Genomic DNA, 72,089 nt, shown 5'->3' on the forward strand with positions numbered 1-72,089 from the left:
TGGTAAGATTCAAAGGCCAAAAATGAAGGTTAATGTTGGAAGGGTTGGAGGCATTGAATCTGTTGTGAAAAACAAAATAGTTTATATTCCAAGAGAAGTTACCTTTCAAATGTTCTGATGTATTGGCAAATGTTGACCAATACCACCAGGAGATATATGTATCTTTATGGAAAGTTCTGTTTGCGTCTATCATACCTCGTTCCATAAGAGTGAGGTCTTCAAAGTCGGTGTCTGTGCCATTAATCATGGTCCAGTTGACAGCTCCAATGAAGACTTTTTGCCTGTTATCATTATCTGAAAAGTTGGAGAAGGCTGCGTTGAAGGTAACATTGAAATATTTAGGAAATGCGTTAGTTGTGATGTTCCAGCAATAGTCTTCATTTGTTAATCTATGTCTTGTAAACCTTGCTGTGTCAGAACACTGGAAGGGATGGATTTGTGGTATGCATATTAATCCTTGGGTTGCAAAGGTTGCCGTTGCATTTTCTGAACGATGATCGGTGATATCTGCAAAAACGGATCTTAAGCAGACCTATGGCTGAAGGTCAATGGGTGTATATTGAAAGTGACTATCTCTCAAGAGTGTTGGATATGGTTGTGGAATAGGATCTGTGAGTACGATGGGATATCTCCATGTTTGTGTGCACAAAGTCATTATGTTCCACCAGTCTGAAATTGGTAAGAAGGATTCATTTTTGATTGTTAGATCTGATCGATAGGCATTTAACAATTCAAATCTTCCAAATATTGGTAAATTAGGAAAATCTGCAATACAAGTTACTTTGGCCAAATTGCCCAATTTTCCCTTTAAATCATTCACAATGTTTGATGCATTGAAGTTTAGATTTAGCTTTTCAAATAACACAGTTATATTTTCTGGACACACATGTGAGCCAAATGGTTCACTTATTGATGGCAGCCATCTGAAGGTTGGTTCTAAGAAATTAATACTTGTTCCTGTATGAGTCCAATTATACGGTTTGATGGTTGGTGAGTTGGGGCTGGTAGTTGTTGAGTTGGTAGAGCTAAGTGATGTGGAACTAAGTGTATTGTCCTCCTCCTCATCGTTAGCTTCAAAATTATAATCATTGTAATCATCATAATAATAGTTGAAACCTTGTGGGCCTTCCTTTTCCCATAGCTGGAACATCTGATTTGGAAGAGAAAATTTCATAGGCTTTTGGCATGTGAAGTCTGTATCATCGTCTTCCCGTACCAGCACCATTATCATATTTCTATAATTTTGGGGGTATGATAATGACTGGACCCAATACTGAGGCATAAACTGTCTGTAGTGGAAGACATATATCGGATGAGACCCCCAGTTTTCTTGTACTATTTCCATATTATGACATCGTAGTGGGTTACTTTCCAGAAGATTGGTGTTAATAGGGTCATCATCTATGGAATGGAATACTGATGAGTATTGTCCAGTGATGTTTATATACTCCATGAAATCATGGAGTATATAAAGCCATGTTTCTGAGCACAAAATTGGTACTCATTCCAAAATGCTTGGGTGTATGCGGTATGGTTATAAAGCCATGGATTACTTCTTCAGAAGTGTGGTATGTGTCCTCTGGGAACAATGTATTGTTTAACTAATGTATGGAGGTATGATGTATGATTAAATGAGGGATTTTTAGGTTTTTGTTGTAGTATATTAGATGTTGTAGAAGGTGTTGTAGTAGGTATAGAAGTAGAACCAGCATTAACACGGCTGAGAAAAGACAGAAGTAAGTATACTAATAAAAGATGCTTTCTAGGGGGCACATGGTATAGTTTGTAAATTGGCCACACACGTGTTTTGTGTTATTGTGGCAATTTCTGACTGTGTGACACCATGTGTAATGCATTGTGAGTAAAAATGCTGCATACATCAGAACTATGAGTACGATGGTGTATATAAGTTCTCATATGCATTTCTGAAGTTGAAAAAGGCTTGGCATTATTGAGGGGTGCAATCTTTAAGTTTAGTGAGTTGTAGTTCTTCCTTTGCATTGGTAGTTCATATAGTATTACCTCGACTGTTGGCGAGGATATCAGCCAGTGAGATTGTTTTATCGTCTCTTGATCGTTGGATGCACTTGTCTGGTAGGATTTTTGGAGACTCTTCGACTTCAGGTATTTCTGGGCACCTAGGAGAGAATGTTTTGTCAAATGGTGAGTGTCTATGCAGGTGTTGTCTGTTACTCAACTCATATACTGATATAAGGATTGCTTTGTCTAATGGTGTGTCTTTAAAATTAGTAAGTTTGTTTTTTAATAATCCATTGAAACGTTCCACGTAACCTGCTGCAGTAGGGGTTGTAGGATAGATGAAAATTCCACTGTATATCCATGTCTCTAGCAAGCTTTTGTACAGAGCTTCCAGTAAAGTGTGATCCTTGATCTGAAATTATTATTCTTGGTGTACCATATGCTGGCATCCATGACCATAGTGTGAATATAGTGGCTATCTGGTTTGGTTTAGTTGAAGATCTAGCCAGGCCTAAGCCTATATTGGTATCTACCATGGTACAGACATATTTCTTGTTGGGTAGAGGTCCAATGAAGTCTATTTGGACATGAAAGTTGAACGTTCTTGGGGAGGCCATAACTGGTGGTGGTTTAGTCCGGAATCTTAATTTTAAGCCAGGGCAATCTGGGCAAGTTCTGATTGCCTCTTTAATGGAGTGCCAGGTGGCACCTAACTTTCTTTCCGTACACCACTGAAATAGGCCATGGGTGCCTAAATGTCCTAATGCTTTGTGTATACCCTGGAGTTTGTTAACAGATATTTTAGCATAGGGTTGATTATTAATTTTAATAATCTTAAAATTGGAAAGCTTAATTTTAGTAGGCCCCAACACAGTAGCCTTCCATGGGGCTTTATTAGTAAGCCTAATAGTATATGTTCTGGCCAACTGATCAACTATATCATTCTGTTTAGATTTGTAGTCTGTCTTGCCCGTATGAGCATCAACATGTTCAACATATATTTTTAGATTGCTATTAGCTATCGTTTTCCAAATTTCTTGTCCCCATACTGGTTTACCATTAATACAGAAATCAGTTTTACACCATTTGGCTGACCACATGGCTATACCATTGCAAACACACTATGAGTCTGAGAATATGTGAATAGTCGTTAATTTGTTAGAAATAGAGTGTTGAATTGCTAACTTTGCGGCTATCAGTTCTGCTATTTGTGCTGACTTGTCCATTCCCTGGTCCTAAAGGATAGTTTTAGTATGGGGGTTGTAAACTACGGCTTTCCAGTGTATTTGGTTACTGTGTACTGTAGATGAGCCATCTGTAAACCGTGCATTATGATGCTTGGTATTTGCTCCCCATTGTCCTATAGGTGATATGATTTCTTCTTTAATGGGTACCAGGGATGGTACCATAGGTAATGCACATATTTCTTCTGTCAGGTGTCCTACAGTTTTGGAGGAACTAAGGATGGTGTCCTGCAATGTTTGTTGTAGGAACCATTTCCACTGTAGTACTTTGGGTCCATGGGTACTGATGCTAGGTCTTTCTCATTCATCTTTATCCATTCCAGTAGTGGTATTGGTGTACGTATTGTTATTTTGTAATTTCTTAGTGAAAGTCCTAACGTTTGTATTGCAGTACATAAGGTCCATGATAATTTTTCAAATAGAGAGTATCTGTTGGGTGCATAAGGAAAGTGTTTGCAATAGAAGCCAAAGGGTCTCACATTGCCAGGGTTTTTTATATATATTCCCCATGTACCATGTCCATCTACAAATAATACATCTGTGATAATATCATCACCAGGTTGTGGGATATACAGTTGGGAGTATAATTGTAAATATTCTTTAGCTTGAGCAAATGCAATCTGTTGGGGTTCTGATCATTCAAAATCTTCTGCTTTCCTTGTGATTTGTATATAGGTTTCAATATAATTTGTAAAAAGGGTAAATGCAATCTCCAATATCCAAACAATCCTATTAAGTGTTGAGCTTCAGTTTTGTTGATAGGGTTTTTCAGGTTGCTAATCTTATTAATTACATTCTCTGGTACCTTGGGTCCTAAGGCAGTCCAATAGACGCCCAGGAATTTGACTGATTGGGATGGACCCTGTACTTTATCTGGATTAATTGTCCACCCTGCCTCTGTCTATGTCTTAATTACTATTTCTTTGACCCTATTCAGATCCCGCCCATTATGTCCTATAATTAATTTATCATCCACATATGAGAATAATTTAACTTCAGCTAGTATTTTGTCCCATGGTAAGGTTTGTTGTATGGTTGCATGGACAATAATGGGACTATTTTTATATCCTTGAAGCAATCTCTTCAATGTATATTGCTGGGTATTCCATGTAAATGTGGTTATTTCTCTGGATTCAGGTGCCAAAGGTATTTCAAAAAACATATCTGATAAATCTATGGCCACAAACCACTTTGGTGAAAAGTTTTTTTTATGTCTGCCTATATGCCTTCAATATCAGGTAATGAGCCAGGCATAGTGGGAGTTAATTGGTTGGTATTTCTGTAGTCAACAGTAAATCTCCAAGTTCCATTGGGTTTCTTTAGTGGCCAAATGGGGCTATTGTAATTGAACAATTGTGTTCGCTCGATTATATCTTTCTGTAAGAGTTCATGTAGGGTTTTTGTAATGTCCTCATGACCTCCTTTTAAGGGATACTGTTTAGTAAAACATGGTGGGATTGTAGGTAGCACTACTGGTTCAATATTTATGGCTGCCAAGGTTATGTTGGCGCAATGTTCTGTCTTAGGGAATTTCCCACAGGATCTTAAGGGCATCATTTCTCCAAAAATGTTTAACATATTGTCCATCCCTAGAACACACATTGGTGTTTCAGCAATCACTGTTTTACCCTCCACCTGGTCTCTGTTGTACATCAGAAATATTATATCTACCATTACAGTCCTTAGGGTATTGCCTGTTACCCCCATTATTGTGTAGGGGCTCCCTTTAGGTTTATGCCATAACGGGGAGGGTTGTACAATAGTTACTTCACTTCCAGTATCTATTAGGAAGCATAAGTGTAATTCTTGTTTTCCAATAATACAACAGAGATTTATAAAGGGTCTATTATCTATTTCCTGTGGAATGGTTGTACATGCCCGATAGATCTCTGTGGTCGGGTTGGAGATGGGTTTGTATTTATTGTTCTCTGGTAGTTTCTTCTGTCCCATCCTGAAGGATTCTGTCTGTTTCCTCTATCTGGTCTCATAAGGGGCCTTCTCTGGTATGGATTTCTGACATTCTGCCAATTTTTGCTGGGTGATCTGCTTATCACGGGCCTTACATTTGGTCCCCTCATCGCCTGTCCATAAGCGGCAGGGGAACGTGACCCGTTTTTTGGCAAGATATTGTTATACCGACCATACAGAATTGGTACAGGTTTGGATTCTCTCCTAATAGGGAATGAGAATCTGGGCCATGGGGTCGGGGTGGTGGGTTTAGTTGTAGAAAATGCCATCTGGGGTTTTTCTTTAATATCTCTAGTCTGTTTGAGGTGTTCTACTACTTCTATTAGGTGGTGCATGCCTGCTAAGGCTGCAGCCAGTTGATACTGCATACTGTTGGGTGCACCTCTTATCAGCACCCGCCGTATGGCAGGCATTAGCTGGATCCTTAAGGGTGTCATATTTGGGTCTGGATCATATATTTTGCATATTACTGCTAGTTTTCTAACAGCTTTAATGCCTTCTTCTGGTGTTCTCCATCTACATTTATCTTCAAAGTCCCCTAGATCTAAATTGGGGAAAGCTATTACCCACGCTTGGGCCACTACATTATAATGTAAATAATGTCTGGGCTAGCTTCTAAGAGTCCAATCAGGGCTTCCTGTACTCATGGGTGCTCTGCTATGGTTACTAAGTTGGTCATTTCCTTGGCACTTAGTCGGACTGTACTTCCTCCCTTGTGCCACAACTTCGCCAGGAACTCCCCATCTGTCATTTCTCTCTGTGCAAAGTCTATTCTAAACTGCTGCAACTCCGCACAGATGAGGTCACGAGTCTCAACCATGTGTTGCTCTCTTCCTGGTGTTCCCAATATGGGTCGGGGTGGGGGGGGGTTACGGTCATTTGTTTTTATAGTGGATACGGGGTTCGCATGATATATCCTTAAGGAAATGGTTATTTGATTTCTGTAAGGCCTCTCTGACTAGTCTTTTACCTCTAAGTCTGTCATTATCTACATCATCTATAATTTTGCATAATATTCCTGGAACTTCCCGTTTTTCAGCCCTAGCCAATATGGGAGTGACCACTTGGGTCACTTAGTGGAATTTCAATGGAGGTTCCTTTTTTATATTTAGGCATCTTCCCTTGTACCAGCTTTTCACATTGTCTCCATGGAGATTGTGGCTTTAATTCCCTAGCATCCTTGCCTGGTTTCATATTTTTAAACAATTTACAAAGTTTGTTCATTCCTGTCTTTCCTTCGCAAGCCATTTTGCTGCCCTATACTCTTAATTTTACGATTTGTGCGTTCCACCTTATATGGGAATAATTATCAATATTGTAAGCCAATTTGTTCAGTTCTCTATCATACCAATCAATTATATAATTTAGAGTCCAGGTTCGCACCGACATCCGTCCCTCGACTTAAGTCCTCATTCCACCTTACAGTCCATTCATCATCTGTGGATCCGCTACCACCGTAGCTAGCCTCGAGTGTCCACTACCGATGCAGTGCGCCGCCTCGGTTTCTGCTACCACTGCCTTGGCCAACCTAGTCGCACCTTGGCCTGACTGCTCTTAAACCAGGTTTCCCTGGTTGTGGCTTTCGGAGTTTCCACCATGGGTTTGCTACCTGACCACTCTTAAACCAGATTACTCCAGTCGTGGCTTTTGGAGTTTCACCCACAGATGGTGGACCAGAGTACTTCAGGCTTACTCTTAGTAGGTTATTGGTTGAGTTTGGACCTATTACCAATTTGGATCGAAGCTAAATTACAGCCGTATCCTGCCCACTCCGCCAACTGTTGCCAGCGAAAGAGAGGAGAGTGACTATAATTTGGTTCCAAACAAGTTGGCTTTATTGGTACACTTGGGATCACACAATCTATATCTTAACCTTAATATTTCCAATATCACATCCCAGTAAAATCATATGTCAAAATTACACACCTCAATCAAATAGTCCAAAGTCCTCCCTGTCTGGTCGGGTCGATGACCTCGAATGCGACGTGTCTTAGTCGGAGAGAAGACAACGGCTGGTCTCGGAACTCCCTCCGGCCAATGGTCCGGGAATCGAGGACAGGCAGGCTCTGCTGGTCGTGAAGTTGTCAGAGCAGTGGAGTCTTAACAGTCTTGGCGGATGGATGATGGGTGGGACTCACGAACCTGGTTGACGTGGATTTGTCAGGAGATCAGGACTGAGCTGAGAAGCTGTCTAAGAAGGGAGTTTATATACCCTTTTTCTTGGCTTGTTTCCAGTTCTGGTCCAGATGGTGTCTTATCTCTCTGGTGCAGTGCTCCTGTGACATTTTGGCTTGCTGTCCACTAAGGGCTTGCCATTTCTTTCTCAGACATCCAAGTCTGCTCCTTTCACTAAGCTAACCACTCTGGCATTGTACAGGATAAAATCAAAAACCTACAAGAAGATCTGGAACTTTGTAGGAGTGAGCTCCACTCTAATTTCCTCTGGACTGGGTTACACAGGTGGCTCCCCTATCTCCTCCGGCTTATGGGACCGCTGATCACCACTATCCTTGTGTTCACCTTTGAGTCTTGCATAATCAATAAGCTTATCCATTTTCTGAAAAGGCAGGCTAAGTCTGTGCAGCTCATGGTGGTCCAACAGCATCATACTGCCCTTCATAATGATGATTGGGAGCCCTACAGGATCATGGATCACTTGTATCAGGACACCGGGGTCTAAGTGTCTTAAGCCCTGCTCCTCCTGAGGGGCCGCCTGAAGTGCTAAGATGGTAGTCAATGATGGGTAAGATCCTCAGAAGAGGACAACCTAAGACAGGCACACCTTCAAGTAAGGCGGACCTCCAAACTGCTAGGGTGATGTTCCATGACGGGTGTGACCCTCCAAGGGGCAACCTAAGACAGACTCACCCTTAATATAAAACAAAAAAGGGGGAAATGTTGGGACTAATGACACGTTAACTAACTCAGGCTGACTCCTTACTCCCTGGTGAGTGAGCAAGATCAAGGTCTCAAAGGCGGTTTCAATAGTTAATGATGATAAATCGGACCACCGTAAGGGATTGGTTAACAACAGTTCCAGGAACGTGATCAGCTCTTGCTTGCCATATAGTCCTACTGGACTCTCACCTGTGCCTTGCTGACCTTTAAGCTGATTGGTTCCCGCCTAGCCTCCACCCTACATAAAAACTGTGTGACTTCCTCAATAAATAAGTTCCTGCTGTGGCTGGTCTCCCTGATGCATCTGATTGTCCTCCGCCCGGAGGGCTGGGTGCGGGCGATCAGTTGGCCCTACCTATCCTGGTCTGGCTTTGTTGGGGAGTGCCCCCTTCCCTTGCTGCTGGTCGAGAAGAGCAAGGGGGCTAAAGACCCGGACACATGGGTAGTTATCAGGCATTAATGAATCAACAGTAGGTTCATCTCTAGGACTCTACCCTACAACTCTCCCTAGGGCTATACTCTTGGGAAGAGGAAGTCAGTCTTTCTCCAGTGTTAAGTTTTGCAGATACTGCCTTTTCTGCTCTCCTGAGGACTGCCTCTGAGCTCCAAGCTCCATCATTTCGCCTCCTGGATTCTAGAGTTACTGTCCCTGGTACTGCCCATTGTTGAGTTCAAGGAAGGGGAGGCAAGTGGGCCCTCAGACCTGACACCCAGGCAAAATGGTCTCCATGCCAGAACTTCTCCATGCCAGAAATTGCAATTTGCTAAACTCAGTTTAGATCTTGCAATTGGTGTTTGCAAGATTTGTGTATTGGACTCAATCTGGAACCCAGGGATCTAAGTTGCCAGTCTGAGTTGGTGTGGTTAATGTATGGAGCTACCAAAAAGTTTCCAGCTTGGGCTCCTCATGCATAGCAGGAAGACTTGTGGTGACCTTCATGCACCAGTATAAAAAGCCAAATAGCCTCTGGGTCAGCCCAGAGAAAGTTGCCCCTCCGATCCTGGGATTCTCTGCCCCAAGACTTTCCTAGCACTTTTCAGTCTTTTTCAACCTTGTGACTAATTTTTACCCCTCTCCTGCCAGGAGCTCAGCTCCAATTTTGTTTCTTATTCTTGTCTGATGCACCCCAAATTTCCCAGTCTTCAAACTCTCTGTTCAACACTGAGTATCAGCAGAGTGCTTTACCTCACAGAGAAGTAGTTTTCTTGTTGTTTGAGTCCCTTGTCATGGAGCTGAGAAAAGACACTTCCTGCTAATCCACCATCTTATCTCTGGGGTTAAGGTTCTTAAGTATTTCATATATTCCGGATATATATTCTCCTGTCAAAGGAGTAACCAGCAAAGATTTTTCCCATTATCTAGGTTCTCTGTTTTTGTTTCCTTTGAAGTTCAGAAGCTTTGAAATTTGATGACATCTCACTTATAAATTCTTGGTTTTATTTCTTGAGATTTAGGGGTCTTCATATCTATGTTAATTCCAATACCATGCTGTTTTCGTTACTACAGCTCTGTAGTAAAATTTGAGATCATTTGTTATAATGCCTCTTGCATCACTTTTCTTGCTCAGGATTGCTTTGTAAATTCTGGGTCTCTTGTTCTTCCAAATGAATTTTGGAACTGTTTTTCTAGTTCTGTGAAAGATATTTTATTATTTTGATGGAGATAGCATTGAATCTGTATATTTCTATTGGTAATATGAACATTTTGACAATATTAATCTACCCTATCCAAGAGCATGGATGGTCTTTCCATCTTCTAAGGTGGTCTTCATTTTCTTTCTTTAGTATTCTGTAATTTACATTGTAGAGTTCTTTTACGTCCTCGGTTAAATAATTCCCAAGTATTTTTTGAGGTTATTATGAATGGAATGGTTTTCCCAATTTCTTTCTCAGAAAAAAATCACTGGTGGAGTATAAGAAAGTTATTGACTTATGAATGTTGATCTTGTATCCTACTACTTTGCTGAATTCAATTATTAGCTCTAGAAGTCTTCTGGTGGATTTTTCAGGGGAGGTCTTCTAGATATAAGAATGTCAGCAGGAAACAGATAGTTTGACTTCTTTACCCATGTGTATCCCTTTAATTTTCATCTCTTGCCTTATTACTGTGGCTAGGGTTTTGAAAAGTATATTGAATAGAAGTGGTGAGAGTAGACATCTTTGTCATGTTTCTTATTTTATAGAAAAATGCTCTTAGTTTTGCTTCTTTCAGTATGTTCTTGGGCTTTGGTTTGCAACATAGAGTCTTCACAATGTTGGGATAACTTTCTTCTGTTCCTAATTTCTCCAGTATTTTTAACATGAATGTGTGCTGAATTTTATTAAAAGCCTTTTCTTCATCTATTGAGATGATTATATAATTCTTTTCCTTAATTCTATTTTTGTGGCAAATTACATTTGCAAATTGATTTGCATATATTGAACCAACCTTGCATCCCTGAGATGAAACTCACTTTATCATGTTGTATTATATTCCTGATGAGTTTTTGAATGTAACTTGCTATATTTTATTAAGGATTTTTGAATTTATACTCTTTGAAAAATTGGTCAATAGATTTCTTAATGTGCCTTTGGTTTTTGATTCATAGAATGTATTTAGAAATGTTCCCTCCATTTCAACTTTATGGAATAATTTGAGAAGGATAGATATTAGTTCTTCATTAAAAGTATGGTAGCACTCACCTGAGAATCATTGATTCTGGGCTTTTCTTTGTTGGTAGGGTTTTAATTGCTGCTTCAAATTCATTACTTGATATTGACCACTTTAATTTTTCCACCTATATCAGGTTTGATTTGGGCATTTTAAATGTGTTTAGAAATTTATTATTGTCTTGTAGATTTTCAAGTCTATTGGAGTATAAATTTTCAAGATAGTTTCTAATCAACCTTTGGATTTCAGCAGTGTCTGCTGTGAATTCTCCTTTTTCACCTGTGATTTGATTGATTTGTGTTTTCTCTCTTTGTTTTGGTTAGTTTGGCCAAGGGTATATCAATCTTATTTATCTTTTTGATGAAACAATGCAATTCCTTGCTGCAGTGATCCTGTGTATATTTTATTCTTAATTTCATTAATTTTATCTCTGATCTTTATAATTTTCTGTCTTCTGATTTGGATAAATGTTTGTTCTTCCTTTTCTAAGGCCTTGAGGTATAGCATAAACTTATTTATTTTGGATTTCTCTACTTTTTTAATGTAGGCACTCAACGCTATAAATTTTCCTCTTAAACCTGCTTTTTTACTGTCCCAGAGGTTTTTATGTGTTGTATCTCTATTTTCATTTGTTTCTAAGAATATCTTGATTTCTTCTCTCATTTCTTTTATTATCCATTCTTTATTTAAAAGAAGTTATTGTTCAATATCTATGTGTTTTGTGATTTCTGTTTTGTTGTTGTTGTTTTTGTTGATTTCTAGTTTCATTCTTTTCTGATCTGATAAAAAAGCATAGTTTTAAAACATTTTTTTCATATTTTCTAAAACTTATATTGTGACTTAGAATATGGTCTATTTTGAAAAGGTTCCTAGAGCTGCTGAGTAGGTAAATTCAGTTATTTTGGTATGAAGTGTTTTGTAGATGTTTAGTAGATCTATCTGATTTATAGTATTATTTAGCTTAGAAATATTTTTGTTACTCATGTTTTGATGTTCTGTCTGATGGTGATAAGGGTCTGTTGAAATCACTCAGTATTATTGTATTAAGGTCTATCTGGGATTTAAAGTCAAGAATTTCTTTTAAATGTAATTAGGTGCCTGACATTTGGGGCATATAGATTTACTTCCATATATCTTCCTGTAGGATTGGTCCATTTACCACTATGTAGTGGTCTTATTTGTCTCTTCTGATTAATTTTTTGTTTGAAATATGCTTTGTCACCAATAAGAATAGTTACTACTGCTTGTTTAAAGACTCCATTTACAGGGATGGGATATTTTTTTCCATCCTTTTACCTTCAGCCTGTGGGTGTTCTTGCTTATGAGATGCATCTGTTGTAAATAGCATATAGTTGGATCCTGTATTTTTTATATATTCTTCTAATCCATATCTTTTAATTGGGGAGTTGAAAACATTTATATTCAGTGCTATTATGGATGTGTGTTTATAGTTTGCTGACATTTTGGTTTGTTTGCTATATTAAAAAATGTCCTGATTTTCATTTAGTTGATTGATCTACCAGTGATCTTTATTTATTTGGGAGTTTTGGGATTTGTTTTGAGTACCTTGTTTGCAGTTTACCTTTTCACATTCTTTGTAGTACTGGTTGGTGGTCATGAATTCTTTTAGTTTATCCTTGTCATAGAAAGTTTTTAATCTCCTCATCTATTTTGAAAGAGGTTTACTGCATATAGTCATCCTGGCTTGCAGTTTTTTGTTGTGATTGTTTTATTTCAAAACTTGGAATATTTCATTCCAGGACCTCAGAATTGAGCTTTATTGTCTTGTTTCTAAATGTTACCTGATATTTTTCTCTCTGTTGTTAGTATTCTGTCCTTATTTTCTATATTAAACATTTTAATTATAATGCATCTTACAGAAGTATTGTTCAGGTCTTGTCTATGTGGGGTCCGATATACTTCTTATATGTAGATATCTATCTCATTTCTGATATGGGGAAAGTTATTTTTTTTTTAAATTGATATCTCATTGAAAATGTTCTTGAAGCTTTTAACCTGTATTTTCACTTTCTCTTCAAACCAAGAGACTTTTAGCTTTGAGGTTTGTTCTCTTGATGCTGTTCCAAAGTTCTTGTATATTCTGATCACATTCTCTTATTCTTATTATGTTTCCTTTATTGCATACTGAGTATTCAAATTCATATACCTTGTCTTCAAGGTCTGAAATTATGCCTTCAGAGTCTGAAATTCTATTTTCTAGGCAATCTAATCTGTTGGTTATACTTTTAAGTGAATTTTTAATTTGATTAATTATGTCTTTCATTTCCAGAAGTTCTGATTAATTTATTTTCAATATCTCTCTTTATTATAATGGTATTTCATTTGTATTTGATTTTTTAATTCATCACAGACATTTTCTTTTAGTACATATAAAAATTTAATAATCATGTTTTATAATCATTCTCTGATATTTCATTCTCTTCCATATCTATGGGATTCCTTGTTGGGGTATCATGAATTTTGGGGGGAGATTTTATTTGCCTGCTTTATTATGTTTTCTGAGGTCTCAAACTTGTACATCAGTTGATTTGGATTCTCTAAATAAGTTTAGATACATGTCCTTCTGTGTGTAGTTATCTCTTTTCTTCTAGAACTTCTCTCTGTTTTTGATGTATGAGTACATGTCCAGGAATGGGGTGCGAGGTTTCCCTCTGGTTGTTTCTCCTTGGGTCCTAGTTTTTCATTTTGGGTTTTTTCTCCACAGTTCTATGTGTTAAAATAATTTTGAGGTTTAGGAAGGCTAGATCATGTGTAGGGTAAGATTCACTGTCACTTGACTGAGTTGTGCATATTGATCAGCAACAGGATCTGATCTGTACTCTCTGAACTTGAAGTGTCCCAATCACTTTCCATCACATTTTAGAGGATGGAGACTATATATTAGTATAGCACTAATATTAGCAGCAGATGTATAGCCTTAAGATACACATCTGGTGTCTTCTTTCACATCTATATAGGAATTGCCACCTACATAGGAAATGTGGAAAATATTTGACATCAGTTTTGACAATAGAAATCTGTGAACTACATCAGACATTCAACATCACTTGTCTACTACAGCATCCTCTTTATTAATAATCACAACATGGATGGTGTAGGAATTACATAAACTAAGTAATTATCTTAGATGGTGGGATTCCAATTTCTTAAGTGAAGAGCAGATAGGGAGAAAGGCAAGAAAAAGTTTGAAATATTTTAAAAAGTGAATAGAGAGACAGGTGTTGGGTAGCATATTTTGACTGTAGAAAACAAGGAATAAAAACAAGAAAATGTATTTTAAAAAAAGGCAATAAAAAAGAGAAAAAGAGGGAAGAGAGCACGCCTGTAATCCTAGCAGCTTGGGAGGCTCAGGTAAGAGGGTCTGAAGTTCAAAGCTATCCTCAGCAACAGCAAGGTGCTAAGCAACTCAGTGAGACCCTGTTTCTAAATAAAATACAAAATAGGGATGGGAATGTGGATCAGTTGAGTACACCTGAGTTCAACCCCTGGTACCCCACTCCAAAAAAAAATAAAGAAAATGAGGAATAAAAATATGACAATTTTAAAAAAGTGAGAAAGAGGGAAGAGAAAGAATTGGTTATTAATGGGAACAGAGAAGTCGTAAGAGGAACAAAAACCAAACTATGAACAAACAAGCTTGTTTTGTACGAGTTCAAAAAACTAAAACCTATGTATAAATTTACCTCACACAAGTCAAACCAAGGTTAAATGATAAACAAATGTAGAAGAAAGCATTTTAGATGAAAATAAAATTATATGGATATTTATATACTTTTTTTAAACTTATTAGTCAGGTGAGAACTCAACCTCCCTGCCCGCCCTGATACACACACAACCACAAACACACACACACACACACACACACACACACACAATTTAACAGAATGGAAAAATTGAAATAATAAAGAAATGATAATAAAATATAATGATATTGTCAAAGAATTAAAAAATAATTTTAAAAACGGGTAAAATATGGGTAAATAAGAAAAAAAGAAAGGAGACTAAAAAAATCTTAATTAGAACAAGTCTTGTTTCTGCAGAGGTTGTCAAGACTGTTGGTATAGATGGATTTTTCATTCTTTATGTTTATTTATTGATTCTGTAACCCTGGGCCAAGTGCTGGGGATTGCTTTAACTAATGTTTCTGCGTTCCTTTCCTAACTGCCAGGTATTATGGCTAGGGCCAACCCTGATTTTAGTAGCTTTAGGCTTCCCATTGTCCAGTATATTGGTGGTATACTGAGGAGTGCTGACAAATTATATATTCCTATAGTGAGGGATGATGCAGAGTCCTAAATTGGAAATTCTAGTAGTTGGGATTTAATCTTGACTGAACTTTGGAACTCTGTTAGTGGATACTTGAGATTTGTTGAACACTCCTTGTTGCTGGGAAGATACTGGTCTCTTTGGAATGTCTGTATCATAGGACTTCATGTAAAATCCACTTATAAGATATAGGGATTAAACTCCTTGGGTTTCATATTTCCTACTGGCTGAGGAGCAGTCTTCCAGCTTTTTAGGTTTGTTGCTGAGGAATGAGTGGGAAGTTTGTTCATCTTCCAATCTGCCATCTTCTCTCTTAGAAGATAAATTTTTGTTTATTCAAGTTTTTATAATTTCTACACAGTTGTATGTTGTTCAATATGTTATAATGCAAACTATATTTAGTATCTAATTTTTTATATATTTAATGTGAAGAAAAATATTGTCATGTATGTTTTTGGGAAGTGCAAAGGACTGGGATTTTTATTATCACTCTTTCCTTATATTCCAAGGTTAAAAAAAATGTACATCACTTATGAACCCACTGTTGGGTTTTTTGCCTATATTTCATTACAATTTGTGTTGTTTTCCATATCTTTTGAAATTTCTCTACGGATGCCAATAGACACTTTTAAGATGAAATAATACACATTTTCTTAATTTTCACAAAAACATGTGCACTGTTTATGTACTTTAAAGGGATATGTGGGATATTGTAGATACCTACTTGTTTGTGCTATTAAATAAACTTACTTTTTATATATATCTAATACTAGCTATGGTAATAAAATTGACTTCTAAAAACTTAGGCCATTTTGACATTATAAAACATTTAGTTTTTTTGAAACATAGTATCTATTAGGAAAATACACTTAATACCAAGTTGCAATTACCAACGCCAGGAAACAATTTCTAGACCACTTAATCAGTAAAAAATGTTAAAGTGATGTCATGAATTAAGAACAAAAATGTTGGCGATCTAAGATGGCGGCCTAGAGGGAGACTGCACCCCCAGTTGCTCCAGAACCCAAGAGTTAAGAAGGGGAGGCATTGAGAGACTCGGACTGAAATAGAGTCACAGGTGAGTCTGCCCACTGGGTAAAGCTCGGCCAGGTGGCAGGTCCAGATAGAGGTGGCTTATCGGAGCCGGGCAGGGCAGCTAGAGTCATCCACTGGCAGTCCTGCACACTCCGGCGGTGGGCCCCGCCCACACAGCCAGCTTCTCCAGGTTCTCGGAACGGAACTGGCCCGCTAGTGAGAGCCTTTCTGACCAGAACAAGCTCCGAGTCCCGGAGCCACTGCAGCGCAACGTACTCCGGCACACAAGCAGCTTCAGGGACCAGGATAGGGCAGCCAGAGACCTCCCCAAGTAGCCTGGACCCCTGCGGTGGGAGGTGCCTTTCAAGTCTAGCTTCTCAGACCAGACCGCCCAGTGAGAGGTTTTCTACATAGAACCAGCCACAAGTCCCCCAACCAACGGAGAGCTTCGATCTGTAAGCAGCCTCTGGGATCAGGGCAGGGCAGCCAGAGACCTCTTCAGGCGGCTCTGCCCACTCCGGCTGCAGGCTCACTTCACGGGGCGATCCAAGATGGCGGCCTAGAGGGAGACTGCACCCCCAGTTGCTCCAGAACCCAGGAGTTAAGAAGGGGAGGCATTGAGAGACTCGGACTGAAATAGAGCCACAGGTGAGTCTGCCCACTGGGTAAAGCTCGGCCCGGGTGGCAGGCCCAGATAGAGGTGGCTTATTGGAGCCAGGCAGGGCAGCGAGAGTCTTCCCAAGGTAGCCTTTCACACTCCGGCAGTGGGCTTCTCCCAAACGGCCAGCTGCATGGTGCAGGCCCACAGTGAGAGCATTTCCGCACAGAACCAGTTCCAAACCGTGGAACCAGTAGGGGGCTAGGGGCAGTTTTCTTCGGATGCGCTGCTTTATCAGATTCCTCCAAGACATAAGGCTACTGAAGGCTGGGAGGTGATACACTGGAAATCTACCGGGACACTATAAGCCAATAGCGGAAAACTGCAATATCTCAGGGTCCCACTGACAGCTGACCAATATGAGAAAACAAGGGAAGAAAATGTCCCAAACAAACCTAGATAGTACATCAATAAAACCCAATGACAGCACAGCAGAAGAAATGTCAGAAAGGGGGTTCAGAATGTACGTAATTAAAACGATCAGGGAAGCTAATGAGGAGATGAAAGAGCAAATGCAGGCATTGAAGGAGGAGATGAAAGAGCAAATGCAGGCATTAAATGATCGCATCAATCAACAGTTAAAAGACCAAATACGGGAAGCAAGAGATCATCTCAATAAAGAGTTAGAGATACTGAAAAGAAAACAAACTGAAATCCTTGAAATGAAGGAAACAATAAACCAAGTTAAAAACTCCATAGAAAGCATAACCAATAGGATAGAACACCTGGAAGACGGAACCTCAGACATTGAAGACAAATTATTTAATCTTGAAAGCAAAGTTGACCAAACAGAAAAGATGGTAAGAAATCATGAACAGAATCTACAAGAATTATGGGATATCATGAAAAGGCCAAATTTAAGAATTATTGGGATTGAGGAAGGCTTAGAGAAACAAACCGAAGGAATGAACAATCTATTCAATGAAATAATAACAGAAAATTTCCCAAATCTGAAGAATGAAATGGAAAACCAAGTACAAGAGGCTTATAGAACTCCAAACATACAAAATTACAACAGACCCACACCAAGGCACATTATTATGAAAATACCTAACATACAAAATAAAGACAGAATTTGAAAGGCCGCGAGAGAAAAGAATCAAATTACATTCAGAGGGAAACCAATAAGAATATCAGCAGATTTTTCAATCCAGACCCTAAAAGTTAGAAGGGCCTGGAACAACATATACCAAGCCCTGAAAGAAAACGGATGCCAACCAAGAATCTTATACCCAGCAAAACTTACCTTCGAATTTGACGATGAAATAAGATCCTTCCATGATAAACAAAAGCTAAAGGAATTTACAAAAAGAAAGCCAGCATTACAGAACATTCTCAGCAAAATATTCCATGAGGAAGAGATGAAAAACAACGATGCAAATCAGCAACAGGAGGAACTAGCCTAAAGGAATAGCCAAATAAAGGAGAAACCAAATCATGTCAAAAACAAATATGAGTCAATTGACTGGCAATACAAATCATATCACAATAATAACCCTGAATGTCAATGGCCTGAATTCATCAATCAAAAGACACAGAATGGCAGATTGGATTAAAAAGAAAAATCCAACAATATGCTGCCTGCAAGAGACTCATCTCATAGAAAGAGACACCCATAGACTAAAGGTGAAAGGATGGGGAAAAACATACCATGCACACGGACACAGCAAAAAAGCTGGAGTATCCATCCTCATCTCAGATAATGTGGACTTCAAACCAAAACTAGTCAGAAGGGATAAAGAAGGACATTACATGCTGCTTAAGGGAAGCATAAATCAGCAAGACATAACAATCATAAATATCTATGCCCTGAACATTGGCTCATCCACGTACGTCAAACAAATCCTTCTCAATTCCAGAAATCAAATAGACCACAACACAATAATACTAGGCGATTTTAACACACCTCTCTCAACACTGGATAGATCGTCCAAACAAAAATTGAATAAAGAAACTATAGATCTCAACAACACAATCAACAATTTAGACTTAACGGACATATATAGAATATACCATCCAACAAAGAACGAATACACTTTCTTCTCAGCAGCACATGGATCCTTCTCTAAAATAGACCATATTTTATGCCACAAAGCTACTGTTAGCAAATACAAGAAGATAGAGATACTACCTTGTACTCTATCAGATCATAATGGATTGAAATTAGAAATAAATGACAGAATAAAAAACAGAAACTTCTCCAATACCTGGAGATTAAATAATACACTATTATATGATGAATGGATAATTGAAGACATCAGGAGAGAAATAAAAAATTCTTAGAAGTAAACGAGAACAAAGACACATCATATCAAAATCTCTGGGACACTATGAAAGCAGTACTTAGAGGAAGATTTATTTCATGGGGTGCATTCAAAAAAAGAAGTAGAAATCAACAAATAAACGGCTTAACACTACAGCTCAAAGCGCTAGAAAAAGAAGAGCAGACCAATACCAAAAGTAGTAGAAGACAGGAAATAGTTAAAATCAGAGCCGAAATCAACTAAATTGAAACAAAAGAAACAATTGGAAAAATTAACAAAATAAATAGTTGGTTCTTTGAAAAAATAAATAAAATTGATAAACCCTTAGCCACACTAACAAAGAGAAAGAGGGAGAAAACTCAAATTACTAAAATTCGGAATGAACAAGGAAACATCACAACAGACACAAGTGAAATACAAAACATAATTAGAAGCTATTTCGAAAATCTGTACTCCAACAAAACAGAAAACCTCGAAGACATCAACAAATTTCTAGAGACATATGAATTACCTAAACTGAATGAGGAGGACATACACAACTTAAATAAACCAATTTCAAGCAATGAAATAGAAGAGGTCATCAAAAGCCTACTAACAAAGAAAAGTCCAGGACCAGATGGGTTCTCAGCCGAGTTCTACAAAACCTTTAAAGAAGAGCTCATTCCAATACTCCTCAAACTATTCCATGAAATAGAAGAGGAGGGAACCCTCCCAAACTCGTTCTATGAAGCCAATATCACCCTGATACCTAAACCAGACAGAGACACATCGAGAAAAGAAAATTTCAGACCAATATCCTTAATGAACATTGACGCAAAAATTCTCAACAAAATTTTAGCAAATCGCATACAAAAATATATTAAATAGATAGTGCACCACGATCAAGTGGGTTTTATCCCAGGGATGCAAGGTTGGTTCAACATTCGGAAATCAATAAATGTCATTCACCATATCAACAGACTTAAAGTTAAGAATCACATGATTATTTCAATAGATGCAGAAAAAGCATTTGATAAAATACAGCATTCCTTCATGCTCAAAACACTAGAAAAAATTGGGGAAGTGGGAACATTCCTTAACATTATAAAGGCAATCTATGCTAAGCACATGGCTAATATCATTCTAAATGGTGAAAAACTGAAAGCGTTCCCCCTAAAAACTGGAACAAGGCAGGGATGCCCTCTTTCACCGCTTCTATTCAACATCGTCCTTGAGACTCTAGCCAGAGCAATCAGACAAACCAAAGAAATTAAAGGGATACGAATAGGAAAAGAAGAACTCAAACTATCCCTGTTCGCTGATGACATGATTATATATTTAGAGGAACCCGGAAATTCCACCAGAAAACTTTTAGAACTCATAAGTGAATTCAGTAAAGTAGCAGGTTACAAGATCAATGCTCATAAATCCAATGCATTTTTATACATAAGTGATGAATCTTCAGAAAGAGAAATTAGGAAAACTACCCCATTCACAATAGCCTCAAAAAATAAAATACTTGGGAATCAATCTCACAAAAGAGGTGAAAGACCTCTACAATGAGAACTACAGAACACTAAAGAAAGAAATTAAAGAAAACCTTAGAAAATGGAAAGATCTCCCATGTTCCTGGATAGGCAGAATTAATATTGTCAAAATGGCTATACTTCCTAAAGTGCTATACAGATTCAATGCAATTCCAATTAAAATCCCAATGATGTACCTTGCAGAAATAGAGCAAGCAATTATGAAATTCATCTGGAAGAATAAAAAACCTAGAATAGCTAAAGCAATCCTCAGTAGCAAGAGCGAAGCAGGGGGTATTGCAATACCAGATCTTCAACTCTACTACAAAGCAATAGTAACAAAAACGGCATGGTATTGGTACCAAAATAGACAGGTAGATCAATGGTACAGAATAGAGGACATGGACACAAATCCAAATAAATACAATTTTCTCATACTAGACAAAGGTTCCAAAAATATGCAATGGAGGAAAGATAGCCTCTTCAACAAATGGTGCTGGGAAAACTGGAAAACCATATGCAATAGAATGAAATTAAACCCCTATCTCTCACTCTTCACAAAACTCAACTCAAAATGGATCAAGGACCTCGGAATCAGACCAGAGACCATGCATCTTATAGAAGAAAAAGTAGGTCCAAATCTTCAACTTGTTGGCTTAGGATCAGACTTCCTTAACAGGACTCCCATAGCACAAGAAATAAAAGCAAGAATCAACAACTGGGATAGATTCAAACTAAAAAGCTTTCTCTCAGCAAAGGAAACTATCAGAAATGTGAAGAGAGAGCCTACGGAGTGGGAGAATATCTTTGCCAACCATACCTCAGATAGAGCGCTAATTTCCAGAATCTATAAAGAACTCAAAAAACTCTACACGAAGAATACAAATAATCCAATCAACAAATGGGCTAAGGAAATGAACAGACACTTCACAGAAGAAGATGTACAAGTAATCAACAGATATATGAAGAAATGTTCAACATCCCTAGTAATAAGGGAAATGCAAATCAAAACTACCCTAAGATTTCATCTCACCCCAATTAGAATGGCGATTATCAAGAATACAAGCAACAATAGGTGTTGGCGAGGATGTGGTGAAAAAGGAACACTCATACATTGCTGGTGGGGTTGCAAATTAGTGCAGCCACTCTGGAAAGCAGTGTGGAGATTCCTCAGAAAGCTTGGAATGGAACCACCATTTGACCCAGCTATCCCACTCCTTGACCTATACCCAAAGGACTTAAAATCAGCATGCTACAGAGATACAGCCACATCAATGTTCATTGCTGCTCAATTCACCATAGCCAGATTGTGGAACCAACCTAGATGCCCTTCAGTTGATGAATGGATAAAGAAACTGTGGCATATTTATACAATGGAATATTACTCCACAATGAAGAATGATAAAATTATGGCATTTGTAGGCAAATGGACGAAATTGGAGAATATCATGCTAAGTGAGATAAGCCAATCTCAAAAAACTAAAAGACGAATGATCTCGCTGATAAGTGGAAGAGGACATATAATGGGGGGTGGGAGGGGTTAGCATTAGGTTTAGGGTTAGGTTTAGGGTTAGGGATAAGGAGAGCGATAAGAATGAAGGAAAGAAGGACTGTATAGAGGGAAAAGAGGGGTGGGAGGGGTGGGGGGGAAGGAAAAAAAAATAAACATCATTGCCCTATGTAAACGTAAAAAAAAAAAAAAGAACAAAAATGTTTACATGTGTTTTAGAAATTACCATATAATACAAGATATGAGAATTATATTATAAAATAAATAGAAAGCATTTTTGTTACTGTATTTTTCCTCAGTGATATTAAAACTGAAAATATCACACTATAAAGTCATTTAACTTGCCTTTAGATTATGTGAATCAAATGTTATACCACAACCTTCTCATAATATGCAAATACATTTAGCTTCATGAATAATCTAATGTTACTTATTAATCAACTACTGATGAACATATATTCACCAGCTTCAAATGATACACATATAATGTATGTATATATATATATATATATATATATATATATATGCTATGCACGCACATATATAAATATACACTCTCCGATATATATTTGCAATATATATACACATACATATATGGGCACTTATTTTCTATTATTAATTGTCTGGACCTGACAACAGAATGAGGAGTTATAGATCAGAAACTTATTTTATCATAGCTTACAACACAAGAATTACAAGATGAAAGTTTCAACAGGGTTGATTTCCCCTAATTCCTCTTCCTTGGTTTGTAGGTGACTATCTTCTCCCTGTTTTAACCTGGTCTTTTGACTATGTCTGCACATATGCAATTTTGTTCTTTGCATAAGCATATTGATTATGTTGGATTAGGACTCACATAACCTAATGACCTCATTTAAATGAATCAAATCTTTTAAGGCCCTATCTATGCATAAAGTAATAATTTAGCATAATGAGGTTTTAAGGAGATAAAATTTAACAAATAATGATCACTATAAGAATATAAACTCAATGGAAGTAAAGGTGTTGTATATGTGATTCATTACCATATTTCTGGAATTTAGAATAGTATCTATAACATAAAATAGTATCTATAACATAAATATTTGCTGAAATAGAGTTTTGCTAACCTATCTTTGACCTTGACAGCTGTGACAGCAAATACGCTATGGGAGCCATACTTATGGCTGCTGCAAGCAATCAGATTATTACAAATACCTTTATTTGTCATCATACTATTATGATAAAGAAAAGGAATGTAAACTTGAATTTGGACTTTGCAATCATATGATTGACACTTTTCCTATAAAATTGAGACTCCAAAACCTGGCATAACAATATTCCTTATTTTATGTAATTTGAATACATTGAAAATTAGAAGATTAAAGTTTTAGTGATGACATTTCATAATATTCTAATTTTATAATTAAATTTAAGAAGTGGGTTTTACTCAAGGTTAAACAGATAATTAGCAGTAGAGCTAACATGTGAATATCCATTACTGATTTCTACAAAATACCCGTGGAATAATGCTGCAAGATGTACAGACTTGGGATATTCAAAGTACAAGTCAGGATGTGGCGAGTTGTGGCCATGGAAACTCCAACTACATGCATCAACAACCAGGAAAGGCGTTGACAGCTCAGGCCAGCACCATAGCTGCAGCTTCTATTTGGCTTTCCTCTAATGTTAAAAATAAGTATACAAGTTGAATCACTCTAAATGACAGGTGGATAGGAGAAACAGGAGGGCAATGGAAATAGGTATTGCTAATGATATTCATTCAATAAAATTATTAGAAAATAACAAATTAACAGTATAAGTAGTTGAAAAGCGATTTTTCAAGAAACTTGTGATATTTGAATTGCAAAGATAATTTCAAAGCGGCAACTTGTTATAAAAAAGTAAAAAACAAAAAGAACAAGTCCCTGCAGTTTCTAAGTTTGGTAACATAAGGGAGACTCTAAACTAATAAAGTGCCACAATACCACAATAGAACTACCATTTTAAAAGATATACACACACTTACGTGACAAATATTTGGGAGGAAGAAAAAAAACCAAGGTAAGAATTTGAAATTATGTGGCATCAAGGGATCTTTCTGAAAGAATGATTAAGAAGGTTCCCCTTAGTAGAGAATAACTGAGCAGAAATGGAAAGAAACAAGATTTGGAGAAGAGCACTCCAGACTGTAGAAAGACATAGAGAAAAGGTTTCCAATTAACAGCACATGCATTTATGGATAAACTTGTAAAACTTGTAGGAAAAAAAAAAGAAATTTCTGAAAGGAATTAGAAAAGACTAGGATTATCTAGGACTTGGTGGACTGTAGCATTTAGATTTTATTCTACATGAGATGAGAAACAGATATTTGGGACCCTGAAAAATTTTAGTCTCAATGTCTATATCTATTCCCTGGTAGGTTAATAAGCTCAGCAACAGAGAACATTATATTGTCTCTAGGGAGTACTTTTTTAAATTATGGATATTTAGGGTAGTTTATATAGATATTAAAGTAAGTCAAATTTATATTTTAATATTTTGAGATGGAAAATAATTTATGCATTTTGGTTTATTCTAAAACAAAAAGATTGGTATAACAGAATAATTAATTATCCTATGACACAAATTTAAAATATATTATTGAGTAATTTATTTAAAATTTTAAATTGTGTCCTTACAAAGATCATACACACTATTGGTTTATGTAGGAGAAATGGCAACTCATTGTATTCATTAAATTTATGTTAAATTTATTAGATTTACAAAAATGTGATGCAGCCCCATCGATGTTCATAGCAGCTCAATTCACAATAGCTAGATTGTGGAACCAACCCGGATGCCCTTCAATTGATGAATGGATAAAGAAACTGTGGTGTATATACCCAACGGAATATTACTCAGCCATAAAGAAGAATAAAATTATGGCATTTGCTGGTAAATTTGCTGGTAAATGAATTTGGAAAATATCATGCTAAGTGAAATAGGCCAAACCCACAAAACAAAAGGCCGAATATTTTTCTGATAGGTGGATGATGATAGATGTATAACTAGGAGGGGTGGCAGAGGGGCAGAGAAGAATGAAGGAACTTTGGGTGACATAGAGGAAAATGGGGTGGAGGGGGTGGCATTATGAAAGATAGTAGAATGAAACAGACAGTATTACCTTTTGTATATGTATGATTACATGAATGGTGTGAATCTACATTGTGTACAACCATAGAAATGAAAAGTTGTACCCCATTTGTGTACAATGAATCAAAATGCAGTCTGTAAAAATAAAAATGATAATAATAAAAAACGTTTCAATAAGTGAAAAAATTTTGTTAAATACCTATTCTTAAAAAGGAAGTCAAGTATATGAAATTATAAGTGTATATCAGTGTTAAAGAAAATTAAAACTATAAAAAGCCCCCACTGAAATGTGATTTTTTTTCTTAATTTAATTAGACAAGATCAGATTTTTAAACAAAAAAAACAATCTTTAGGACTATAATTTGTAATTTAGCCATAATAAGCAAAAATAACCCAAATGGTTTCACAACCATAATGAAAGCACAAATAACCAGGATGGGAGCAGACTTTGTAGATCAGCTATGCCTTTTATTCAGTAGTGGAATCAATCAGTCCAGCAGTGGAGGGGTTCACTTTCTAAGTAGAAAATGGCCCCTGGTTACAGGAAGGATATGGGTTTATATAGGTTACATTGAGAGGTGATTTAGCCCTTGAAGACTTTAAAAGGGTGTGGGCAACAGGTTGCAAACATTTGGAACTTGCTTGTACCAGACACTATTTTTACTAGGCAGTGTTTTTACAGGGCAGGGATTAAGGGTTCAGAGCTCAGTGTTCAGTGCTTATCTTGTCCTCCAGGGGTCATTGTATTGTCATGGGGACAGAATTAATGTGTATTGTCGCTATCATAGGGAGAGAATTTGCTTGGGAAAGGATGGATGCTTGTCCTTTTCCCAGGGACTGTTATTTTCCGATTGATGGTTATCTCCTTTCCAGGATTTCTTTTGTCACTGGGAAAGGATTTATTGGGGATGGATCAATGTTTTGGCTTCTCCTCTCTTCCTCCTTCCACGTCACACACTGTATTGGGGGTTGTCATTTCAGGCTGTCATTTCCATATCCTTCAGTCATAATGCACAATTAGATTTTAAAATACTAATTGCTAAGACTGTCATTAAGTGAATGATTTTCTTCTGTGCACAAAAGGGAGGATACTAAAATGTCAGCAACTGACAATGAATATTGTTATTGCTGACATGAAACTCTAGAAACTATTAAAGGCTAACTTTTAATTTGATTATTGCCAACTTTAGAAAGAATTTGGGAATTTGTAATTTCATATAAATTTTTATTTTCATACCACTTTGACAAAGGATTGATTTAGTCCATATCAGTATATAGTGACTTTCCATTTATTATTTTCATATAAACTGAACTCCCCATGCTTTGTCTTCCTCCTTTCAAATTAAGTCCTAAATATTCTCAGATCACTCCTGTATAATTATGGAACTTTGTATTCATATTTCGGGATCAAAAATTTCCTACCAGATATGTATTTTTACTGGCTTCTGTGAAGTGAGCTCATATATATATTTATGTTATATATATATTTATTTATTGTTATGGTGCTGGGGATTGAACCCAGGACCTTGTGCATGTGAACAGTTTTTATATTTCTGAACATTCATGTAATAAATAATAATAATTCTGTTATACCTTTACATATACCCCAGTACATTATGGAGAAATATCTTAAAATAAGCTATTGCAGTAAGTGTTGACCAAAGTAATTTTCTCGCTTGGGTCACTTGAAACAAGCTTTACCTGTTGGCAAATTTTCAGTCACAACATTAAAAGAGAAAATTCTATGGCTATTGTTTGCTTGGACAAAATAGTTTTCAATATTCTTCATCATTTATCTGCAAAGTGGTTTACCTTAATTTAGCACAGTGATAAGCAATGATGCAGAAAAGATATACTGGTAGGTAGTTTTAACCAAGAATAAAAAACTAAATTAAATTTTTACTAATATTAAATATGGAGCAAGAGCAGTATATGTAAACACACACACAAATGGAAAGTGGACAGAAAAGGATTTAGAGAGACAGAATTATTAAGCAAAACAGTAGTATAAGTGGCTCAAACTACTCATCATTTCAGGGACACAGAAACAAACATAATTAGGACATAGTTATTTTTGACAATTTCTACAATGTGTCAAAGGTTTACAGAAACCAAAGAAAAGCTGAATCAAGAAAGATGAAACTTAATGGTAAGAAAGATTTTTTTTTTTTTTTAATTTTAACTTGGTCTTTCATCAGTGCAGTCATACAGGCAGAGTACAGGCTGCTGTCTTCAAGAATGCTGCCCAGGTCCAGCTGGTGGTAATGATTCCATCGGGAAAAGGGCATACCACGTTCACAAAGAATTATGTTTTTCTTTTCTGACTCAGGGGATACTAGAAGGAATGATGCAAGATGTTCATCTCCATTTCATTTACCTTTGAACTCTCTTGGGGTGGAAATGCAGCATGCGTTGTTCAAAAGTGTTTGAAGGTGAGGTAAAATCCACAAATGAAGGAATTCTCCCTCTCCCTGTTGTGCATGCAGGTAGGGCGAGTGATCAGAACAGAAAAAACTGTTGTAATTCACATGAAATATTGGCTCCATGTTCATGTATGTATTTCTCTTTGTATGCTTAAACATTTTAGTTAATGTTTTATATTTAAATACATATTGTTTATATGGAAGTTATCCTCAAGTGCCCTTTAGTGGTTTATTTATGTAACTGTTTTATTTCTACTGAAATCCCACTAAATCCTCTGTTTTCCATGATTATCCAAAATAACTCATAGATACCATCAGTAACTCTGTATTTTAGATTTCTTAAAATTTTCAGATATGAAGGATGATCCATTCATTAAAAATGTTCAGGAAACAAACCTGTAGTAAAACCAAATTAATTATTACTAATATAGACACAAAAATTGGCTTCTAATTATTATTATGAGTTAAAAGCAGTGTACAATCATGGAAACGAAATGATTTACCCCATTTGTGTACAGTGAATCAAAATGCAGTCTGCAAAAAATTTAAAAAAACAATAGCAGTGAATCAAAAGAAATAAGCTCCTGCTTGAAATGTAAAAAACTTGGTCAAAGAGGTGAACACTCAAGGAATCAAGCTCTATTTTCCATAAGAATATTGATTTTACATTATGTATTTAATAATTTATTATCTATCAGCATAAAGTTAACAAAGACATTGCTAATGATAGTTACCAAGTAAGTCTGAATGAGGTATTAGGAATTTTATATTCAACAAATAGAGCCTGTACTGCAGGAAAAAAACTAATAATCGACTTTATTCGAAATTGTCCTAATTTGCAATTTTGTCCTATATGAAACTAAATGGATCTTCCCTTTAAAACTGTCTCAAATATAATAAGATTCTATGTAATGACCTTAAGGCAAATTCCTCCTGTGAAAGTCTGTTGGATATGTTAAAAATGCTTCTTCTTTCTTGAAAGCCAAATTCAAAATTAAAGTTTCATATAAAAAAATAAGCCATAACATATATGAAAAAATATACAAATCTCAGAGGCAGTGAATTGATACAACATAATTAGTGGTGTGATACAGTAATTTTATGTTACTAGTTTTAAATCCACAAATAAAATCATCAGAAAAAACTCTTTGGTATTTAAATTCCTAGAAAATGATTTCTTTTCTTAATGCTTGATTCGAAGTGTAAAATAAATATGTCCGGAGTAAGGTGGTTCTCCTGAGGTTTGGCAGTCCTTTAACACACTTTTATGAGAGGCTATCCCGTTTCCTTCAATAGCTCACTAAATCTCCACATGCCACTTTGACTTTCACCTTGTAAACAAGGGATTTTATACAGCATCAAATCTCCTTCAAGTCATATTCAAGGAGTCCAAACACAATACCTTTCAGGACTGACACATGTTCTGAAGGAGACTGTCAGGACTGTGACCTTGCCTTGCCCTGGGTGAAATGATTGGAGATTAAAGAAGAGTCTAGTTGCTGTCTTATTCTCTCTTTTATCCAACACAACCAATGAGTGGTTCATACTTTTATATATGGGCCTTGAATTGATAGTTTAGTTTTATTATACTATGTGAGTGATTTAGAGAGGATTGGGTTAAAATAATTTTCCTCATTCTTCTTGCTTACTCCCATGCTGGTAGCAGAGGTAGGGGGGCTACTGGAACATGTATTCAAATAAGCTTTTGCAATCAAGCACAAGTCTTGCCGTGACAAGATACATTTTTATCTCATTTCAAAATGCCTAGGCTATCAACATGACAACTTTTTATCCTGCCACAAAGAATGTTTTTAAGCTACAATTAGGATGAGTAAGATTTATCTACCTAAAAATATGGAGCTGAGTAGTCTTTTGTTATACTTCCATCTCCTTCTTGTCCATTGTTTTTCATTTCCTCTTAAAGTTACTGAAATAAAATAAAACAAAGAATGGCATATATACATTTCATTTTAAATATTTTACTATGAGTATGTTCACTGGACTTTGGTATTAGGAATAGAGACTTAAGCATTATATTTATTATTCAGATGTCATTCAGAAGTACCTAAAGCCATGAAAAATTAAACAGGAAATTATCTAGAGAAGAGAGAGAGCTGAATAGAAAACACTTCCAGTCTGGGAGTTCTCCTGCTGGTGACTGAACTGACATTTACTCTTGCATAAAGGTATTTCCACATGTGGAAAATGAGTTGAAGAGTTGAATGGACTTTATTATTATCAATTGGGAATGCTATTCACAAATTTTTCCAGGCAACTCTTTATTGTGCAAAAAAAAAAAAAGAAAAAAAAAGAAAAAAATGTTATTTTCTTAAAGGAAGTCCAATGTTTTAGATAAATATGACATTTTTTTAAATAAAGTTAGATCAAAAGTATCTCAGAACAATGTTGTAGAAGATTTTATATTTTATTAATATGACAACATATATTTACTAGAAATGACTTCGTTATGGTTTGGATGTGAGGTGACCCCTAAATCTCTTGTGTGAGACAATGCAAGAAGGTTCAGAGGAGAAATTATTGGGTTGTGAGGTTCTTAACCCAATCAGTCAATTAATCTCCTGATAGGAATTAACTGAGTGGTAATTGGAGTGGTAGGTGTAGCTGGAAGAGGTGGGAATTGGGTGTAACTTTGGGGTGTTATATTTGTATCTGGCAAGTGGAGACCTCTCTCTCTCTCTCTCTCTCTCTCTCTTTCTGCTTCCTGATGACCATATGAGCTGTTTCCCTCTGCCACACTCTTCCACCATGATGCTCTACCTCACCTTGAGCCTGGAGAAATGGAGCTTGTTGTCTATAGATTGAGACCTTTGAAACTTTAAGCCTCCAAATAAACTTTACCTCCTCTATAATTGTTCTGGTCAGATCATTTCAGTTCACAAGTAAAAAAGTTGACTAAAACAAACATTAAATATATATGTACAACTATATATAAACATATATATGTTAAAATTATATTAACATGTGAACATTTTTAAGTATTTGTAACATATCTCAGCATTTGAAGAACAAATAAACACACTCTTTCTAGTATTATAATTCACAAGTTCAAAGAACTCACTTATCAATACAGATATAGCTATAACAAAGATCTTGATTGCTACAATTTTAGAAATTTATACTGCAAAAAATATGTACACTTATATACTTTCATTTCATATAAATAACTACACTATCTGTGGCAGCTTGTCAATCAGTATTTTCTGTTATATCCTCCTAGTAAAAAATGTTTTTGATCTTGCATGGTTCTGCTTATTGTTACATTTTTTAAGATTTAAATTTGTCTTTTCAAATAAATACTTCTTTGATGTACTTTTGCCTTTATAGACAAGTTTAAAAAGTGAAGAATTTCCTGATATTTGAAGAAAGCAGGCTCATAGCTTTCACCTACTTTCTGCTTTTGTTAAAAAAAAAAATCTAGCATCTTCAGAAATTCTAACACATTACCACAATCAGTATGGGAAGGCATTGGTTTTTGCAGGATTTTGACTCTTTCCCTGTTTTCACTGCTAAGCTTTTAGCTCATCTGTCTCTGTTGGTAATACACTTAGCTCTTAGTTTCCAGTAATTGCCAACTGACAACTCTATTACTTTTTCTACTTATGTTTTTGCAAAGTTTAATTTCTTCTAAACTACTTCATTGAATTTCATAATGTACATTGTTAGACACATATACACACATACAATAGTATTTTGTTACATGTCAATTTTCATCTCATACCTCTTTGTGATTTTAATATTCTCTAAAAGTCATTGCAACCAAATATATAATGGAACATATAGTTTCCTTTCTCATTAGTATTTTTCTCTAAATGTATATTTATTGGTCTTTAACTTGAAGTGTAGGGACAAAACTAAATGTTGTATTTCTAAGTCAGATATGTAGAGAAGTTTACACTGTAAAGAAAATTTGAAAAGAAATTACCTTTCTTTTTTCTTGGGGGGAGTACAAGAGAAATCCAAACAACCAAATGACTCTAGTCCTGGAATTTTCCTTCGACTGGTGACTGTCAGCTTACAACTGACTCTTATGTAAAGGAATTTTCTTATTCAAAAAAGGAGTTGATGTATATAAAGTATGGTATGATGCCGAACTGTAGTAGTCATTTCCGTTGGTATTTACTGCATTATTTTTGACAAAGTCATGAGACATGATGTGCTTTATTTTTTGATCTAACTGAATCTCATTCCCTTTTCCAAGGAGTGTCTCACCTTGAATGGTTATAAGAAATAACAAAGGAAAATGAAGGGAAGGAAAGGTATAGGAATAGGAAAGACAGTAGAATCAATCTGATAGAACTTTACTACGTATATTCATGAATACACCACAATGAATCTCATCATGTACAACCACAAGACTGGGATCCCAATTAGAATGAGATATACTCCATGTTTGTATAAATACATCAAAATATATTCTACTGTCATGTATACATAAAAAAGACCAAATTTTTTTAAAAAGAAAAATATTCAACCAAGATTATTGATAAAAACCCCAAATCCCAGTATTCTACTTTAAGCACAGAGAATTTTGTTAATTATTATATAATAATTATTAAATTTAATTATCAAATATAAATTCAGTAACATGCATGAAAAAGTGAAACAACCATTGAGTGAGTGGTTAAAATATATTTATATCTCTGAATTCTGGAGGCTACAAACTCCAAGATTAAGGCGTCCTCAGATTTAGTTCCTGCTGAGGGCCTGCTTTCTAATTGATATATGGCCATCTTCTAGATTTACACATAAACTGGAGAGTTTAACTCTCATGACCTAATTATCTTGCAAATATCAAGTTATGGAGTGCCATTACACTTAGGAGTTATGGTTTCAACATGTAAATTTTGGAGGGACATAATCAGTTGAATCATAGCAGACAATGTTGGGGACCCATCTGATCTTTGTTCTGACCTCGGTAGGACTCCTATTAAGTTTATTTCCTTGGATATCTGCTCACATTTCTATATCTGTACTTTATGCAATCATGGAATACCTTCCTCTTTTTAACTACTTACAATAAAAATCTCCAGACTTCCAACAGTGACCACAGACTTTAACTTTTCCATGCTCTGCTCTAATAAAATCAGTCTACACAGGGGAGCTTCAATTCTCACACTTTTAAGACCTACGTTATCTTCTAGGGAAAACATGACCACTGCTTTGGAGTTGAGGGTAGGGTAATGTCCTTCTTTTTTCAAGTGACATCATTCTTTATAAACAAGGTAATGGGTAGGGATTCCGTGGCCTCTGATTTTTTCAACTTGACTTTCCTGATATGGGATTTACAACCTAGAATCAAAATGGGGTGAGGAAAATTGGGATCCAGTATTTTCCCTGGGGCACCTGGGGCAGAGTTTGTACTCCATAAATGGAGGAACAGGAGCCATAGGGCTCTTGCTTGTAAGAGAGCTTCTGCAATACTGTGACAGTGTGATAAACGTTGATGTCTTGTTTCTTTTGCAGAAGTATCATAGCTCTAAACTGGTACCTAGGGAAGAAGAAACCTCATCTTCTTGCCTGCAACCATCATGATTAGAACTTCTGTCTTGCTGACTTAAGCAAGAGAGAGAAACATTCATGCTTCAAATATCATGGATCTCACTGTAATTATCAAGATTTAATAGATTTTATCGAAAAACAATCATTGCTCTTCTAGGAAAATTTTGAGAGTTTTCAAGAGTCTTCAAATATAGATTTTGAAAAATAATTTCCCCAAGTTATGAATTTTTCACTTGGGAAAGGGGCTCAGAGATCCTAATGCTACCATTCTAGATGTGTACAGTCTATTGTAAATATTCTAATGCATAAATATGACTGCTATTATCAGACAGACTGATTGATATATGAGTTTGGGCAGTTTTTCCTTTTACAGGTATATATCTTCTTGTGGATATTTGCAAAACAAACTCTAAGGAATAATCCTGTAAACAGATTTACTCTATTGTACTTCCCCTTTTCTTCTCATGAGAATTTTTTTCCCTTAAAATTTGCTAGCATTTTCTCTTTTTTAATCTTCCTCTCAAAAGAGTTATAATTTATATTTATACTAAAAGCAGATCTTAATACCTTTCTGAGGAGGAAAGAAGGCAGTGAATCTTGAATTTGCTTTTCTTTTCCCCATGAATTATGTGCTGACTGACTGCAGGGAAAAAGGGGTTGAAAGAAGCAACCTGATATTTATAGCAGCCCCACTGAAGTGAGGTGATAGAAGTTGGAATTCAGGGATTCCAGGAAAACTAGGAATTAAGAATTCAAAATACAGAGAAAGTATGCATCCTTCTAAAATGGCTATGCATTCTTTTCCTTGAGTTGCTTGCTGAATCCTAAGCTACACATACATGAGATGAATGTTTAAGAAACTAATGAATATTACCTACTGGGAGACTAAAACAATAATCACATATTTCATATTTTCAGACCGAGGGGAACAAATATTGAACTTCAGGACATGACAAGGTTAAGCAAAGCTGACAAATAGTCATGCTGTTAGTGAGGACTATGGAAGGAAAGACAAACTAGACATAGATGAGCTCCATGAAACCTGCAACCAGTCTGGACTTGGTCAAGGAGATCTAACTGTGCTTAAAGAGTCTAACCAAAGGAACGTAAATCATCACTGGAGGAAAAAAGTTACCAAGTATTTCTTAATTTGTAGTATTCGATGTTGATCACTCTCTCAACTAACACCAAGCATGCTGGTAAGCAGGAGACAAATCAGCACTAAGGTATTATGATTAGAAGGTTCAAGAGCATAAAGAAAGAAAAAAAGAATTTCACCAGATAATTTAGTTTATATTAAATATTACTTTACAAGCTGGGAATGGTGACACATACCCATAATCTCAGCTATTTGAGAAGTTGAAGCAGGAGGATCACAAATCCAAGGACAGCCTCAGCAATTTAGGAAGAGCCTCAACAACATAAATGAAAAATAAAAAGGACTGAGGATGTTGCTCATTGGCAAAGTTTCCCTGGGTTCAATCCCAGTTAAAAAAAAAAAATTAATGAACCAAATATTTGAAATAAAAATAAAACATGTATTTAATAGAAAACTGAAAAGACTAATGAACTATATAGTATAATTCAAGAGAAGGTATCTAGAGTGATACCCAAGAGCAGAGAAAGGGGATGAGAAATTCAGAAAAAATTATAAAAGAAATGTGAAGCATGTTGAAAAGTTTAATACACACAAATTTGATTGCCAAAAAGGGAAAAGAAGATAATAGATAAAATAAAATTTAAAGAGAAACAAGAATTTCCTGAAACTGATAAAATACATCAAGCCACAGTTTGCAAAATAGGCATGAAACTAAAACATGATAAATAAAAAATGAAGTTGAGATAAATCATAGTAAAAAATACTGAAAATGAAATATATTAAAAAGAGTTGACTTTGGTGAGTCTATAGCTTAACTTCAAAGAAGTAAGCATCAAACTGACAATGAATTTTTCAGAATAAAGGATGAAAGTAGAATATCATAAAATGATACTATAAAAGACTCTTTTAAAAGACCTGTTTATCTTCAATTCTATATTCAGTGAAAAGTTCTCAAAGTACATTCTGTATAAAAACATTTGCAGGCAAGAAAATATTAAAAAGATGTTTTTCCCCAGCAGAACCCTAACCTAAAAATGAAAAGAAAAAGCAAAGTGAAGCCGTTCAGGAACTAGGAAAATTATAACAGATGTAATCATAAAAATATAGAACAGGAAGAGAATACAACTATTGGAAATATGACAAATGGGACAGAATAGAAAGTTCTAACATATATCCACCTATTCATATAATTTATGAAAATATTATACCCAACTCTCAGAAATTAGTAATTACAAAATGTGCACTTGATTAGAATTCAGTAAGTCAAAAGGAAGCACAAAGAATAAGAAATCACACACACACACAAAAAAAAACCATAAATTCTTATTCCTGAATGTACATTTCTTTGCTATTTGACTTAGCAGTGCCTGCAGTCAAGGGTGAGGACTGTTACTCTCCCCTTTGGGTCTGCCATTAATCATATGAGCTGATTTGACCTATAGGTGTCAGCAAAGGTGAAGTGCGTAGAAGTTCAAAAACTATTTTTTCCATTGCTATTCTTTGGAACACTGATACTGGTGCCACATACAGAAAACTAGCTCAGACAATTGGAAACATTTGGCCATGTCATTTCACTATTACTGTCAACAACTGACATAAAACAGGTTAAGCATTCACTTCTAGACATAAGAATGAGATGATCTTCAGACAATCATCCCTAACCAAACTATTAGCTGACTATAATTTCATTCATGAGCTCAGGCAAGATGAACAGAACTCTTTGGCTAAGTCCAGTTCAAATTCATTTATTGGGGAAAAATGCTAAATGTGATTGTGCATCTCATTCATTTACAACAAAAATGAAGAGGTGAAGCTTCTATGAAAATCACATATTTATACGTATTTATATATATATATTTTTTCAGCACTGGAAATTGAACCTAGGGCCTTGTGCATGTCAGGTAAGCACTTCACTGGCAAACTGTATCACCACTCTTACACAATCTTAGAGTAACAATATTATATGTTAGATTTTTGCATGTATACAGGCCTATTTATTCCTATTTTAATACATTGATTAAAATGATTAAGATTTGAAATCATCTCATTTAATTAAAACAACAGAAAAAGATATTGTGCTTCAGCAAAAGATATTAGCAATACTAATTGAATAGTTTTACATTCTTAACAAATAAAAGCTGACTTTTGCTATTACCACAATCCCACAAAGCTGGTGACTCGAACCCGGGCCTCCTGCATGTGAGGCAGGCACTCTACGTTAGTGTTAGGGTTAGAGTTAGGGTTAGGGAGGGGGGCAAGAATGGAGGAAGGAAGGACTGTATAGAGGGAAAAGAGGGGTGGGAGGGGTGGAGGGGGAAGGGAAAAAATAACAGAATGAATCAAACAACATTACCCTATGTAAATTTATGATTACACAAATGGTATGCCTTTACGCCATGTACAAACAGAGAAACAACATGTATCCCATTTGTTTACAATTTAAAAAAAATAAATAAATAAAATAAAAAAATTAAAAAGCTGACTTTTAGTAGGGAGTTTATAGTATGGTCATTTCCATTCTTTGAAGACTCGGATGGAATATTTAAGATTATTTGGAATGAAACATATGTGTTTTAATAGGAAGTATATGAAATAAAATTGTTGTAAAGAGAATCCATTTTATGTAAATATTTATTCAGAAATGAATCAACTTCTTGCTTAGTATTTTACCTGATATTCTTTTTGAAAAGGGCATATTTGTATAGTAGCTTTCTCCTATTGCTTCCTACTGGACTAGTTTTCACTATGTTATAGTTTCATTAATTTCATTATGTAATATATTTATTTCTACCTATTTTTATCAGCCCACATATTAAAAGTACAATATTGGTATCTTTTATACTGACACATATTTGCCAAATATGATTAACATACCTGAATGTTGGTTATTTTGTGACATTTATGGTTCTTAGAAACTTCACTAATACTTTCAGTTTAAGTTTTTTTGAGGTCCGTGCTCTATTAAAAGTTTATTAAAATATTCATACAATAATTTGTGTATCACTTTGGTATATTTTTCAATACTTAATATTTAAAATGAGTTACAATAAAATACACACATATAGTTAAAAAGAATGAATAAATAGCAATGTATAAATAATATTAAATTTCCTGGGCTCACAAGAATTTAAATATTTGTTATCTTTGATCATTAAAATATTTTACATGAAATGTCACATTTAAAAGAATCTCCACTGTTTAAGTATAAATTTCCTATACCTCAAAACCTTCAATGTTACTTTATCTACATTGTCTTTATGTTATACTTTCTAGTTTTTAAAATATGGCCTAGCCAAATAGGTTAAGAGTGATAATTGTCCATATTAACCTACAAAACGCTTAAGATATTTATCAACATTTTTCTTTAATATATGACCCATTTAGTTCACAAAATTGGCAGTTACCACAGATAAAACAAAACAAAAAATTTTTTTGACATTTTCAAAAAAAAAAAAAAAAGGAAAACTATCCCTGAACTGACAAATTATGAACAGGATTGTTTTCCTCCAAAAATTCATATATCATTTCAGGGAAGAAAACTTCTATGAACAAAAGTACCCTTTCTACCAAGAGAACATTAGGATAAAAACAAACAACACAAATTAGGCAAAAATAGCAACAACAAAACAAGTTCAAATTTTACATTGATTTTACATTGATTAAATTTAGATTACATTTTGATTAAAAGTTTCATTACCACAGTTTCATTTGTAATTATGGGGTCTTGAATACATGCAAAGGAAGTGAACAGAGCACTCTGTAAGCTAAATCTGCTACAATAAGCAGATTTTACAACTAAATGCTCTTTTTATTACTGTATTTTTCAATAAAATAGAACATAAATACAGATGAATTTAGTCTCATAAAATACATAGCCATCAAGCTCAACAGAAGTTTTCTACTGAGGACAGAAAGTGTTACTCTGCATGTAAGATTCTGAATTATTATGTTTACATTATCATTGTTCCATCTATTCATTCATTATCTATAAAACTATACTTCCATTCTTAAATATATTTATTAATGCAACATTTATCTAATGTGTTAAACATTGTGTAATCATTGGACTTATGAGCATATAACCACTTCTTCAATTTATTTGTATTTGGAATATGCTGCCCTCAAATTTGTCCATTCTCATCTCTAATCATAACTTAAATTTAAATATTATTTTTTCCTATTCTGTTAGAATAAGCTAAGCCAATTATAACTATGTGCTTTTGTGAACATTTTTACTCTTTATAGAATAAAATTTATATCACATCTGGAAATTATATTTTTACAAATTACATGAAATGTTTCACACTAGATCTTTTTTTAACATTATTTCTTCTCTGAATCTTTACTCTGATTTTAAGAATAGATGTGAACACATTAAATCTCTAACTTTTAGGCCACAAGTCATTGATGTCAGTCTAACTTACAAATTAGAAAAAGTATTTATGTGGTAGATAATAACCATGGTTGAAAAGGACAGGAAATAAACTAAAACAGATCTAGAGCAATAGTACATCTGATTGTAAAACTGTAAAGCCTAAAGGAATTATTTAGTATCTGAAAAAAGAGGAGGTCAACTTAACTCTTCAGAAAGTGAGGAGTGCCAGGCAAGCTGTGGTGCCCACCTCTTATCCCAGTGGCTCTAGACCCTGAGGCAGGAGGATTGGGAGTGCAAAGCCAGCTTTAGCAACTTAGCAAGATCCTGCTTATCTCAAAATAAGAAAATATAATAATAATAAAACAGAAAGGACTGGGGATGTGGCTCAGTGGTTAAGTGTTCCTAGGTCCAAACCCAGGTACCACAAAAGAAAAAAAAAATGAGGAGCATCCCCATATTTTCCATAACCTAAACAATGACTCAATTCCTTTTGTCTTACCCAAGTGCAAATCTATTGTCATATGATCACAAAATAGGCAAAAGGACAACCTAAATCTGCAATGAATTGGTATCCTCCTATGTGAGTTGAGAAATTTTCAACATTATTGTATATACTGTATATTCTTATAATACAATATATGGTTTAGTACTTCCATCTCTCTTTCTAAATTAATGTCTTCTTCATTCAGCATTTGCAGAGTTGGGCACCAGATTCCTAGGCAAAGATGGTCAAACAGTGAATGATTTATCCCTCTGTCTGATTTTACCCTCAAAATTCCAGGTAGGGATATAATACCCTCCCAAAGCACTCATGATATAACTACCTGCACACAAGTCCTATAGAATATGTATAGGAGGAATCTCTGAGTTCTTTATAAACTTTTGAGTCATTTAGTCAACTTATTTGGCAATATTTTCCCTCCTATATTTTCAAATATTTATTTCTTTACTAATATTGGCTAGATTGTCAACAAGGAAGAACATATATATATATATATATATATATATATATATATAGGATATATATACACACATATATATATACACACATGCAAAAACACACCAGCATCCTCATAACTTGTGTAATTACTCAGAATACAGACTATATTTTAAATAGTTTAAGTTCAATTTGAGCTGTAATGGAAAGATGGAAGTGGGAAACTTCTGCTTTAAACCTCTGTGTTGAAGACTTAAGTCTAAACAGATATGAAATTGAGGATTGAAAGTACATGATAGCATGATGAGTTCTGCTGACCTGCCTACCAGTGACAATGAAAATTATTTTTAAAATAGAGCATTAAAGTCTGTGGAAATTGTCCTAAGAGCAAACCATAAATGGAGAAACAGCTATTCATGAAAGTCTATGAAAAATCGGAACAGACTCTATTTGCAACAGTGCATAAAGACATTCAAACCTAAAGGCATTCTCATGAAATGGGATAAAATGCATTCAAGAGGTTTGTGAATTTAACGAATATTTAGCATAAACTGAAGACCGACTAGCTCAGTAGAGGAGAAAATAAGACGGATAAGAGAGTTGGAAGGTCCCTTGAGTGTGAATATAATAAAATGGATGTTTTGGACTAAAAGTTAGCTATATTTACTCATTTAAGGAACTGTCAGATTGCTCCCAAGTGGTGGCAGCTTTTCACATTCCCACCAGTGATGCATGAGTGTCATGATTTGTTGATATCATTGTCAGTGCTTAAGATTATTAGTTTTTTGAATCTAGTATATATGAAGTGGTATCTCATTGTGATTTTCGTTTAAATCTGCTTGATGACTGAGGTTGTACAACTTTCCATTCATGTATGTACCTTCACCTTATTTGAGAAATGTGTATTTAGGTCCCTGGCCATATTTAAATTGAATTGTTTTTTAATATTGAGTTGTCAGCATTATTTGTATATCCTAGACACAGTACATTAACAGATACATAGTTTTGTCAATATGACACACAAATTAAACAGACACACACATACACAGAATACAGTGAACATACTCATATTACTTTTGCCATGGATGCTTTAAGGTCATGATTATTATAAAATTAAAATTATTGTGATTGCTCAAAATATTTAAAAATTGATATCATGCATTTTCTAGGAATGTTTACATAATAGATTTATGGGAGAATTCCTATTATTCATTTAGTATAGAAGTGGTTAACGGATTTATAACTTATTTACACTATTATAATAACTGCTATATTAACCAGTTTCTCTTTATTGTGACCAAATAACTGAGGTAAAGCAACTTAAAGGAGGACAGATTTATTTTCAGAGGTTTCAGTTCATTGTTGACTGGCTTCATTGCTATGGACCTGTGGTGAGACAGAGCATTATGACAGAGTGTGTGGCAGAGAAAATTAGTCACTTCATGGGAGCCATGAAACAGTGTGAGAGAGGAAGAAACCAGGCACAAGAAATAGCCTTCCAGGGTACACACACAGTGACCTACTTTCTCCAACTAGTCCTACATGCTATAGTTCCTAACACCTCCAAATAATGCCATCAGAGGGGAATCCCAAATTAATGGATTAAGCCTTCATGAGGTCAGAGCCTCATGATCCAATCACACACCCCAGTTCTGAACACTGCTGAATTGGGGCCCAAGCCTTCAACACATGAGGCTTTGTAGGATGTCCCAAATCAGAATCATAATATCTGCTATCTCTTGGGATCAGACTAAGTTTAGCATTCCTGTCTGGGGTGCCTTATTTATCCCAGACACATTATCCAATTAATTTAAATATGCATTAAGTAAAATTAGAAGTTATTACAAAAGTAGAGGGAATAGTAAAGTGACTTCTTAATATGCTCATCACACAACTTTAGCAGTTATTCGCTAGTGGACAACCTGGTACCATGTAAAACCCCACCTGCTAAAAATGTCAACCATTGTCTTTTAAAGCAAATTTTAAATATCATATAATTTTGCTTCTAAATATTTCAGTAATCACTTCAAAAAGTTAGAGATGAATTTTCAAAGTATCCATAATACTATCATTTTCCTAAACTAATGCTCATAGCCACAATACATTCATTAAGAAAAATCCTTGCTTAACAATAATTGCTTAATATCATGAAAGATCTAAACAATGTTCAAATTTCCCCAAGTTATAAAACTGATTTATTTTTTGTTTTCAATAGGATTAAAAAGATGGATTTATGAATTAAAATCCAATACATTTTAAATCTTTGCAACATTTTTTTCTCGCTCCTCTTGTCTGTCTTCCCCTCTCCCTCACTGCTCTCTCTCTCTAATTCCTTCTTTTCCAATCTACCTATTCAGAGTACAAATCTTGATATCTTCCTTTGTTCTTTATAGAAAGATAACAACCATGGTCTTTTCTGAACCATTCTATATATTTCCACTTATCAAACTTGTACAACACTAGTTGGCTAAGGCTGTTTTAAAAAAAACAAGGCAAACTTATGATCTTATAAATCTGGGTCACAGTGTCTAGAATAGTCTCAGTAAACCTGGCACAGTGGTGCATGTCTACAAGCCAAGCAGCTTCGGAGACTGAGGCAGGAGGATCATAGGTTCAAAGCCAGCCTCAGCGATTTAGGGTGATTGTAAGCAACCTAGTGAGACTCTGCATCCAAATAAAAAATAAAAAGGGCTAGGGAATTAGCTCAGTGGTTAAGCGCCCCTAGGTTTAATCCTTGGTTAAAAAAAAAAAAAAAAAAAAATTCTTAGTAACTAAAGGCAAGTTATTGTCCTGATAGCATTTCTACTGAAAGTTCCAGGGAAAAATTATTTCTCCTCCCATTTCTACTTCTAGAGACCACCATCACAGTGTGACCTATGGTCCCTTTTCATCTTCAAAGCCAGTAATGATGGTTTAGTCTTCCTTGTACTCATCATTCTGATCAGTACATCATTCTGATCACCTACCTAGGACTTTGATGTTTTATGGACTTTTGTGATTCCACAGAGCCTATTCTCATAATCCAGCATAATTCAGATTACACCAGATTTCTATCTGTCTGCAGTCTTAATATCCCCTTGCTGTACAACAGCATATTCATAGCCTCTGGGAATTAGGAGGTGGACATGTTGTGAAGGGATACCTTATGCTTTCTTCAGGAGCTCAGTCAATACGATTGTTATAACCAAAATCATGGAAGTATTCTTGAACTGTCCCTCTAGCCCTAGAAAATGCATCAGCAAATTCAGTTCACTCAAACATCAAATATGGATCCCACATCTACCCACCACCATCATATGCACTAAAGCTTTCATCTCCATAACAAAAAAGGCTCATTTCAGTATGTGCTGGATGGTATCAATTGTCTTTCAGCTTCACATTAGCACTTTCAGATCTCCTCTAACTCCCAGGAGAAAAATCTCACGAGCCATATTTGCTCTTTTTTTTTTTTTTTTTTTCTCTTTACAAACTGTAGGAATCACTGTTCACTGGCAAAAAAAAAAAAAAAAAAAAAAAAAATTGGAAGAATAGAGAAGGAAAAAAATACTGCTTCTGTTTTCTGGAAGTGACTCTCCCTTCATCCACAATAGCAGCAACAGCACAGGTGCCTGCAACAGTAATGTAGTACTAGTGGTGATAGCATTAATGGTGGCAGGAGTGACAAGGTGGGAGCAGCAGATTGGTGATAGCAACTGACATAGCAAAAACCCAACAAAAGCAAAAACGGGGGCTATACCAATGAAAATAGCAACACTTGGGGTACAACTGGAAGGAGCATTTATCAGTGGAGTTTGTGAATTTGGTTGCCTGGTTCCTTGTTACCTACTGGTTCTAGGAGCAGCAGCCTCAGTGACACAGTGTTCATGAGCTCTGGGTGACACTGTGTTCCTTTCCTTGTTTGAGCTTCTTTAGAAAAGGAGGCTGTGGCAGAACAAATGACTTTCAGAATCGGCAGGGAGTATTGTATCTCTGATTGGACTGAGAGTTTCTAATTGCAGTGGTTTGTTTTCAGAAGGAAAATCACCACCTAAGGGCTTTGAACTCAGCTAAGAGCAAGATCGGGAACCACAGATTTTCTATGGTATTTTCTTATCTCTTTTAGCCCAAAGGTAATGCACTTGAAAATAAGTCCAAAATTTGACAACATGGCTACAGAATGACAATGTAATTTGAATTCACCTCCTCACCACTTTCCCAAACTGAACATTATGACATAAATTGGAAAGGAATTATTCCCATAGTATTTGAATAGAGATATTATGTAAAAACAAATAAAATGAGAATTTCATTTTCTAGTCCTTCCTCTAAATGACAGTAATAAAGTTAATAGAGAACTACAGAAACTCAACAAAAGTTTTCATGAATAAGGAACTAAATTACTCCATTTGAATGAGAACATTGATTTGCTCAGTGCTGGACGAGCGGGAACAGCACGTAGAATAATATGGTTAGAAAAATGAAAATATAAATATTAAAAATGAACATATTAAAGAACTGTAAACTATCACCCATGGACATTTGATTACTTGGCAATATCATAACTATTTGTATATCTGTACTGAATAAAAATTTACCACCTTATCCCATAAGACTATGTCTTCACATATAAACTTATGTACCAGTGATGCTGAATTTATGACGCTTTAGGTAAACATGGGGTAATGGTTCAGACTGGTAGACGAGTTAACATTCCCAAGAGATTTAGAAAATGACTGATAGGACTCTGTATTTTCTTTTTGAGAAAACAACAGTGAGTTTCATTATTACATGAGAAAATGTATTATGTATAATAGATGCACAATGTGGTTACGTGAGTTTAAACTGTATGGATGTTTAGAGTTGAAATCACTCTATGGGTTTTGAGTTTCCAAAATGGGCTTATTAGTTTTGCCAGATATTTTTTATTTGTTCTAAGTATGTATTTTTATAGTATCACCTACAGCTCATTTGAAGTAATTCTTGATGTCTTTTGAGACTATTATTTCCTCTGCTGATGAGATGCACAAGAATCTCCAACTCTATATGTACAAAATTATTTTGTCTTACAGAACTTATTTAATACATATTTTTCTTTAGAAATGTAAGCATTTTTATCTTTAATACTTATCATGAGAAAACATATCTTTATTTCAGTTCAAGCAGCCTAAAAATATACATTGTAATGATTTTCTTTTCAGTAATATAATACTTGTTAGTTATCTTTCTCTTTGTCCATTAGTCACTTATCTCAAATACTTATTTCTTGGCCAAATGTTAAAAGTTATTTTCTGAAACCTCACTTTTCTCCCATCCTATTGTCCTCACATGTATTTATTTCAATTTACCAAAACAGACTCCCAAACTCCCTATATTAGTATTTTTGGTGTTATGATCCACTCTCTAGTTCCTTTTCCCTACCATGATCCAATAAATTCACTCTTTATTTCCTTTGTCCTTATATTGTATCAATCCAACAGTCTGCCTTCTGTACTTTCTACTCTATTGAAATGCTCCTGGAAAAAATTAGCTATCATTCATATTATTAAAACTTTAGTTATAGATTCCAAATACAGCTGATTTTGAACTAAAGTTCAAGCTATTTTTTATGCATCCTGCATCAGTTTTAGTTTTTCATCCTACATAGAAGGTATTTTAATCCTTAAATGATGGGTCACATGAATGTTTCTCAGAAATTTGGGGGTAAGAGAATAATTTTGATCCCTTTTACAATCCATACAAATAGATGAAATATCACTTTTCCCTAGCAATTGGTATCAATTTACAGAAGAAGATGTCTGAATCAGTGAGAGTGTGTGGAAGCAGAATGATTTTTTTATATGCCCATCAGTACTTTATTAGTATTTTGTTTGTTTATATATCATTTCTGAGCAGTTTGATTTGTATAATCAATAATAATATTCTTTTTGCGACTTTCATGACTCTGATGTTCTTGAGTGTTGTTTGCTCAAATAAAAAATATCACAGTACAACAGATAAAAATTCAAGAGAATGAGCAATTATCAGAATAATTAGATAACTTTTCTTTATTCTACTTCAAATAAAAAAATAGCCAAACATTTTAGAATAAATTAGGAAAGAAATTTTTCTTCAGGAAATATTTCTCATTTATATTTTTATACTCAAACACTCTGTTCTATCTTAAATTATTTCATGATTTACTTGTAGTTGTCTATCTTAATCTATGCATGAGAATATCTTTTAAAACTTCTGTTTAGTTGTTACTACGTAGTTTTGAATACCTACCACAATCCAATAGAGCAGAAGTTTGCGTCTTTCATTATCATGCCTTCTTGTGCCAAGTATTTCTCTGTGAAGATAATAAAACAACTGCTACTGATTGATAGTATATTACATAGCTACATAAATAAATGGATGGATTGATAGATGGATAGAGGAAAGATTGTTTAAGTCAGTTAGAAATTACACTCATAAGAAAATTGCTGAAACTGGATTTTTCTTCAAATAACTCACTGTAGTAATGTGATTGATTATTATTTTACAAGAAAAAACTCCTATTCTCTCACCCATTATTTTATTGCCCTGTACATTATATCAGGAACCAATGGCATGGGTGATACGTTATAATATACATGAATAACTTTTGATATGTCACTGTATTAATTTTCTACTGCTATATATCTAATTACCACAAACATAAAAATTTAAAACCATGCTATTTTATTATTTATAACAGCATTTACATGGTGTCAGAGCTTGAGCACAGTTTAGTGAATTCCCTGTTCACCGTCTCAGTAGGCTAAGATTCAGATGTTGGATGGGCTTGTGATTGAATTGAGACCAGAGTCCTCTTCTAAAATCAGTAGATACAGTCAGAATTTAGTCTCCAGCAACTGATGACTGGGAATCTAAGTTCCTAAAGGATGTCTGTCATGCTATGCCTTATGATTTCAAAATGAATTTGATTCTCCAAATCCCTGAGAAAAAAATTTCCTGCTTCATTAAATGTTTCTTACTTTGACTCTATTTTAAGGTGTTCAGATGACTGATTAAAGTGGTTACATATTTAGTTTTACAAGTGGCTGCCCTCAGCTACTTATCATCCCCCATAGCATCTTTTTTAAAAAAAATAATTTATTTGTTTATTTTAGACATAAATGACAGTGGAGTGTATGTTCTCTGTGATATGTGGATGCTGACACACAATAAGAGGGGCTAGGGAAGAATATAAATTCATTGGATTAGACAAAGGTGAATGAAAGGGAGGGGTAATGGGATTAGGAAAGAGTAAAATGAATCAGAAATAACTTTCCTATATACATACATGGATATACAACAAGTGAAACTACGTCATGTACAATCCCAAAAATGGGATACTAATTAGATTAAGTTATATTCTATGTATGCATAATATGTCAAAATAATTTCTCTTTTATTAACAATATCAACTGATTAGGAGACTTAATTACACTTCCAAAATCACTTAACTTTGCCATATATTATTACCTTATTTTAGAAGTGATTTCCATTATATTCACATACTCCACTAATACTTAAGGTGAGAAGATTATGGAGGTCTTATACACATGAAGTAGAAATTTCATGTGCTATCTTAGAATTCTGCATACCAAAGTTAGGTATTTTTTTCTCTTTCAGAAAACTTCTCTGAGCCAGGAACAGTGGCACATGACTGTAACTCCAGCAGCTCAGGAGGCTGAGACAGGTGGGTTGTGAGTTCAAAGCCAACCTAAGCAACTTAGTGAGGCTTAAAGCAACTCAGTGAGACCTTGTCTCTAAGTAAAATACAAAAGAGGGCTGGGAATTTTGCTCAGTAGTTAAGTGCTACTGAGTTAAATGCATGCCTAGTGCCAAAAAACCAAAACAGAACCAAGCAAAAAACCAAAACCCAAAAACTTTTCTGTTATTATTCCTATGTCCTCTGAACACTTTTCTTGCAATATGTCAGCCAAGTGGGATTGATGCTCCAGTTAAAAGAACTAATAAAGTAGAATTTTAGAAGAGTTTCTTTCTAAATAACCAAAAAATACCACCAAATCATTTCACGTGAAATTATGTATTCTTTGAATAGGTGCATTCTCTTTGTGATAGCAAAGGAAAGTTTTAGACATATGTGAAACTGACTGATATGAGGTCAGTACATGGACTTGTTGGTGAATATATTCACTCTACTATATATTTTCAACTTATATCTCATAGCAGTTATCCCACAGCACAAGAAGTGGAAGGTTGAATCAAACATTCATGACATTATATTTAAGATATGTCTTCATAAACATCATTAATAATATTATTTAATCTATTTATATTCACATTTTGTCTCTTAGAAGACTACTTGAAAATTTATGTTGTGATAACAAGGGTCCTAACATCAATGACCAGGGCTTTGGTGGACACAGTTAATGTGTACAACCTAAAATCCCAGGCCTTAAGAATAGAGGGAACATAGAAAGTACAAGGATACAAGAGCCTACATATTATGTAGGCCCCCCACCATATTTGTAGTCCCCACAGAATAGCAAGAGGATCATAGTCTATAGTGTGGATCAACTGCAGAACAGGTCATCCTAAAAGAGCACCAAGTGCAGGTATGGTTCAAAAGCAGTTGGGTCAAAAACTTGGGTCACAGTTTCAACTATTGCCAATATTATCCATTGTTGGCAGCCCTTGCCCACCACCAATACTTGGCCTGTGCCCAGAGAATCTTCCCCTGGGGCCTATGTAGGAGGGAGTGGGACAGGATTATGGAGCTTTATCCTCCCAGCTCCTGGGGAATTTTCTACTTTTGTAGTAGTATCCCCAGTTTTCACTTATGACTAGACCTGGAGGGAGGGTGTGAAGGTCATCTTATAAGTACTACAGGTTCCCCAGCCTTAGCCCAGCTTGGTCTAGCAACCTCTGTCCCCAGGACTTTTGGCCAACCCTGATTTGTTTTCTGACTTCATAGGTCTCTTCTTATTACTAGGGCCCCTTAGGGGCCCTTCTTCTTCCTCAGGAAATCTGGGTACAAAAAGGGGGAGAGTTTGTAGACTATAACAACTTCAGCCCCAAAATGTAACTGAATTTATAGGGGAATCTGTCCATGTACCATTTTGCAAATTCAACTGAGGGGCAGAGGAGACTAGGGCACTGTCTCAGGAGAGCACCTGGGGATGTAGCCGATTTATTTTCGCCTATGGTTTCTCTTTCACTTCTTGAGCATTATCATTCTTTTATCCAACCTACTGGTGGTAGGTCATTGCATGTTTTCACTGTACTTCAGTAACAAGTTGAACTGCTGTGAATTTCACCTTCCTGTTCTTTGGGGTGATACATGAGCATTTCTGTGGGTTCCTGGAACTAAGCATGCAATCAATCATTCTGAGATCCTGGGAGAGACTTATCTTTAGTAAGTGTTGCCTATGAGCTAAATAGCTAATTTCTTTTCCTTTCCTTTCTGTTCCTTTCCTTTTCTTCATCTCCTCTCCTTTCATCTCCTTCCCTCCCTCCCTTTCTTCCTCTCTCCCCTTCTCCCTTTTTCTCTTTCACACTCCCCTTTCTTTCTTGCTTCCTTTCTCCTTTCTATCTCTACTCAAATATATTTAATGTATATAACATACAACTTAAAATAAATATACATACACTTAGTGAATTATTTTTGTAGTGAAGCAATTTAACTTCATCACAGTACAAAGTTATCTTTCTATGTATATGTGTGTGTTAGCATCTAAAATTTACTCCTCAGCAAATCTCCCTATTATATCACAATAGAACATTATAAGCTATAATTTTCACTGTACATTAGAACTATAAATTTGTTCATCATACATAATTGTAATTTTATTTCTTTTGTCCTACATTTCCCCATCCCCTCTACTGTTCTCTCTGTTTCTATGCATTCCATTTTTTTGGTGTTGTTTTTAATATAATATCAGAAAATTTCCCAAACCTCAAAAATGAAATGGAAAATCAAATACAAGAGGCTTACAGAACACCAGGTGCACAAAACTACAACAGATCCACACCAATACACATTATAATGAAAATACCTCACATTCAAAATAAAGATAGGATTTTAAAGGTTGCTAGAGAAAAGCATCAGATTACATATCAGGGGAAACCAATATGGATATCAGCAGATTTCTCAGCCCAGACTCTAAAAGCAAGAAGGACCTGGAACAATATATTTCAAGCTCTGAAAGAACACGGATGCCAACCCAGCAAAATAACCTTAGATTTGACAAAGAAATAAAATCTTTCCACAATAAACAAAAGTTAAAAGAATTTACAAATAGAAAATCTGTCCTACAGAACATTCTCAGCAAAATATTCTTTGAGGAGAAAGTGAAAAGCAATAATACAAGTAAGCAAAGGGAGGAACTACCCTAAAGGAAAAGCCAATCAAAGGACAAGTAAAAAAACAAAAATAAGCCAAAATGACCAGGAATACAAATCATATCTCAATAATAACACTGAATGTCAATGGCCTAAATTCAATAATCAAAAGACATAGACTAGCAGATTGGATTAAAAATAAAGACCCAACAATATGCTGCCTTCAAGAGACTCATCTCATAGAAAAAGACATCCACAGACTAAAGGTGAAAGGATGGGGAAGAACATACCATGCACATGGACCCAGTGAAAAAGCAGGGGTCTCCATCTTCATATCAGATAAAGTGGACTTCAAACCTAAGTTAGTGAGAAGGAATAAAGAAGGACATTTCATACTGCTTAAGGGAAGCATAAAACAGCAAGATATAACAATTTAAAGTATTTATGCCCAAAACAGTAGAGCATCTATGCATATCAAACAAACCCTTCTCAATTTTAAGAATCAAGTAGACCAAAACACATTAATAGTGGGGGACTTTAACACAACACTCTCACCACTGGATAGATCCTCCAAACAAAAACTGAACAAAGAAACTATAGAACTAAATAATACAATCAATGATATAGACCTTATGGATATTTACAGAGCATTTCATCCATCATCGAGCGAATATACTTTCTTCTCAGCAGCTCATGGATCCTTCTCCAAAATAGACCACATGCTATGCCACAAAAAAGTCATTAGTAAATACAAAAAAATAGAGATCCTACCCTGTATGCTATCATTAGAAATGAACGATAAAATAGCAAACAAAAACTACTCATATAACTGGAGACTAAATAAAATGCTACTGAATGATGCAATGATAATAGAAGACATCAGGGAAGAAATAAAAAAAATTCTTAGAGGTAAATGAGAACAACGACACAATATATCAAAACTTCGGGGACACTATGAAAGCTGTACTAAGAGGATATTCAATATGGTATTATTTACATAAAATGCAAATATATATAAACTTACAATACATAGTTACCCAAATCATGTTGTACCCATATGTTAAAATAGTCCAAATAATAAAGGTTCTAAAGAAACATATATAAGAAAGCCTATTCATTTTATAGTTTTAGGTTAGGAATGGAATGTATTCTTACAAACTTCCAATAGTTTCTGATATTATTACATATTTAATTTTTGCTGAAATTCTAAAGGCTTTCACACTTTCAGTGAAAATACAATTTGCTAACAGGATCATATGAAGCAATATTATAATTCTTAATTTATTAATTATCACTAGTAATCTTTCGGACATTCAAATATTCTGTCTGAAGAGTTTGCAAATTTTTAAAGGTGGAATGATTTTCCATTTTTAATGATAGGTCAAAGGCATGTAGACCTGTTAAATATTTTTAATTTTATTATTCTAGGAAAACCATAAATCATATTTTATAGTTTTTATGAAGGATTTTAAGTTTATGGAGGTACATTAGAAAGCAAAGAGGTAATTCACAACAAATGCACAAAAGAAAATGAATTCAACTTTTACCAGGAATTGAGTACATTAAACTTATATAAGACAATCATAAATGTCATTATGTTCTTGTTTTTAATTTGTTTATAGAAAGATAAGTGTAATTTTTAAAACAGATAATAAAATTACTCCAATTCATAAAGCTTGTCTAATATTCAGTGATAGTCAAAATTTTATTATCTTTTCTTCATCTAAATCATCAGCAATGAGTAATAAGTTGTCAAATAGAATTAAATTATCATATTTCACAAAGTAATTATAAGATACAAATTAATTCATTTCAAACTAGAAGAACAAATATACAAAATTATTTTTCTAATAGTTCAGACTAATAGGAAACTGTTAAATAACATTTTTGAAAATTAGTATGTTGAATGATTCCCAAAAATAATTGTCTTATGAACCTACATAACATACTCTTCTTTCTCTGAATTAAAAATTGTTGTGTCTTAGAAGTGAGGCATCAACATCAAATGCATTTTTTATTTACTTCTAACTTTAATAATGATATTTCAGAACTATTTCATCCATTCTCTTTCTGACTAAAAGCATCTTATTGTATTAAATGTAATTATGTTGGATGATGGATAAATTCAGTAATTATCAATGTTTAACCCAATATCCAGTGTTAAAATTGTTATCAATTTGTATTTCACAAGCTAAGTTACTTTAATTAATGATAATTCAAATCTTAGGAATAGTAATTTTAGTATGTGATATTATCTATAGAATAATCTCCAGTTCATCAGAAAACTTAAGATCAGAATGTTTTTTCCTTCAGTTTCAAAAAATAATATAGCATCACAATTAAGGAGGTGGATAAGATTTCATGTTTTTACTCTCTGGCTTCTAAGACAAAGGGTGCAATATCTTAGATCTCATTTTACTCAAATAATAAAAAAAGAACAATTATAAGTATAGACAGTTAAATTACTTTAAGTATGTCACTTCCAGGGATTGAAAGCTAATGGTGACCAAAAATGATAAAATATGTCTATTATTATCATAATAGGTATTTCACTAATTCCTGAGATCTATTGTAATCCATGTCATAGTGAAATATTTGAAATTTTTATGTGTAATGTATATCATTACAGTTAAGAAAAAATTTTTGCAAAACAAAAGTAACATAATTGTGTGATAGAATTATTAACCTAGAGATCATTTATTATATACTTTTCATTTTAAGAGATGAGCAAACTGTACTCTTGAAAGATTACTTTGCCAAAAGTAATAATTTATCAAGATGATAAAATAAGGGTATATTAAATAACAACATTTTTAAATTTGTAACCTGGTGTCTTAGTTTATTTTGTGATCCTATAAGAAAATACCTGAGACTGGATTACTTGTGAAGAAGTTTATTTGACTCACAATTCTGGTGACTGTGATGTCAAAAATAGCATGGTACTGGCATCCTGATGAGGACTCCCTGGACATGTCAAATCTTGGTGCAAAGAAGAAAGGAAACTGCCTGTGTGCAGAAGGACCAAGTGTATGAAGTGGCCTTAATTAATCCCTAGTGCGAGACTGATACCACTCAGTGAGACCAGTGTTAATTTATTACTGAGTATGCTGTCCCAATGACTTAATAGGTTGTTGCCTCAACCTCACCACTCTAGGAACAAAGCTTCCTGCAAATGAACCTTTGAGTGACAAACCATACCAAAATTATAGCACCAATTAGATAATATAAAAATTTCCCAAATTAGTAAAATCAAGGAGTAACATTTTCCAGGTTATCAATAAACAAATAAATTTTACATGATAGGCATTTTGAGTAATAATCGATGAATCCAAAAGAATTGAAATCAGCATTCTATCATGATACATACATACCACATTTAGGGTAGCAGAATTCACAATAGCCATGTGATAGAACCAGCCTATGTGTCTGTCAACAGATGAATGGATAAAGTAAAGGTGATGTATGTATGTATGTATATACACACACGCACATATATATGCATGCATACATATAAACATATCATGATGAATTCCAGTATTATGTATAATTATGAACCAATAGAAATTTTTTAAAAAATGAATCAATACATCCAATAATTGATCAATTATTAAATGATTATTTTAATAGTTTTCAAGTTTCAAGTAATTCTGCATTTTTGTACTCTTGGAAATACACATGAAATCACACTGTATTATATCACATATATAGACTATTATTTGGCAGAGCCATACATTATCACGTATAGAATATTAAAGCAGATTGCACAGCTAAATTCCCTCTGTGCTTCACTTACATAACATTCAATTTACTTTCAGTAAACAAAGGTGGAAAAATTTCTTGACAAATAAATCCTGAACCAAAAAAAAGCGTGGTAAACAAAAAGTGGAAGAAATGGAGATTATTATTATAACACTTCACAATTGTTTGTATTCTATTCTCTGAGAAGATTTTGGTTCACTTAAAAGTAAACTAAATTGCAAAGTGTGTGAAAAGTTCACTTGAAGAAAAACAATATGCAAATTACAGTTCATACAAATACAAGAAATCAATGATGTGACGGGTAAGTTACTGCATAGCTGAAGAGTGGAAAACCAATGTATATTAACAATGGGTTCGTGGGAGACATATAATTTCTTTAAAACTACTACATTCATTTTAATGAAAATCTAGTAGGAAAATTTAAATTTAGAGATATTAACAAAAGAATACCTGGAACTTTGAAAGTATATCTCACATTCTAGCTACTTTTATCCTCATAGCACTCTTGTACACTTTTGCAAAGTTGTCTTCGTTATTCAAATATTTACCTCTTTCTTAACTTTATTATGATTCCTCTGGTATGATTCACTTCACAAAAGTTATTCTATTTTAAAAATAAAATGAGGGATGATGCATAAGACTCAGGTCAAGTCTCTGACTTACACAGAGGATGAGAACTATTTAATTGGATTTTTACAGTATAAAATATGACAGGATTTAGGCAGAAAATTTCAATTATTAGCTATTGGATGAAATAATATAGAATGAATCTTTTGACAAGCATGTAGTTAATCAGTACTACAAATTATTTTAACTTAAAATAATGATATGAGAAGCAATCTTCATTCATTGTGTTTATATGCAAAACCATATGGAAGTGTTTTCAAGGCTCATATGAAGAAATCAACAATGTTGGTAAGTTTAATTTTTCTAACATCTTTTATTAGATAAGGTCTTTGTTAAAAAACTGATCTTTTTGGCTAATATTGTTCACTTTGTTGACTATTAATTGGTATGACCATGGCATCAACAATGTAGTTATTTGCTAAATAATTTCCATATATTAGATTGCAATTTGCTCTGTGAGAAAAAAAAAAAAACAAACTATAAATTTGGCGTTTACTCATTAGTGATGTGCGAAAATGTTATATTTTGTTACATTTTTACTAAATAAAAATGACCATTTATTGTAAATGAAAGTCAAGTAGAATGTTCCTACCTAACTTATGTATAGCCCTTTCAACAAGTCACTTGAAAGTTTATACACCTGCAATAAGCTCATCTAAAGTGAGTTCCTTCCTATTTTTTGCAACACATTTATAATGAAAGGAATATTAAGAACAAAAACAAGACTAGACAAATTAGTAAAAATCCCAGTACTGATTTCTTATTTTACCTTTTCTTATCAACTTCAGCCTAGCTGACTCACGTTGAGTTTTCTTCCTTGTCTATGGTCATCAGTGGACTACAATACGCATAGCTAGAGGAGGACTCATGAGCCACTTGGAAAACTTTTGAGGGCTTAATTTGAAAAGGGTGACATTCTGTCTTACTGTGGATTTGGATTCTTAATCAATAATGAGATTTCTGGTAAGCACCTTGGAATCTCGAGTTGAGTTGCTGCCAAGGGGGAATTATTAAGCCTTAATTTGTAAGCCTGTGTGCATAAAACTCAACCTTAAGTAAAGAAAAAATTGACAGGTTCCTTTCCCGAGGACCCCTGGGTAAGAGCTGTGGCCTTCTCTTAGGAATTATGGCACAGTACCTTGCTCTAAAGAATTGTCCCCTTAATGAATCTCTGACATGATCGAGTACATATCTTGAAAAGGTTATCTAATGCCTTACCTACCACAAAGATAACTACACAGTTCTTCTTTGAAATAGCATCTGGCCAGCGGTCACCTTATACAGCTTTTCTAAAATTCACACTAAAATTTCTATGAAGAAACAAATTCACGCATGCTTACAAAGAAGACAAAGGCCAAGAAACATAAGCAAAAATGAGAATTGAAAGTGCATTTAATGCTAAAATTAGTGGTTTGATATTTTTAGAAACTTTAAGTCTATTAGAAAGAAGTTGAAAATTTTCAATTAAGAAAATTTAAATTTGTTGTCCTGTATTATCCTGGGTATTAGAATGTATTTTATATGTTCAAAACGATTGTTGTAGTATATAAAAGTAGCATTTTTTTTTTCGTGTTGAATTCATATTGTATGTCTTTAGTAAATTCACTTACCAGTTAGAGGAGAAATTTCTTTTTGGTAAATTCTCTAGAATTTTGTACTTAAAAAATCAAGGTGTTTTATAAAAAGACATTTTACTTCCTCCTTATAAAAACAAAACAAATGTACTGTCCTAAAAAAGAAAAATAAATAGAAACCTTTATTTTCTTTTCAAATGTATAATTTTATTTTAAAATTTGATAGTCTATTCTTTCTTTGAGAGTTTGCCACTCACAAAAATTATTGAGGGAAAGGTAACTGCCTCTGTTCAAGAAGAGTGATTCTATACTACTTATACAATTGCATTAGAATACAGAAATGCCATTAAAATTTTTACATATGGAAATTGTATTTTAGTATAATCAATAATACATGTTAATTATACAAATTAATGAATTTCACTGCAACATTTACATTCATGCATATATCATGTTTTGCTTGTGTCTGCCTTACCTTCTGCCATCTATAGCCCTCCAAATCATTTTCCTTTTCCCTTCCCTTAACATTCTTCTTCTACTTTTGGTTTTGTTGTTGTTGTTTACACATGAGAGAAAATATGTATACTCGTCTTTCTGTTACTGGTTTGTTTCACTTAATATGATGTCTTCGAGTTCCATCTATTTTTATTTTATTTTTTTATTTTTAATTTACTCCTTTGGTCCATAATAGCAAAAAATTAAACTGTGAGAATGAAAGGTTTTTCTCAAATTAAATGAATGTCTTGTATACCATGTTAGTAGGCTGTTTGCAACCGTGCATCTGTAAGACAAATCATTTAACCTGCACAAAATGAAAAAAGTATGCTGAATTCAAATTGAACACTCACATCTCAGATTTACCAAAATATTTTATTCAAGTTCCTGGATATCTTTATTCTGCCATTTCTATCGAGCAGTCTTGTTACTCTGTAATGCAAAAAAATATCTTTACCTAAATCACTTCAATAGGCTCCTGATTACTTTATCTCTGTAATCTTTCTCTGATCAGTTTGCCTGCCACAATGGAACAATGTAATCTTTTGAAAATTTAAATATGTCTAGGTCAGTCTCTTTATTAAAACTTAGGATTTGGGACTTGTCACTTTGGGGGATAGTTAAAACTCCCTAATAGAATTACCTCAATTTTTTCATTTTATGAACTAAAATATATAATTTAATGAAATTAAATTTTTAATTTATATTCCTTATGATTAGTGATCCAATATGGTTGTCCACAAAAAAAATTTGCCCACCTTACTGTATTTGCATATTAACCATCCCAACCAAAGTATCAAGTGTCAAAAGCATGGTCCCAACTGGTACTGGTATTGGGAAGTGGTGGAACCTTTAAGGATAAGGTAGAGTTGGGAGATCTTTAGGTCACTTGCTTACTCCCAAAGAGGATTGTGGGAAATCCTTTACTTTTCCTCTTTTTCATTTCTCATCCTGAGGAGAGTAGTTTTACTCCAGCATATTTTCCCAAGATTATGTGCTGCCTCATCACAGGTCCCAAAGCAATGGAACAACCAAATAAAACCTAGAAAATTGTGCCAAAATGACATACACACCTCAAATTTACAAAGATATTCATGTTTCCTTTTAAAATGATGTGATATGTTGTAGGTTAGATCTATAAATTGCTTCAGTCATGCTTTGTTCCTATTGAGATAAGTATATTTTTGCTTTGGGTATGCAGTGATTTCATCACAATTGGTTGCAAAAAAATTTTCATCCAACATAATTAGATTTGTACTTTTGTTAAACAATCTCTTACTATGTATGAAATAGTCCCATTTTTTCTACAATCAATTCCACAATGCATTCACCCTTCAGGGACACTTTTGTCTCTACCTCAGCTCATAGGGAAAATTCTCCTTACATTGATCAGGCTCTGATATTCCATGAGGGACCACAACATTCCTTTCCCCATGGAAGCTTTATTATTCCATTGCTGTTCAAACACCCTCCAAAGCATCATGGTTTGTCTCTATACATCACATGTTCTGCTCAACTTGATGGCTTTGACATTTACATCTTTGGGAAGGAAAGACTATGTCAGTGTGACAGTTTGCTGCGATTTTGAATGGAATTCTTTTAATAATTTGAGTTCCCACTTGTTCTTAGTAAAGAATTAAATTTGAGTGCTGTTTATTCCCCAAGTTCCCTTTTACTTTGCTAAACTTATATTAATTCTCCTATTTCTGTGGATTCCAAGGGTTTTTCTATATAACCCATCCATTTATCTATGAAATATATAAATTTCATACTTCATTTGTACTGTATATCTGTTAATAGTTGATTATCACATCAATTATTTTACTTTAGATGTTATAATGTAAAATTATGCCTCAAGAAAACACTTATCATGAACAAATATTTAAAAATGTAAAATCCAAATGACAAAAAATTAAAGTCTTATTTCATAATGGTATTACTTTACAATTTAGTTTAACCTTTTTAAGAATAGTAGTTTAACAATTTGTTAAAACAATTTAATGAGGTAGCTCTAAACTCCTTCATTTTATAAAAATTTGTTTAGCATGTGATACCAGAAGGTGTTGGGAGAAATCCTAGTTCTTGACTGGCAGCAGTGAACATTTCAAGTGTTTAAGGAAAACTTGCAGGGAGGAGCATTCTGCTTCAGCTACCTAGGAAAGTAAACAACCAACCCTTGTTGACTCAGTGTTACCAAGGGAACCCATATAGGAACCTGGTTGTCTGATCCCCCATGGCACATTGCAATTGGGCAAGAAACCTATAAAATGTATAGCTGTTCCCACAATAAACTAGTTTGCAGGCTGCTGGCCACAAGCCTGCTTCCACCCAACTCCCAGAGTCTGAGTATTGACTCTGTGCCTTTACCCCGAGTCTGAGCTAGCCTGGCACAAGAGAAACTACAAGAAGGGATTAACAAAAATTTAGAAAGGAATGTGTTACCTATTGGATATTCTGTTTGTTCTTTTTTTGTTAATAGAGAACCTTTAAAATTGATGTATGTGCATGCATGCATATAGTTGATTAGATAAACAACAGGTATTAGTATAATAAGCTTTGATATAAATATATGCTTACACATAGAAAACCATACATGTATTTGATAGAACATATAAAACAAATTTCCAGACAGGTAAATGAATAGATACATAGAGAAATGACATTAATTATTGTATATATTATTTCAAGTACTTTAAATCTTAATTAATAGTAACATTAACAGAATTTAAATATCTTGTTTACCAAGAATATAAAAAAGAAAAAATAAATTAAAAATTCAAGAAACACAACACTTTAAGGTAGCAGAAACATCTTGGTAAATACTTTTATTTAATTTCCAGAAATAAATTCAAACAATTATTAGCCCAATTAAAATGCTTATTTTATCTCATCTGTCTTATTACTTCACTGAATTTTATATAATTAGTAAATAAAATAAGCTATATGGTAATCACAGGAAGGGGTATCAGCTAGAAGAAACTACAGAAGGAAATGTCCCCTTCATATTTACTTCAAAAATTTTCTCATTGTCAGAGAAAGATATAGAAAAATAAAGCAAACATCCCTGATCCTAAAAATAAAACTATTATTAATACTTCCAGATAATTATCCCTATGCGAAACCATTCAGTATTACCATTTTCTATTTAGAGACACATTCATGGTTTCTTATTTTTGCACTATGTCTTCTTTTCAGTTTGAAAAATATGCTTAAAGTAATCATGGAGCAATAGCTAAGCTTATTAAAATTTATAAATCTTAAAATCTTCAAAGAAGGAAAAAATTTGCAGTTCTACCCATACAGTAATGGTCATGATTAATACTTTGCCATTTATTTTGTGATTATATTTTTATAATGATAGATGTCTACTTTTATAAAATTATTTTTTTTATGACAAGCAAAGTTTTGACACTTATTTTTTAATTTGATGACACATAGTAAGCACTTAGTATATTAGTGGTCATTATGACATCATACTAAATTATCACATGATGTATAATCTAGTACATATAGCACAATAATTGTTAACACATGATGCACAAGTTGGTCATGACTACATGTACATGTTTATGTATACTCACGCAAACCAAAGGTCTGTTATTGTCCATGTGCATGATTATGGTGAACCATGGTCACTTTGAAATGGAAGAATTAGGTAAGATGGCTGATTGGGGAAGTAAGAAGGCTATGTTCTTCTAAATTAGAAGATGCTCAAGGTCCCAAGAAATACTTATCAAAAACAGATTTGAAAAGATGAATTAAAAAGTATATCAAAACTATGCTAAGTATTATTTAATAATAATGAATTAATACTTGCATTTCATATGATCATAGGTCATATGAAAATATAATACTTAATAATTCTCACTGAAAAAAGGAAATGGAAGGTAGACTGAAAACATTAATTAATAATTAAGAAGAGGGAAGATATATGTACATATATATGGTCAAGTATATTTTATTCTCTTTATCGATTTTATGACACTTCTGAAACAGCTCATATTTCATCTCCAAAATGTGTGAATGTTTTGCATCATACTCCATTTTATACCAAGGTTTTTATCAATATAATTGTATATCTTCCCAGAGGATTTTCAATTTTATTCTATTTGTAGATATGCCTTCTCAGAGAGACATTTAATAAGGTATTAGTAAACATCCTGCTTATAAAATATGATTGCAAAAAAAGTATTCAAGGTATATCATAGTATTTTATAAAGGTCACAAAATACTACCTTTTCATTAATTAGAATCATTAATGGATATGGATGTAAAGGTATCCAGTACCATAGATATATAATTCAAACTATGAAAGTTGATGGTTTGTATTCTTAGATTCGCATTATTGAGAGAAATTTTAAAATTCTTTTTGGAATTTTCAATATTTAAAAAAATAATATTGAATATGTTTTACTTTGTTATTAGAAAGCAAGAGAAGTAATATTAAAACTGTATAGGTTTATTAATAGACTAAGAAGTGTAGTGATAGAGACAACTCTAAGATAGATAACTGTGGGGAGCCATTTATGACCAGCAATTAAAACCGGGCTCTGTAAGCTATCAGACATGAAAATCTGGCTCCCAGGAACTGACAATCATTAAGAGATTGTTCCAGATCACCTGAAGTATGTGACTTCTATGCAGAGTGACTCACTGCCTGCAATATTCTGACCCTTCTGGAATGTCCCACTAAAGCAAATGGCTTCATTAACTTCACCCCATCCTGTTCCTCACAGAAGAAGCTCCTCCTGGTCTCCCTTTTACCTGTATGACAATAAATAAAGGGAAGGTGGTCTCCTCCATCAGTGTTAGAAGCCAGATCTTAGCACGGCTCAACCCGCCACTCCCCCTTTGATTTAAAAAGATAATTGTCTCCTGTGGTTACTCTATTAAAGAAGTTTCTTAGTGATTGGTCTATGGCCAGTTCTTCTCTCTGAAAGAAATCCTATGCCTCACCCATGCTGGACGTGGAAGAAATCCTACAGATAACCATCATGTTCTCCTAATTAGTTAAGGTAGTCAGTCCTGTTCCTGCTTACGCCAAAATTATATTGCCAAACTTTCTAGTAAAAGAAATATTACTTTAAAGAAAACAATAATATTATAAGATCACTAAATAAAATACATTTCAAATAATTGAGATAATAGAAACAGATAAATTATATGTATTATTTAAAGCATAAGGATTTCTTAGAGTACAAAAATACTTATAATAAAATTTTAGCTTAATGTTGAACTAATTCAAATCAAAATAGTATCACAGTAAGAATTGTGTGTGTGGGTGTAGTTCTGGGGATAGAATCCAGGGCCTCACACTTGCTCAGCACATACTCTACAACTCAGGTATATCTCCATCTTCAAATGTTATTTTATAGACTTGTAGATTTAATAAAATTAAGTATATTTTAGCTGGTTTTGTTTTCATTGATTTAAAGGTGAGGAAATTACTTTGGAAGTTTTATTTATTTTGCATATTGAGTAAAAGGTGTATTTTTAAAAAAAAATATTTTTTTTTTAATAAATGCCCTGGGGAAGTTGCTTTCTCCACAGAGAGGGTCCCAGTAAGGTCAAGAAATAGATGTTTTTACAGATTTTTCAGGTTCATGTCCTTGAACATTACTTATATAATAGCTAATTGTCTTTTAAATTGAGTAAACTAAGTGTCTTATCTCAATAAAATGGTGTCACTATTGATGGGAATTTAGAATGTCAGTTACTACGGAAAATACTATGGAAATTCCTCAAAAAATTAAAAATTATATTATCATATGATCCTGAAATTTTACTTCTGAATATATGTTTGAAAGAATTGAAATCAGTGACTTGAAGAGGTTTCTGCATTGCTATATTCAGGGCAGCCTCATTCATAGTAGCCTAGTATGGAAGCAAAATATATGCCCATCCACAGATCAATGGATAAAGAAACCATGTCTGTATATCTAGTGGTAAACAATTGAGTCTTAAAAAAGAATGAAATCTCATCATTTGTGAAAACTTTGGTAGATCTATAAGGCAATATGCTAAGAGAAGTAAGTCAGTAATAGAAAGATAAACACTGTATGGTTCCTCTTCTATGAGTCATTCAAAATAGTCAGAGATATAGTAATGGATAATAGAATGATGATCACCAGGAGAAGGGAATAGAGCAAATATGGGAGTTATTATTCAATGGGTATAAAGTTACAGTTATACAAGATGAATGTGTTTCTGAGTTCTGCTGTATAATATGCTGTAAAGTTAGCAATAGATATTGTGTACTAAAAAATTTAGAGGCTGAATCTTTGTGAAGTGTTCTTACTACAAAGCAAACAAACCAAAAACAACATCACCACTACCATCACCATCAATAACAAAGTGTCACAAGGAAACATTTGGAAGTGATGAAGTTTTATTACCTGAATTGTGTTAATAGAGACATTGCCTAATGCACCAAACTATGTATTTTTTTTTTTGCAGTCTTTATATACTAATTACTCTACAATAAAACTGGGAGAAAATCATACTTAGTTTTAAAAAAAAACTTAAAAATTCTAATGAATATAATTAAAAAGAAAAACACACAAAACAACTAATTATAAAGACTCAAATTTCAAAAAAAAGGTTTCTGAAGTACAAAAATGAATTCAATAAGATATGTTTAAGTTATTTTTGTTATTTTTACAAGATGTGTATTTAGAAGTAAATGCATTAGAGTAAAAATTAATGAGGTGATAAATATAAGAATTAATATAAAATGTAAGAAAAAGGAAGAGAAAAACAAAAACATAAACAATGAACAAACAGATAAGATGCATCAGCATTGGAGCAAATATTTTTAAAAACCAAAAGTTTTACTAAAATTAGCCTGTTTAAGAATGAATCAATTTTAATTTATCATTTGAAGATTCAGGGAAACCTGTAGGTTAAAGTTTCTCATAAATATCTTAAATTTGCCTCAATTCAGTAACTCAAAGTGTTCACTCATTCTATATCAGAGGTCCCCTGAATATTTATGCTTTCAGAAGTAGCCTTGCTGCTGTCCCTAAATGCAAACAGCTCCCTACTGCCTAAGAACTCTGCAAAGATATCAACTGGAGCAAATGGTTCTCAAGGGAAACTATTCCTTTTCAAGATGGTTCCTACCTCCCATCATTCCTCCTAGACCAGTGGTTGGCCGTTTTCTGTGAAGGGTCACACATTTCCTGTTAGGTTTGGATAGTCTCATAATTTTTGTCTGAATGAATCAACTCTGTCACTGAAGCTTAAAAAGAGCCATGTAAGAAGCTTAAAAAGAGACTCGATGTAAATGAACAGGCAGATTAGATTTGGGTCACAGAATGTAAGAATTTAGGAGGATATATATAAGAAAAGTCATGAAAAGTGTTAATCTATGTGGTTGGGTAAAAATCAAGGAAGTGATGCAGAATATTTTTTGACATAGCTCAATCTCTCTTGACACAAGCCTGAGGCTTGAAGCTTGGATAATGAGGATCTACAGCAATTGGGGTGGAGATGCTTTCAGAAAACATTAGGATATGTTCAAAAGATGTAGAGAAATGGAATGCCAAAAAGTTTTCTGTTATGGTTTGAATGTGAGGTATCACCCAAAAGTTCACATGTGAGACAGTGCAAGAAGGTTCTGAGGAGACGTGATTGGGTTATAAGAATCTTAACCCAAGAAATGATTTAATCCCCTGATAGGGATTAACTGAGTGGTAACTGAAGTGGTAGTATTTGACTTCTGTTATATATTTGTATCTGACGAGTGGACTCTTTCTGCTTCCTGATGATTGAACTGCTTCTCTCCACCACACTCTTATGCTATGATGTTCTACCTCAGCTGGAGCTCCAAGGAATGGAGCCAAACTTCCATGAACTAAGACCTCTGAAACCATGATCCCTCAAATAAAATTTTCCTCCTCTACAATTGTTCTGATCAGGTCTTTTAGTCTCAGCAGTAAAAATAACTAACACAGCTTGCTCATGTCAGACCAAAGAATCTATCTTAGAGAATTTATGTGATTTTGCTGGGAAAGCTCAGATGCATTCCATTTGATAAAGCAATTAAGGATGTACTTATGAAAACAACATTGGCACACATGAGAATCTCAGAGACTATGTATACCAGAGTTGATGGAAGATAAATGTATCAATATGAATGAGAATTCCAGAACACCAGAAGCTAAGTATAAGAGGTAAGGTGTATATCATTATCGTAATATGGAACAAGAGTAACCTCTAGCCTTGACCAATGAAAATGATTGTTTAATAAAACAAGGTGCTATTAGAGGCAAAATAAATCATTTTCTAATAAGAAAACTGTATGATTCATATAGTAAATAACACATACACACACACACACACACACACAAAGGTGAAAGAGTGTGCATGTGATCAATAGAAAATCCTCACAGTCATTCACTACTATGTAGAGTAAGAACTTTAATGTTCAAACACACTGATGCTCTTAATACTGATCCTTTCTCCTAAGACTATTATATTGGATCAGAAGCAAGAACATATACTGACCTCAAAACTTTAAAGGATGAATAAATCCATTCATCAATAAATAAATTGTGTCATCAATTCATTGATTCACAAATGTGGACCAAAAACCATAGAGACCACTGAGGAGGAGAATGGTGAACCATTATAGTGTTAATCAAATGTTAGATCCAATTGTGCCTTCTATTTCACGTTATCTTTACTAGAAGAGATCAGTGCAGACTCTGAACCTTGGCATATAATTGTTGATAAGAGGAATATAATCCTTCATTTCCCATCAGTAAGTAGGAGCAAAAGCTGTTAGCACTCAGTTGGAATTTTCAGCAGCAAAGATTTATTACTTGGCCCCAGGGTTATGCACAGGGTTCTTGAAATGGTTCAATAGTCTAAGACATTTGGGAATATATTCTTCAAACTAAGGGAAATCTGCTACCAAAAAAGCAATAGTGCCCTTAGTCTAAATCTATGTATATTGGAGACACCATGTAGCACTACAGTAGTTGAACTGGTGAATTAGAAAACTGTCAGTTTTAACTATATCTAGAGTAATAAAGGAAAGTACAGCTAGTTCAAGCTGCTGTATGTAATTCCTACTGTGCTGCATTGTTCACTTGAGCACAGTTAATGGCTCTTTTGGTATCTGTAGTTGATAAAAATTTGGGATGAATTCTCTGGGAAGTCTGAAATAGGCAATTTATAGCATAAACCTCATGATATTCTTATAAAACATATTCCTTGTTCAAAAGCAGGCTTCAATATGTTATTGGCCTGAGACTGTCACCATGGAAAAGTAAGAGTTATGTAATTGGAAATGCCCATTAAGAGTTGAGTATTATTAGATTGGCAATCTGGGAGGCACAACAGTCATCCATTGGAGAATGAAAATGTTATAATTATGAATTAACTTAAGTAGGTCTAGAGAAAATAAATGCATTAAAATGAGCATTTGGCTCCACATTACCTACCTCTTTTTTATAGGCATAGCTTCTTCAGCATATGTGTGACTTCACAGCCCATTCTTAATGCCATCAGGTAGAGAAGGGGAAAAACTAGTAGGGTAACAACAATAGTTTTGTATAGTATTAAAAATATTGTTATGACAATATAACACCAGTCAATGGTGGCCCTGGAAGAGTGACAAGAGCAGATCTATTTTTAGTTAGAGTACATTTGAACATTACTTTTTAAGAAAAAACTATATAAAATAAGGATTTCTAGGTAGTAATAACTAGATCAGTTCACTCATCAAGACCCACTCAACAAGGTGGCTAAGGGAATTTGCTATATGCATGGACCTATAAAGGAAAAATGAAGTGCAGAATTTTCTCATGTCAGTTCCCTCTGAAGATCGCCTACCTCATGAGGTTCTTAATTATTAGATATGCAAAATGACTTTCCCAATAAAAGTCAGTATTCAGCTAATGAGTTCTTGCACGATGAGTCAACGAATAATGTAATTATGATGCAAGAATGGACATTATATACTGATTAAACAGTACTCATTCTTACCAAATATGACCTACCTATAGTTGGTGCTTGGTACCTGACCCACAAGCAGCAACAGACACTACTGTTGAGTTCTCAATCTCATACCATATTTTAAGATTAACTAGAGACTTAAATGAAAATGAGTATATAATACAACTTCCAAATTGAAATATTAATGATTTGTCTGGACTAGGCAGAATGTGTTATAGTTATATATTTCTCATTCTCTGACAACATTTACTTAATTAGCACCACTTTTTGAAATACTATAGAATGTCTGATTCATCAAAATGAGATCCTACAGAACATCACCTCAGGCCAATGAGCCAACTTGTATTAAATGAGATATAAGAATGCTTACTGTACCAAGTGGTGTAGTTGTCACGTATACAAAAGCGTGCATTCCACACTAAAAGATCTGAGTGACCTCACCAAATAAGCAATTCAAGTGAATAAAAACGCTGACTAATAGTATTGGTGGTCTAGAATGTGAAGTATCAAAGAGAAATAATGATTAAATCTGGGCTGTGTGTGGGTTATGAGAGGGGCCTGTCATTTATCCTACTGAGTCTTAATTATATTTATAAAAAATCATTATCAGACAACTTGTAGAATCAGTGAATAAATTTAATTAGATTTAATTAGAGGTAAAATTGGAGCTGAGTAATCCCAAGGATTATATCTGTAGCAGATACCATCACTTTCCCACTCTTTCCTATGGTCCATTTCACTGTCTCTTCCTGGTAGGAATTCCTAGTTGCAGGATCAGATCATTTGTGGTCCACCCCCTGAAGGTAGGCTGAAATTGCTGAAAAGTTTATTCTAGAAATAATTTTCACCCAGATATGATCTAGGACTAGGATATTAACATGAATTCCCCTATGTCTGGAACAATTTCTAGTACTTTTTACACAGTCTTATTATTGTGTTTTCATTAGAGTGTTATATTTGATGTGTATTAGAGATTTCTGCTTTGTGCATAATTTGAGGTTTTCACAAATTTATTTTTTGTTATAATGAACTATTGGAAATAGACATTAACATGAATCATAAAGATAGGGAAATAAAAAGAGAGTTTGACAGATAAAGAAAGAGAGAGAGGAGAACTAATAAAATCTCCATACCTGCATTCTATTTGTCCTCACACTTCAAATTATTGGGTTCTATTCCTGATTATTTTCAAATGCCTTTATCCTAATATAATAATGTAATGATTATCACTTGTAATTGATTGTTTTCATCTTCAATAATGTTATGAATGGTTTATGCACCATGTTTATAATACAAAAACAATCTGAATTTGTCTATGTAGTTCTTCTTACCAGTGACTTTTTTATCTTCAAAAATTTTCTTAGTGTTAGTATTTCTTTTTTCATTTTAAGAACTCCTTTTAACATTTCTTATAGGACAGGTCTAGTGGTTATAAGTTCTCCCAGCATTGGGCTGTCTGTGAATATCTGAAGGATATCTTGCTGTGTATAAAAATTTTAAATTTTTGTCATATTTTAATTGGTGTGTTATAATTTTACATAATGGTTGGATTCATTGTTACATAGTCATGCATGTACATTATCACAATATAATTTGGCCAATATCATTCCCCAGAAGTAGAGTTTCCATAAAACAGGCACAAATGAGTGCAATACCATCACTTGTTTGGAAACAGAGAAAGGCATTTTGAGAAAAATACAAAGAATTGTAAAATAAACCTGAAATTTAGGACAATGCAATATCATTTCAATCAATGTTCACAGTGTAAGGAAAAAGACAAATTGTTCCTTTATTCTCATGCTACCTATTAAACACATTCTTTTTGTAATGATTGCCAATGAGATTATTTCTTCCAATTTCAGTAGCCACTTTAACAAATGAAGTACATCATTAGAAATTGCATATTTGATCTTAACCTATTGTTAAGTTGTTGATATGTTGTTACTGGGTGATGATTTTTAATCTAATATTCTTAACTCTGAAGAAAATACCCATTTATTAATGGCCCTTATCTTATGGGTTATCAGATTAAATGAAATTGTCATAATTAATGACACTGTAATGACTTTATTAAAATAAGTAAAAAAAAGTACTAAGAATAGATAGATGACCTTAAAATTTCCTGTAAACATTGCATGTGCTTTGGATATATGTGAATATGTGTTTATGTGTACTCACACATCTGTGTGTTCAGTTTAGGCCAATAGAAATTGAAATTCATTATGTGGATAATCCTGTATTATCTCTCTTCTTCCTTTCTCCTGTCCCTTCTTCATATCCACCAAGAAGAAAGCAAGTTACACTCTTGATGCACGTGTTCACATCCACACATGCATAGTAAACGTTTCCATTTTCTTACTAGATTTAATTCCATAAATAATCCTTTACCATGTCCTTGTGTGCACTTTTTATACTCATTCATTTAACCAATATATTTATTAACACGTGATATATAGGCATTTATAATTGTCACTCTTTAAAATGGTCTAGATTTGGTAGTCACCAAAACAAAAAAGTTTCAGGCCCAATTAATTTTTCCATTCCAAAAGACATGGAAAGTTTTGTAAGCAAATGAAAATATGAATGCTAGATACTCATAAATATTAGGAAAACAAGGGAAGCAAGGTAAAGGGGATAAAGAGTGCTTTTATACTATTTTAGATGAGGAGTCAGAGAAGACCTCCTCAGAAGGTGAGATTTAGGAACAGTTGTTTGAGATGAAAAAGTAGACCATGTAGACATGAGAAACAAGTATTCCAGTCAGATGGAACAATGATCTTCAGCGTGAGAGTGTTTGTTGTATTTGAAGGAGAGTAAGAAGTAACTTTTTCTGAAGGAAAGAGAATGTAAAAGAAAACAGAGTAACAGAGATTGAGAGGAAATCTAGAGCCATGGAAAGGAGCTTAAATATATAATTAGGTGAGTGGACACTGCATTTATGTATACTTTTAAATGATCTCTTTGTGTGAAGGATATCATGCAGGGAATTTGAACAGAAGGGAGTTGAGACTCATGACTTGTGGAAATACATGGTATCATTGGCTACTAGTTATAGTAGTATGCTGGAAATATTAAGTGTGAACTACATCTACAAAAATCAACAAATCATGACTGCACAGCTGGATACATATTTGCAAAATTAGCACATATCAAAAAACAGAGCAATGCTAGCTTATAGAAAGAAATGACTGAAACTACCCTTTCTTAAAAGAAACCATAATTCTAACACTGTAAATTTATTTTGTCTGCTTTTTATTTTTTTGCTTAATATTTTCTTTCTGTGTTTCATCCATTTTATTGCCTGTACCATAGCTTAATTACTCTTACTATCAAATAATACATCATTGAGTAGTTCTGATAGAAATTTATTGCTCCCAAATTTATTGTAATAGCACCAAAGTTATTTCATAATCATAGTTATAAAATTCTTATATATATTTTATGATTTTTATTTCTAGTCATAAAATTGCTAATCAGAGGTTTATGTGCTTAACTTTCATAGGTACTAATTTTCCAAGTTGGTTGTACCAAATTGCATTTCTAACAATGTACAGAATTCTCATTATTTCACATCCTCATCAATATCACTCATTTTCTTTTTCATTTTAGCAATTTTGTGGATCTGGTCACTAATACCATATTTCAATTTCATTTACCCTTTCCTAATATTAAAAAAAAGTCACCTTTACTTGCTTAGAGATGATTAGAATTTTTTTTCATTGAGTATTGATTCAAGTATTTTACTTAGTATTACACTGGGTTGTCTTTTTCTTCCTACTTATTTGTAGAATTTAAATGTATATATATAATTTATACATATATATTGTATATTATTTTAAAAATATATTTATTTGTAAAATATGCACTGTGACTTATATATGTTTCTACTCAAAATATGTGTCTACTCAAAATGTTTATGCTGAACGTATAACTCCTAGTGGGATAGTGTTGGTGGAAACTTTGGAAGGTGTTTAGGTGATGAGGAGGGCTATTACAAATGAAGAGGAATAATGACAATTCAAAAGACATCCTGCAGAGTTCATCTGCCCCTTCTACCATCAGAGGACACAGATTTTTATGAACCAGAAAGCCAGCATTCAGCAGACATGAAATATGCCTGCTCTTTGATCTTGGGATTCTCTGTCTACAGACCTGCACAAATAAATTTCTGTTGTTTTATAAGTCATCTAGTCTATGTTACCTTCTTATAGCAAGCCAAACTGATACAGACAATGTTTTACCCAAATATATTACCTTTCTGTTCTCAACTTAATGGTGACTTTGATGAATGGATAGTGTTAATTTTAATTTTAATGATGTCCATATTATCAATTATTTCTTATGGTCAATGTTTTTAGGACTCCTTGTATTTAAAGTTCAGAAATATGTTTCCTTATGTTTTCTTCTAAAAGTAGTAGTTTTTATTTTCATATTCGCAAATAATTTTCTTTTCATATTATGAGGAAAAAAATCAAGATTCATTCTTTTCCTTAAGGATATTCAATCGATATAACATTATATAATGAAAGACCATCTTTTGCCTAGTGCATTGTATAAATCATAACTTAGACAATAATTAGGTAAAGATATATGTTGGATATGTTCCTGGGCATTCTGCTCTCTCTTCCTTTGATCTGTTTCTTTCCTTGTGCCAGGTCTATATTGTTTTAATTCATGTAATCTATCTTGAAATAAAGTAATTTAAGTTCTTCACCTTTGCTCTTCAAGATGTTCTTGAATATGCTTTTTTATATGCCTTTTTAAATATAAATTTTATTTCTAGATTTTTTGGCAACCTGATTGAGAATGGTTTCTAATACCATTTAATTCAATTATTTTTGACTTTATTGAGATATGTTGAATAAAAATGATGGTAGCCTAAATAAAAATGTTTAATAAAATTGTGATAAGTGTTATAAAATTGTATACTTAAAGTTAGTTATTAAACATGACTATTAAGAAACATATATATTTTCATATACATTCGATTTTCTTCCTTTTTTCTGATTTTTACAATCTTTATTAAAATTATAGATGCTACATTAAATTTCCTGGAAACAATATAAAAGGCAAATAATATTTGGTTTAATGGATTATAAAATATTGGATGGGCAACTGCTCTGTAATCATGTGCAGTAATAAAGTCTGCCAAGATTTAACTTTTAAATTTATCACATAATTCCCCACAGAAAGGTAATAATGTAAGTTCTTTCTAGAGCTTAAAATGCTATCAAGAAATTAACTTTTTTTGTCATTTATTAAACTAAATAAATCCTGTCTTCAGGTCTACGTTCATAACTTTCTTTCTTTGGAATATCAGCATAAGCCTAATCAGGAAATTGTTCTAACACATGATTATCCACATATGTGCAGTTGCCGCAGTCAAAAATATATGAATTCATCGCTGATATACCTTGTTTGTATCTTACTCAATAAACTGGCACACTGATTCAGCTCTACCAACATTCTATGTGTGGAATATGACTGCTTTTCCTCACCTTTTCTTTATACATTCATTTCCAGTTTCCCAGACTCAGGTACCTCCCAAGTGGTTTCCCTGCTTCCCTATTAAAAAGTGTTTTTTCCAGGCATATCAACATTTATTGCCACATAATTCACAATAGCTAAGTTATGGAGACAGTCCAGATGCCAGTCAAGAGATGAATGGATATAGAAAATATATATATTATGTAATTAAATATATATATACAAATATTATATATATATGAATTTTACTCAGTCATCAGAATAAAATTATGGCATTTTTTGGCAAATAAATGTAACTACAGAATATTATACTAAGTGAAATAAGCCACACTCAGAAGGTCAAGGATGGAATGCTTGTCTTATATGCAGAAGTTAGACCAAAATAAGGAAAAAAGAGGGGGCAAGAAATTCCATGAAAACAGAAGGA

General features: G+C 34.0%; 1 non-coding gene across 1 annotated transcript; it reads left to right on the forward strand.

Moving 5' to 3' along the window:
• Window positions 1-23,539: 23,539 nt before the first annotated feature.
• On the forward strand, window positions 23,540-23,667 carry LOC124989835 (small nucleolar RNA SNORA44). Its single transcript, XR_007109651.1, has one exon. It is a non-coding gene; the product is annotated as a small nucleolar RNA SNORA44 (small nucleolar RNA).
• Window positions 23,668-72,089: the final 48,422 nt, after the last annotated feature.

Source organism: Sciurus carolinensis, chromosome 7 (assembly GCF_902686445.1).
Source record: "Sciurus carolinensis chromosome 7, mSciCar1.2, whole genome shotgun sequence".
Classification (NCBI taxonomy): Eukaryota; Metazoa; Chordata; class Mammalia; order Rodentia; family Sciuridae; genus Sciurus; species Sciurus carolinensis.